Source organism: Helianthus annuus, chromosome 3 (assembly GCF_002127325.2).
Source record: "Helianthus annuus cultivar XRQ/B chromosome 3, HanXRQr2.0-SUNRISE, whole genome shotgun sequence".
Lineage (NCBI taxonomy): Eukaryota > Viridiplantae > Streptophyta > Magnoliopsida > Asterales > Asteraceae > Helianthus > Helianthus annuus.
This window is the reverse complement of record NC_035435.2, coordinates 62,838,714-62,910,802: the sequence shown is the minus strand read 5'-3', so window position 1 is coordinate 62,910,802 and position 72,089 is coordinate 62,838,714. Positions and strand designations below refer to the sequence as shown.

The window sequence follows — 72,089 nt, the reverse complement described above, 5'->3', positions numbered from 1 at the left end:
TAACACGGTGGCTGCAGCTTTCGCAGCTCACCCTGGAGGTAAACTCGTTATCCTAGGATGTTTAGAACCTACCGCCACATCGCCTTTTATCCCTAAATCTATACGCTTCGCTTCTCACGAACAGGTCAGCATGCACCTGCGCAACCACCCGTGTGTACTTTCAAAACGTTCATGGATTGCAAGCCTCTCCCTTTCAATGGCACTGAGGGTGCCATAGGTCTTCTGCACTGGATTGAGAAAGTTGAAGCTGTCTTTGCTGTCTGTGAGTGTCCCCCTGCGAATTGGGTGAAGTTTGCTACTGCTACACTTGAAGGAAACGCACTTTCCTGGTGGAAGGCGCAAATTCAGATGTTTGGATTGGAAACTGCTAATGCTACTGCGTGGGAGGATTTCAAGGACACGATTAAGGAGGAGTACTGTCACCGGGATGACATCCACAAACTTGAGAACGAGTACTATGCGCTTAAGATGGTTGGGTCAGAGATTGAAGCCTACACCAAGCTGTCAAATGACTATGCTGCTCTTTGCCCAAACATGTCTCGACCTATGTATCGAAGAATCGAATTGTACGTCAAGGGTTTGGCTACAGAAATTCGAAGCCATGTAACTTCAGCCAACCTCACTACCATTCAGCCGATCGTTCGACTTGCTCACAAACTCACTGACCAGGCCGTAGAAGAGGGCCGGTTACCCAAAAGGATCAGTGCTACTGTCGGAACTTCTAGTGACAACAAGCGTAAGTGGGAAGGAAATCAGAGCAAGGATGCTAACCCCACTCAGGCCCCAGCACAGCAAAGGAAAACTGAAAACAACAAGGGCACTCAACAACAGGGTGGCTATCGCGGTAACCACCCCAAGTGCAACAAGTGCAATCGACATCACAGTGGGCCTTGTGGGAAAAGTCAGTGTCAGCGATGTAACAAGATGGGGCATGAGGCCAAGGACTGTAGGAGTCCACGTCCCGTGGGGCAGAACCAGCAGCAACAACATCACGGGAACGCCAAGGGTTGTTTCCAGTGCGGAGCTGAGGGGCACTTTAAGAAGAATTGCCCTGAACTGAACCAGAACCGCAACAACAATCAGGGAGCTGGAAACAACGATCAGAACAACAACGCTGGGAATGGTGCTAGAGGAAGGGCTTTTGTGATTGGAGCTGGAGAAGCGAGGAATGACCCCAATGTCGTGGCGGGTAAGTTCCTACTCGATGATCGTTATGTTTCTGTATTATTTGATTCTGGAGCCGATGCTAGTTATATGTCCCTACGTATTAGTAAGAAGCTTAAGCGTCCGCTTTCGTTACTAAGTTCTCGTCATATCGTCGAGTTAGCTAATGGTAGAAACATCGAGGCCTCACATGTTATCAAAGGCTGCAAACTAGAATTGTCTGGTCAGACATTTAGTATCGATCTTTTCCCTGTTACACTTGGAAGCTTCGACGTCGTTATCGGCATGGATTGGTTATCCAAGCATCGCGCTGAGATCCTCTGTCGGGAGAAAGCAGTTCGTATTCCCCGCCGTTCTGGCAAACCCCTCATTGTACAAGGTGGCAAAGGCGGAGAAATCTCCGGCGTTATCTCGTTCTTGAAGGCCCAGAAGTGTTTACGAAAAGGGCACACCGCTATCTTAGCACTTGTCACCAACACGCAGGAAAAGGAAAAGAGGATTGAGGATTTTCCAGTAGTGCGTGACTACCCCGAGGTATTTCCTGAAGAATTACCTGGACTCCCTCCCCACCGTCAGGTCGAATTCCAAATCGAGCTAGCTCCCGGAGCAGCGCCCATAGCTCGTGCACCTTATCGACTAGCCCCCGCAGAATTGAAGGAGCTCTCTACTCAACTACAGGAACTATTGGATAAAGGGTTTATCCGCCCTAGTTCATCACCATGGGGAGCACCGTTACTCTTTGTTAAAAAGAAGGATGGCACGTTCCGAATGTGCATTGACTATCGTGAGCTGAACAAGGTTACCATCAAGAATCGTTACCCTCTCCCGCGAATCGACGACCTATTCGATCAGTTGCAAGGATCGAGCTACTATTCTAAGATTGACCTGCGATCAGGCTATCATCAGCTAAGGGTCCGTAATGAAGACATCTCCAAGACTGCATTCAGAACTCGTTATGGTCACTATGAATTCCTTGTCATGCCCTTTGGAATGACCAACGCGCCCGCGGTATTCATGGATCTCATGAACCGAGTGTGCAAACCTTACCTCGACAAATTCGTGATTGTGTTTATAGACGACATCCTGATCTACTCGAAAAGTCAAGAAGAGCATGAACAGCACCTACGCCTTATCCTCGAACTCCTTCGCAATGAGCAACTGTATGCCAAGTTCTCGAAATGCGACTTCTGGCTTCGAGAAGTCCATTTCCTTGGGCACGTGGTTAACAAGGATGGAATTCACGTCGACCCAGCTAAGATCGACTCAATAAAGAATTGGCCTACTCCTAAGACTCCGACCGAAGTCCGCCAATTCTTGGGACTAGCAGGGTACTATCGAAGATTTATCATGGGATTCTCAAAGATCGCTCAGCCTCTCACGGCTCTTACTCAGAAGGGTATGGTTTATAAATGGGGTGAAGCTCAGGAAACCGCATTTCAGAAACTAAAGGATAACCTCTGTAGTGCTCCTATTCTCTCGTTGCCTGAAGGCACTGATGACTTTGTGGTTTACTGCGATGCATCCATCCATGGGCTCGGTTGTGTGTTGATGCAACGCGACAAAGTTATTGCTTACGCCTCTCGACAACTTAAGACGCACGAAAGGAACTACACTACGCATGACTTGGAACTGGGAGCAGTGATCTTTGCGCTTAAGATATGGAGACATTACCTGTACGGTACCAAGTGCACCATTTACACCGATCACAGGAGTCTCGAGCATATCTTCGAGCAAAAGGAATTAAACATGCGGCAACGTCGATGGGTCGAACTCCTGAATGATTATGAATGTGCCATCAAGTACCATCCGGGCAAGGCCAATGTCGTGGCAGACGCCCTCAGCCGAAAAGACACTACGCCCAAGCGCGTGCGAGCGCTGCAACTTACTATCCAGTCTAACCTCCCCACTCAGATTCGAAATGCTCAGACTGAAGCTCTGAAACCGGAAAACATCAGGGCTGAGTCTCTGCGAGGATCGAGACAACGACTAGAGCAAAAAGAAGACGGTGCTTACTATGTGGCAGGGCGCATTTGGGTCCCACTCTACGGAGATCTGCGCGAGCTTGTGATGGACGAAGCCCATAAGTCCCGTTATTCAGTACATCCTGGTTCGGATAAGATGTACCACGACTTAAGGACCACTTACTGGTGGCCTGGCATGAAAGCCCACATAACAGCATACGTTAGCAAATGCTTGACCTGCGCAAGAGTCAAGACTGAGTATCAGAAACCAGCAGGCCTACTCCAGCAACCAGAAATCCCGAAGTGGAAATGGGAACAAATTTCCATGGATTTTGTTACGGGGCTACCTAGATCCCAACGCGGGAATGACACTATTTGGGTGATAGTAGATCGATTGACTAAGTCTGCACACTTCCTGGCCATTAAGGAAACAGACAAGTTTTCTACTTTGGCAGAAGTCTATTTAAAGGAAGTAGTCTCGAAGCACGGGGTGCCAACTTCTATTATTTCCGACCGAGACGCTCGTTTTACTTCCGAATTGTGGCAAGCTATGCACAAATCCTTTGGCTCACGTTTGGACATGAGCACCGCTTACCACCCACAAGTATGGATGTTTGAACTATGGTAATTTAGGATGCTTGTTATGGTTTGGTGTAGTGTTTATTGATAAAACATGTACATACGAGGCATAGAGCACTAAACATTAGTGCCGCCAAAGCTGGGACAGAAAAACCGAAGCCAGAAACCTGTTTTTCAACTTTGCAGTTTGTCCACACGGGGTCGTGTTCAGCCGACACGCCCCCGTGCCCACGACCCCAGACCTGCTGTTTGTTTAATTCTATAGATTTTTGCCAGACACGGGGTCGTGCCCAGCCGACACGCCCCCGTGTCCACCTTCTGTAAGTTTTCGTTACTGGCACTCTGAACATGGGGTCATGCTCAACGAGCACGGGCCCGTGTCCAGACATCCAGTAACATAAATTTTTGTTTTTAAACACACTTTTACACATTCAATCAACCTAAAAACTTATTTTTGGGACACATTGAGGACAATGTGTAATTTAAGTGTGGGGGGATGCTAAACCTAATAGGATCGATTTCCGACCCAAACGAGTCGATCAGAAGAATTCTTGTCCAAAACAAGAGGCGGAAACTAATGTTTCGGTGCAATCTCAGCTGTATTCACTTTTAACTGTTGTTTTATTGATCAATAACGCGTTTACAATCCTGACAACACTTCGGCAGCACTTCGTGGCAACCGGAATGACTATGACACCACTAACTATCTGATTTCGCTCCAGATAACCTATTTATAGGTGGTCTGATTCCCCTCCAACATGTACAAGCGGAATCACAACCATGAGCGGAATCATGATTTAACGTTTCGGGCGAAATCAGGACTTAACACTTCGGGCGGAATCAGCTTGATATGGGGTTTCGCTCCAAATGACAAGATGTCATTTGGAGCGGAATCACCTTCAAACACATATTCTTGGATTCCGTGCCCTGTTCTAGCCTATTTGATACAAGACTCGATACAAGACGCAGGCGACAGACGGATGCACCAACAAAGTCCCCCTCGGATGTTGACGGAGTCTTCAGTGTCGAGTCTTCAATTGTCAACCTTCAGTCTTTATCACCAACAAACTCCTCTCTCTTGAATGCAGTTTCAGAATCAGCATCGGCTCTAACTGCTTCCTCAACTTTGCCTTCAGACTCCCCCTCTCAATTTGCTGGGATCGTAGTCTGGAAATCGCAAATTCATGATTCATTCCAAGATAGTAACCTGGCTCTTTTCCAGCTCAGGTTATCTGCACAATCTCTACCCAACACATAAGTTTCAAAATGATTAAATCTTTAAAATTTAGAAACTATTTCAGAAAATATTCAAAATGATTTGTTCTTTGAAAACCATTTGTAAACATAACATCTTCATACACTCTCTCCCAAACCTGTTCTTCATGTTTAGCATTTGGAATTTTGAAAATCAGCTTTTCAACACCAGTTGTCGAAAATCTTTTTGAATTTTTCAAAATTTATGCTAAAACACACTAAACTCTTTTTGAATTTTGTAGAAATGAAATATTTACAGACAATATTTTTGTGAGTTCGTGCAAGAGGATCATATCAGTTTTGAGACATATCACTAACACCGTTAAGCTTGATTTCATTTTAGGTTTTAAACAATTCACCTAGATTGTCAGTATGTTTGTCCTCTTCAATTTTCACACAAATTTCAACTGTTTCGAGATACGCTATTAGTGTCTTAATTACTTAAACTTATTCGTGTGTCCCACCACTTGAATATACTCCCGTATCCAGATCCCAATATTCAGTCTTACAAGTGAGTATACCACAGATGATATCTGTAAAGGGGTTAAATTGCGAGGGCCGTGAGAGCTCAGGTTGATACTTCCGTATACGCAGAGAGATGACGGCTTCGACTTTTGGTGTGTCCCCTTTAGAGGATCTTTTCTTCAACAGCAATGATTATCAATTTTATTATTTAATCATTTTTGTTGAGGGCTTTTGCTGTATTTCAAGCAGTTTTGCAGAAAGTATTATATGGGGACTAGGTCAGAATTTCCATTCAGCAGAAGTCCCGGTATAATACCCCAGATATCACTGAGCATAAAGACCTAGTATCTCAGAATAAGGGACCATTCAAACAAGATTTCGGGGGTTACCCATATATCCAAGAAGTTGTTCCCCACGAGATAAGCAAGTTTGAATTTTTAGGTTTATATCTCGTCACAATTTACTAAATGTGTAAAAACCTACTGACACATCCACAGTGAGATTGTTTATTACATTTTGACTTTACATATCTTTAGCATGTTGTGATAGTCCACTGATGCACTATTATTTCCTCTTTTATGCAACAAAAACTCATTTTTCATTTTATCATGTTTTTGGGTTTTTCAGATTTTCTAATGTTTTTTGATTTTCTGAAAATTTCTTACTCCCCCTAAAATTCAAAAACATTTAAAGAAATTGAAAACAAACTGTATAAGAATCATGACAACTGATATGAATTGCCTCAATTCTCCATCCGCTTGGCATAAACAATCAGAACTCCCCCTCACAACAAACTATTTTCCCATTAAGATTTCAAAACACTTAAGTTTATTTTAATCAAAATGGTTTTTCCGGAAAATTAGCTTTGTTGATTTTACCATTAGTAGGTTTGGGGTCATTTCATCACATTATTTACCAATCTTTTGAATAATAGTTAAATCAAGTTCAACTTAATGACCTTGATTAACCACTTGAAGGATCAAGGATTGTACCACTTGTAAAAACAACTTATCAAACATTTTCAACCTTTTACCATCTGATGGTTGAATTCTTAAGGTGCCGATTCCTACTCCACACTTACCAACTTGGGAGTTCCGGCAATTCACACTTCTCAAAACAAATTTTACAAACATTTTCAAGAATAATGCCGATTCATGCTCCACGATTACCAACTTGGGAGCTCCGGCAAGTCAGGTTTCTATTCAACAAAGAATATGTCCACCCAAGCCTGACCAGCCTTGGGTGTAATCTTTTCAGTCTCCTTTGGGGTTGTATCTTTCCTTTTAGCTTGATAAAACTCTTTTACCCCTTTAGCCTTCCCCTGAATCATTTTACTAAAAATGTTTTTCACAGCAGGGTTAAAGGCTTTTTCAATATCCAATTCTTTCTTTTTAGGAAAGAATTGATTTGAAATTTCAACTTTTCCAATTATAGATTTGAAGTTTTTAGCACTCAGTGGTGGAAAATTCACATCATCCACTATGGGAACTTTCTTCTCATCCTTCACAACAACCTGCGGCTTCTCTGTCTTTGTGGAGACAGATTCATCACCAAAACTGTTTCCTGAACCCTTAACAACCCATTTTTGATTTTTCAAATTATCTCTTCTTTTTAACACATTTTTTGAACATTCTCCCTCTTCAAAGGTTGAATTTTCAAAGCCTGTAAAATTTTTGGTTGTAAGTTCAGTTTTCTCAACAATTTTCTCTTTCAGTTTACCAGAGACTTCCTGTTTTGGTTTGAATGTTTTAGGACAGTTTCTAGCAATGTGACCAGCAGATCTGCATTGGAAGCAGGTTCTTGTTTCAATCTTCTTTTGAACAACATTTTCTTCAGCTCTTCTTGCTTCTTGGCAAGGAATTCTTGATTCATCTGCTTCCTGAAAGCTTGTTCTTTCTCAGCCTCTGTCGTTTTTCCTGAAACAAACATTGTTTTTGGTTTATAAACTTTTTCATTTTTATAATTTGTCGTTTGATTAAATCCAAGACCTTTCTTTTTGAAATTACGATTATGGTTTGGTTTCTTTTGGAAACTATAACCACAATTGTAACCCATTTTCTTGTTAATTCTTTGTTGGTCTCTTGAAGTGTATTGTTTAGGTTTTCCAGAAAGATTTAAATCTTTTATTTCAGAAATATTAATTTCTGTAATTTTAAAAACCTTTTAAATCATATCAAATCTAACACTTCTTATTGGAAAAGTGTCATTAGAATATAATTTGTCAGAATCTTTCAAAGTATATGCAACTTTGATCGGTTCGTCATTCAAATTAGATTTTGATAGCAAAAATTTCGTATCATAAACCCGTTTGTCCTTTTTGATTGTTGGCTTTGACGCATCAGACTCAGACTTTGACTCGGGTTTGGACTCCATTTTTGACTCCTCACTGTCATCTTTATCCAACACCTGATCGACCACACTTTTTATCAACTTTGACTCATGATCAGTGTCAGATGATGTATACGTGACATCTATATTTTCTGGCAAGCTATCTGATTGCCCAGATTCCCATTGTAAGTTAATTGCCTTTTTGACTCTTTCTGAATTTGGATTTCGAGGCGAATATCCATTTTCGACCGGGGCGGACATCTATTGTAGACCACACTTGGTTTCTTACCAGAAATTTTTACTTCATCCTCGTCTTTTGTCACGGATGTCTTTTCTTCCGAAGTCTTTACTTTTTCAAAAGTCTTCAAACTCTCCACAATCGGATAAATCCTATCAACAACAAAAGTAGAACATGAGTAACTATCCAATAGATTTTTAACTCTCTCAGTTTCTATTCTTTGTGTTGCCAGCTTCAACTCCAGATCAGCACATTTCTTTGTGTAAAAGTTGACATCATCAAGCTGTCTCATGTAAGCTCCTTTGAGTGTATTCATTGCTACAGCTTGTTCGCAATTTGACTCAGTGTACTTGTTGATCTCTCTGTTCATTGTATCATATGATTCTTTTAATCTGTTAATATTGTGCAACAGTTCATTGTTTTGCTTGATCAACGAATCACAATTCAAACACTTTTCAGAAACTTTGGCTGCTTCAGTATCAACTTTGATTTCAAATTCTGGAACGTCTTTGACTATTCTGTTTGATTGGAAAAACTCATTTCTTTTCTTTCTCTTGGCTTCAGCTTCAGCTTTTAACCTTTCTTCTTCTTCTTCTTCAATTTTTCTCCATTTTTCTTCTTCTGCTTCTCTGACTTTTCTGCATTTTTCTGCCCATTTCAGATCGTAAGCATTAGCAATAAAAGCTTTAACATTTGACGTCTCTTTTGACATCTCTTTGGCCATGAACTCTTGGTCTGGGCAGAAATTGTCCCAACTAAAACCTTCAGCCAACTTTTCATCATCTTGATCTGCCAAACACACTTTGTTGTTTGTTGGAAGATATCTATCCCAGCTGAAACCACCATCCTTGCCCTGATTGACTAGACACGCTCTTTTTGAATCTTCAATCACACTTCTTCCATGTGCAGTTTATGCCTGATGCGGTGCTTGTTGTTGTTGATACGGCTGTGGTGTAACTTGATGATAAATTGCCTTTTTGTGGTAATCATTGTTTCCGAAAGGGTTTTGAGCTCCACTCGCTTCACGATTTGTGCACTCCCTCTTGAAATGTCCCTTTTCCCTGCAACGAAAACAAGTAACTTTAGACTTATCAAAACCTAAAGTTGACACATGAGCCTCGCGAAAATCATCTCTGCCTGTAATTTGTTTGAACTTTTCAGCCCGTCTTAACACACTAGCCATGCACCATTTAATATCCATTAATTCCATCTCCTCGGCATCTATTTGATCGTAATCCTCTTTCATGAGCATTGGATTACCGATCCTCCCTGCAACTAAGCCTCCGTAGGATTCAAGCACGGTTACTAACAAAGACATGTGGCTTTTAGCAACTTCCTCAGTATAATTCTGATCATTTTCCAGCTTTAAGGCAATATTGCATTGAAGAACTTTGCCACTCTTTGTTGTAGTGAACTGAGGATCATATGTAGGAAATGAAGAGAATCCTGTTGTGCTACTTGATCCCTGAGATGGTTTTTCAGAAGAACCGTTTGCATTGTAAGCTGTTTTAACTTTTGGAGAGAGATTTGTCTTTTCACTAACACCACTCTTGAAATACAGACTGATGTCTTGTTCTCTATCGTAGTTCTTCATCCTGGCAATCTTTCGCTGCTCCATCTCTTGAGCTTCCAGATGTTTGATGAACTCTCCCAGTGTTAGCTTTTTATATTCTTTTCTGTTGTTTCTCAGCATCATCAGAAAAGTTCCCCAGATTTCATGTGGTAGCGCATCTGCAAGTTTTTCAATCAATTCATCAGTATCCTTTTTAATACCAAGTTTCGACATATTTCTCACCAAGTTACAATATCTTTCAATAATTTGCTTGGTGTTTTCAGATTTCAAACCCCGAAAAAGATCAAATTCTTTCTTCATGAGTGACATTTTGTTTTTAAGCATATCATCGCTTCCTACAAATTTTGCTTCCAATTCAGTCCAGATCGAATAAGCAGTTCCATCATGTTGAAGTAAGATCAAAATGTCCTCTTTGATTGTTTGCTGAAGCAGACTCACCATCAACTTTTCATCTCTATATTTATTTTTTTCTTCAGCACTCATTTCTCTAATCGTTTGCTGAATACCATTCCTTGTGGGCCTTACATATGGTTCTTCAGTATGTTCCCACGCATCCAAGTGATATGCCTCAACCCAGTTTCCAAAACGTTCAGACCATGCATTGTAATCATCAATATCCATGAGCTTAGGTGGTTTCTGAGATGTCCCGGTTTCATTTTCAAGCAAAGTACTCTGAGTAATGTTCATTGGTCTAGCAAAGGCATTATAAAATTCGTTGTCCATTGTTTAATATTTCAAAGTTCACAAATCCCCAAGTTCAGGCGAAATCAGAATAATGTTTCAGGTGAAATCAGATTTGGAGCGGAATCTCCAAGTTATTGTTCAAGCGAAATCTAACTCTGGAGCGGAATCACCACAAACTGTTTAAGCAAAATCCCATTTCGAGCGGAATTAGATTTTGGAGCGGAAACAGCAATAAACTTTGGAGCGGAATCAATTTTTTGGAGCGGAATCAGTGTTCTGAGCGAAATCAAGTTCTGATTTCGAGCGAAATCACGTATGACGTCACTTATCCGAAATGCATTTCAGGAGAAATCACAAAATTTTCAAATTTTACTTTGATTTTAATTCTGAAAATTATAAGGGTTTATCAAAACATGATCGCGAACAACTTGTGAAAATTTGAGCCGATTTTACCGTAAAAATTTTCGATTTTTAGAAGAAAGTGTAGAAAATCAGAATAAACACAGCTGAAATGGCAAGAACTCCTCCTCTTGAGCTCTGATACCAATTATAGGATCGATTGCCGACCCAAACGAGTCGATCAGAAGAATTCTTGTCCAAAACAAGAGGCGGAAACTAATGGTTCGGTGCAATCTCAGCCGTATTCACTTTTAACTGTTGTTTTATTGATCAATAACGCGTTTACAATCCTGACAACACTTCGGCAGCACTTCGTGGCAACCGGAATGACTATGACACCACTAACTATCTGATTTCGCTCCAGATAACCTATTTATAGGTGGTCTGATCACGCTCCAACATGTACAAGCGGAATCACAACCATGAGCGGAATCATGATTTAACGTTTCGGGCGAAATCAGGACTTAACACTTCGGGCAAAATCAGCTTGATATGGGGTTTCGCTCCAAATGACAAGATGTCATTTGGAGCGGAATCACCTTCAAATACATATTCTTGGATTCCGTGCCCTGTTCTAGCCTATTTGATACAAGACTTGATACAAGACACAGGCGACAGACGGATGCACCAACAAACCTTGAATTTTTGCAAGTCCTAATCACAAGCCTTACACAAAACGCTATTGGAACTGCTAATCACCCCAAATTTTTTCAAAAATTTTCATCTTTTTACTTGTCTTGAGTTAAGTTGGGAATTACAAGTTTTAAAAAGGTTATGTTTTTACAAATTTACAACCGATAGCGTCGTGATAAAAAGAACCAACATAAGAAAATTATGAAACGACATGACAAACCTAGTTAAAATTTTATTATATATACTTGATCACCTAAAAACCCATTCCCACAAAAGTGCGTTTTGAGCCTTTATTGAGCATACAAATACACATCTTTAAACTAAATGCTACCATTATTTTTCCCTTTTTTTACCACCTACCCAAAATCCCCCTAGTTAACCCCTTTGAGCCTAAACCTTTTCATTTCTTAACCCAAAACAAACACCCTTTTTACCCACCAAAAACCTTTTTCATTTTAAATCCTTTATTTAAGTAACAAAGCTCGGTTTTTCTTGTGACTTCCTTATCAATATATATATATATATATATATATATATATATAAAACAAATAAGTTATGAAAAATAAAAAGTCTTACGGTAGGAGTAAGTTCCATCAAAATAAAAAGTTATGAAAAATAAAAAGTCTTACGAAAACCGATGCTTCTTACGCCTTTCGCCCTTTTCTACTAACCACTAACCCAACCACCTACCTTTAACCCAAGCCTAACCCTTCACCCCAAAAGTCCTCTTGATATTTACAAAGGTATATAGTTAAAAAGGAGGAGGATTGATTGCTTGGCAAGCATATGGTAGGAGTAAGTTCCATGCCGCTCTCGAGTGTCTCACAAAAATACATCTTCGGCCGAGTGTTGAGTGATCTCCCGTGAGGTATGTGAACTTGTATATAAATGGAATTTTGAAGAGGCATGTTATGCCCAAATAAGTAATTTATCTTATGTAATGTTTTAAATAAATCATGACGAATAGGATTGTAAATAAAATAAAAATAAAACCTAATAAAAAATTCTTGGAATCCCGACACTCTATGACAAGCCCAAAAACCTTCTCTTCTACCCATTCCATTTGGGATTGAAAAGCCACTTTATAAAGAGTTTTGCTTGAGGACAAGCAAAGATTCAAGTGTGGGGGTATTTGATGTGTGCAAAATGCAACATATAAATTACATCAATTATGGCATAAAACTAACCATTTTTTAGTACTAATGTTGGAAAAAGTGTGCTTTTGTCTTCGTTTTGTATTTTCAGAATTAAATGAGCTCAAATGAACAAAAGAAGCAAAAAGGACAGCTAAATCTAACATAAACACAAGAAAAGGAATAAACGTGGCATGCACGACCCCTCGACAGCATCCTCCCAAACAAGAACAAGAAAACAGAAGGCTGAACACGCCCCGTGTTCAATGAGCACGAGGGCGTGCCCAAGTGTCTGCATAAAAGACAAAGTTGTAGAAGCTTCTATCACCCACCACGGGGTCGTGCCCTGTGGACACGGGGCCGTGGTCAACTCTAAGATTCGCAGAATCTAAGGAAATCTTGATAGTACTGATACGCTTCTGCACACGGGGTCGTGCCCAGCGAACACGGGGGCGTGGTCAACTAATGCAGACAAACTGCATTTAATGAAGAAAGAGAAGAGGGTGGACATGAGGCCGTGCCCAATGGACACGGGTCCGTGTCCGGGCTTCTGTGCAGGCTATAAATAGGGGTGTTTGGCTCACTTGCAAATCATCCCTTGGCAAACCACCTCTCTCACACTTCACCCACACTCCACCACCACCATAACACCATCATCCACCACCATCATCCATCATCCATCATAGAGTGTGTGAGTAGTCTCGGGATCCAAGATTGATCGTAAGAGTTCTTGACAATCAAAGGCCATGTTTGCCTAACTCTCTTACATCACTTGGTGAAGACAAGCATTTAGTGTAATACTTTTTATTTTTAATCTTTTCGCACTTTTTATTTGATTATGTATTAATGACTTTAATAACTAGTTTCTTATGTTGAAGGTGAATCTTCCTTATCTTTTGTCCGTGGTGTCTTGGCATTATTTTACTGTTTATATAAAATAAAAGATTTTCACCATTCATATCTCCACGGTCTATATGGAGATATGTTGCCTACCTGGTCGGGGGTTAAAGAAATGGTTTGGTAAGAGTCTTGCCTTGTTCAGTGTATAGATCATGCAAGGACCTGGGTAAAATTTAGTAGGACCTCCTTCAATACCCAATGGTATTGGATGGCAGGGGTCCAAACTCTTTGATTCCCTCATATGTAAGCTACTATTAAAACTTTAACCCGACTACTTAGGACTGTATCCCTGCTGACTCAGACTACTTAGCCGAGGGTAACGTCACCTTCAAAAGAGGGGCCTACCACATTACGCATTAATAACTTAATTAATTATCTTTCAATAATCCGACCCTTGAGGATTGTATCCTTGCTGACTCAAACTACTGGGTTGAGGGTAACGTCACCTTCAAAAGAGGGGCCTACTACAATAACTAAGATAATCTCTTAAAAAGTGAAAAAGTGCGGAAATAATCAAAAGTTACACTAAAGGCGAGTCGGATCCAAGTGATTCATCTTGTCTATCTGTTTTTATTTTATTTTATTTTATTTTCAGCATTTTAGTTTTTATTTTCTAGTTTAAAATCTTTTTCTTGTTATAAATATATTATTTATATTATGGTTATCAACACTAAAAATAGATTAGCTTCTTCTCCAAGTTTTCTTCTCCTATATATACTTCTCATTGTATCTCTTGTATGACATATCTATCAATGAAATATCTCTTTCTCCCTACATTTCTTTCTCTTATTGTTTGCTATTAGGCTAGTTTCACAACACGTTATCAGCACGAGTTCGCTCGTTGATTTCGTTTTAGAGAAATCGTTTCACTTTCTCTAAGCACAAATAGAAGGGGTACTTGGCGTTCTATTCCATTGACGAAATCATCGCAGATCTTCGACACCCCGGTCATCCCAGATTTCTAACGGAGCAACGTTATCCACCAAAAACAGATTGGTTCATATCATTCAAGGTATTATTCTAATCATTTACTACATGATATGGAATTTGATTTTTATGTGAGTAATTTACAATGGCTAGTTTTCATGTACATTAATTTTGTCAATATGCCCCTCATAAACGATGAGATTTATTTATTTATAATTGAATAAAATAATATTAATTAATAGCAAAATAATCATATAACGTACCGATATATGAAAGTATAATATAATATTTCTTAATTATAAAATAACATAATAAGATAAATTAATAAATAAATATTATCTCATGTTTATAAAACTAATAAATAACTAGTTAGTGCGGATGAAAAATGGTAAGAAAATGACTCAATTTTTTTTTAACAAATAAAAAAAATCAACATGTCTCCATCTCATTATTGTAGCGTAATAATATATTGCCCATATCTTATATTTTTAGATTTTAATGATCTGTTTTATTAGAAAACTCTTATATTTTAGATTTCAATGATATGTTTTATTAGAAAAAAAAATACTTGCTATCTTATTATTTTTGCATGTTTGTAAAACCCCATCAATGGATATTTACTATCTTATTATTTTTTTTTTGGTCTCAAAACTTCACTACGTGCATATACTATATAATATAATATAATAATATATTACTACATAATGTGTTTTATAATTCTTATTGGTATTTATGATTTGTCTTTAAAAGTTTGTTGAGTTATAATTTAAATAATACAAAAAGTTTGCTAGTAGATGATACATGGTATATATGGTTATGATTGGTAAGGATAGGAGTTGGCCAGAAAGTCCAAATTTCCTAAAAAGTGTAAAAAGTCATAAAACACCATAATGTCAACCATAAAACACAACAAAAACCCACAAATAATATGATGAAGATTACTAAAACATCATGTATGTGGGTTTTGTGTTGTGTTTTAGATGTTAAGGCTCTGATTGTGGAATGACAAATATTATTGTGTTTTATGTTGTTTAGCATTGTGTGTTTTATATTCATAGTTCTACGATGGTGTGTTTGAAGTTTTTATGGACTATTAGAGTTTGAATATGGTGTTTTAGTAATATTCATTCTATTATTTGTGAGTTTTAGGTGTGTTTTATGCCTGAAATTATTGTGTTTTATGACTTTTTACACTTTTTAGGAAAAACACACTTTCCGTAGGATCCCCACTCTGATTGGTAATATTATCTTGATTTCAAATATATTTTATGATTTAATTAGTGGATTATATGTTTGAATATTGTGATAACCATTAAAAATAGTTTATCTTATTTATGATCATGTTATCATCAATAGATTTGAATCACGTAGAAATCTCAAATAAAATAATTACAATATAATGGTTGAACTAAAATATTTTCTCCAATTAGTAATATAAGATGGGTTAAGAAGATAAATAAACACAATTTTTCTCGTTATCACAAACTAAAATTGGAATCCTCCTTATGAACACAATTGCTTAGAATTTGGTTGCTATTAGGTATAACTATTAAAATCATATGCTTTTAGCATGTTTTGAATTGTAAATTAATCGTGACATATAATTTACAAAATAAACACAAATTTTGGGTTACTTTGGTTGAACATTTTTATTTCCTTAATTGTAGAATTATGCATCCGGGTGATTCAGTTTAAATGTTTATTCTTATTCAAATTTACAACTAGCTACATAAATTAAATAAGATTGGTTGCCGTTTGAAAATTGGTTCTGCTACTTTATGAAAAAATTGGCTAGCGCATGACAATTAATTTTAATATACTTGTTTTGTTTCTACTTCAATGACATATGCTTCCAATGTGAATAATCAAACCAAACTTACATATTCAAGTTGATATCATCTTTTATTACTAAGTTACTTAAAGTGCATTATTTAAATTGTTTGTTCATGACCCCAATATTATTTTGTAATATGTGTGCACGTTTATTAAATTGTGTAATATGAAAGCACCATGGAGGGGATACCAGTTTATGCTTTAATTAAAGTAATAAGTATTCGTATACAATATGTATCTGTGATTGATTATACTCGGATATGTTGATACATAAATTATATATACGTTTGTTTATAAGTGATGATAAAAAGTCTTATTTCATAAAGTTTTATTATAACCCGTTTTATATGCTGACATGTTATTGTGAAAGTATTGTTTGATTTTACTCCATGTACACCTTGTATCCTATATGTTATAGTTTATTATAAAGATAGTATTTAATAGAAAAATTAAATCAAAGTTGTGGTTTAGTATAAATCTCATGAAAGAGTATAGATATGCTTAGGCATTACACTCGAAGTGTCATACTCATAAATCTTATATGACTCGGCTATCTAATTACTTCTCTATTGGTGTTATGAAAATTGCAAAGAAAAGATTATTACAAGGGAAACTCGGATAAATATTTTCGGTTGTCACACCTCAAATATGCTTTTGAAGTAGCAATATTATTAAAAGGGTATGAAAGGTTTGAAGTGACTTTATATTCGTATGTCTAAGAAAATAAATAATGAAAAGCTATGAAGCTTGTTCTTGTTATTCCATTCCCTAAAGTGAATGATATTATATAACGATCATTGAAAATGTCGTGACCATAAACATAGTTAAGAAATTTTGTAATGATGGTCATGTTAATAATGAAATCGATCATCAGAAGTGCTATGATAACCAAGTTGATATTGAGATTGACCATCAGAATGTTATGATAGCCAAGTAAATAATGAGACCGACTATTAGAATTGTAATAATGGTCATAATGAGATAGACCACTAGAAGTAGCAAATTAAAGGGGTGATTACATGAGAACAAAATGTGTAAAGGATAAAAGTTATATAACATGATAGCTTGCAATGATAATGCGTTGTTCTCTCGCATAATGCAACTAATACACATACGATCGTAAACTAGAAGTTTATGTATCGTGATTATTTACTTAGTTGGCATGTCCGGTTAGACCACACCGAGTCAATGATGATGTGAAACATAATGAGGAGCTAAAAGATTCTTCAAGTTGGTAATTAGCATGTAATGTTTGCTCTCAATGGAAATTTTATATTTTGTCGTACAAAAGAGGGTGTGTATGCCTAAATATTCTGGAAGTGATTAAAGGATACGCATATCCTAACATGATACCATTTAGTGTTTTAAATCGATGCATCGTCTAAATGGTTATCAAATCCACAACCTGAAGTTTGTGTGATTGTGGCTTAGCTAATGTGATAGCAAGCATATTAATCCAGATTAGTATATTTATTTGGTAATAATGAATTTGATTCCCAAGTTATTAACGATCATTGGAATAAGTGTTATTGTTGAGATGATTACTAAACGTCTACTATTGATTACAAAGCCAATGATCATGAGAGGAGCAAAAGTTCATTTAGGTACATGTAATTTTACATATAGTACCACTAATTCACATCAAGCCAATAAGTTATAGTTCTCCCCATACAGTTGGTTTTTGGTCAGGAACCAAAGATGTCTCATCAAAGATTTTGGTTGTGTGACATATATTGAAACTCATCCACCACACCGCACAAAGATGAGACTTCTAAAAAGTTTGAGAATATGTTGGGTATAAATAATCGTCTATTATTGAATACTTAAGGCCATTAGTGAGAAATTTGTTTATGGCTCATTGTTTTTCACTTTAGTGAATGAATGTTCCCAACATTAGGGGAGATAACAAGCAGTTGGAAAGTGAAAAATTATCATGTCATCTTGATCCTTAGACTATAAACGGTGAACCAGAAGTTCAAAGGATAATTCATTTACCAATATTAAAGAACAAATTACCAGACAAGTTCACTGACCTAAATAGAGTGACTAAGTAAGTCACATAATCAACTGCTTATGCTCCAGTTATATTTGTGTCCCAAAAGGACAACAACATAGTTTGTAATAAGTCTATTGCACGCCTAAAGCATGGTAGACTAGTTGATTCCAATAACAAAATTCCTTGAAAATTGGAGCAAATAATTAAGATGGTTAAGTCGAGGTTATAGTAATAAGATCTCCTGAAGAGACAATAGACATGATGGTTCAAGAAGAACCTCAGGTACCTGAAAATAAAGAGATCTCGATAAGTTGTATCATGTCTAAGATATGTATGGAATCGAAATAAAATCGACGTCGTTATACTTTTGTACATAATATAGCGCTTGAAATGATGAAGTGTTGAGGATCAAGATTTAAGATCTGTCTATGAATGAAAACATATAAATGATTGGCCAAATGGAAAGACACAAATAAGGCAGAGTTGAATTCTCTAATAACATGGAAAGTTTATGGACCAACAGTCAATACAATTGAATTTGTAAAATATGTTGGATACAAATGGGTCTTTTATGCGAATCATGTGAAAATTAAACAAAGTGATATAAGGCAAAACTGGTGGCACAAATATTTTCGCAAAGACGTATTCTCCGGTGGTGGATGTATTGGCTTTCCAATATTTAATTAGCCTGGTAATATAAAGAGAGAATTGATATGTGTCTTATGAAAGTTATGTATCACTGGATACTAAAAGTTTACATGAAAGTCCCTCAAGTATTTAATTTATTAAAATCATGAAAAATAAGTTCTCGAGAACGATATGATCATTTTATACAGATTCATATTTGAATACGTTGAATAAAATTGAAACTCCTGATGAATATCCTAAAGCATTTAAGTGCTTATAAGGCTAAGTGGAAACATCTTATGGTTGTAATTCTTGTGCACCAATAAATAGACATAGAATACTTATACTTGGTGATTATGGTATCTCAATGTATAGTGTATAAGCACGGTACAATATGTATTATACAAATGAAGCAAGTGTTCAAGACATCCTTGCATATGATATAGAAATCAATGAGGAGGTTTATGTAACAGAACTCCTAAAGAGGGGGGGTAAGTGCACGGTCCTCCCAACCGCCGGAGTGATCTCACTCCGGGAGCCGCTACCCGACCAAGCTAGCTCCGCGGTGACTTCCCCATGCCGAGTTCTTACCCTGGGCGACATATGTCACTCCCAAGACTCGAACCCGGTACCTCTGAGAAGAGGTGGGTGTCGGTGGCCAACTGGGCTACCCCAGTTGGTTCAGAACTCCTAAAGAGTGTATGCACATACATGGTTTTTCGAAGTGGAAAGAAGTAAGTGATGATTGTAAATGCCTGAAGCATTGAGTTCAAAACCTTATGAATGTATCTTTATAAACTTAAAAAGATAGTATGGATAAAATAGTTGGATTGAGTATTGTACAACTCATGAGATATTCTGATAAAGATCAATATGAGTTTGATAATATCATCCATCTTTATCAAAAGTCCTCTCCTAAAAGTCCACTATAATCGCAGTTTACAGTGATGATGTCTAGGCACCATCGAGAGAAACTGTCGAGCTTTTAGAGGGAGAATTTTTGGGACACATTGTAATTATTGCTCGACCTACAGTTCGAGTATATGTGTAATCAATCAAACTATATCTACTAGAGGTTGACGCATTTTAGCATGGACAAACCTTATCCTTTAACTATGTTAAAGGTTGTTTAATTACTTGATATATAAAATGGCTGTTATAGCTTCATATGAAAGAATTGAAATTTTTGGTCTAGAGGTATCATCTTTAAGTGCAATTGTGCATTAGTATTTCTTGCTATCTATTCATGATTTTATATATCTTTATTAAATTTATCGATTTGATATAACATGTGTTAACAACGAAATATTGAAATGGGAAAACATCTATTTCAATACATCTAAGGTATGTAAGATATGAATTTATATTTTACTAACCTATGAAAACAAGTTTGGTTAGTTTTGTAAATGCAGGGAATGTAAAAAATCACGGTTGTTGTAACAATCCCGAACCGACACACTCATAATTTTTCCGACGCCCTAATATATTTTAAATTATCTCAATATGTCTTTAAATACACCCCGTATGTGAAAACCGAGCACGAAATACAATATAATATTAAAAAAATAACTTAAAAACAAGTTTAATTAAGTTGAGGCGGGCCGCGTAGAACCCACCTCAACACTCACGTGGGCAGTATGAAGGTCAAGACCTGATTTCGTTGATTTCTTTAGTTTAGGCGGGCCGCGTAAGCTTAAGCTTACCCTTACGCGGGCCGCGTGAGATCAAAATGGTGGCAAAGCCCGGTGCGGCCACGTGGCCCAACACCCGGCAGACCTAAGTAATGACCCAACTAAGCTACGCGTTGACCGAGGTTTGACGCGGGCCGCGTAAGCCTGAGCTTACCTTTACGCGGGCTACGTGAAAGTCGAATTCAGCAACTATAAATAGAATGCATCGGATCTTCAGTCTGCTCATTCATTTTCTTTTCCTCAATCTCAACTTCTGAATAGTGGGCATTATACACGAGTCTAATATACCCCCTAAATAGCGAGGTTCTGCTACGATGTAAGTATCATAACCCCTGGAGACGTATTAGATACTCTGCCCGATTGATCTAGGGTTCCGTAACGGCTGTCGTGGTTCTGCCCGATGTAGTCGTTGGAATGCCATCTCGGGGAGGGTATTACTAATGTTAAAATGGGTTATTATACTAACAAACGTGCATTTGTGTAGTTTTTAGATTATTCCCAGGAAATCCTTACAGAAAACCCTAAGACAGCAATGTGAGTAATCCTCTTTTTGTTAAATGTTTTTACAAAACCTCACTTAATTAAATATATACTAAACAGTTATTGAGTATTTGTAAGAATACAATTATAGTGGGTATGTTGGAGTTTTGTATACAAAATTTGTTACTGGCGTGGTAACATTCCACAAGTTGAGTATGACAGTACCACTGATGTTAATTGTTATATCTTGGAAACAAATGTAATTGCGGATGCGCCCTCAATACTGTAAAATGATTGGTATTTCAACTTGATTAAACTGGGATTCACTCACCAGTATTTCCCACTGACAAAATGTTTTTAAAACGCGTTTCAAGTAACAAAATGTGAAAGCCAAATAGAAACCAGTTGGACTGCACTGAAGGCTTGGAAAAGTGGCAATAAAGTTACCTAAAAGAAATAGATGTTTTTCTTAAATAAAATAGGGTGTATCCCTATGAAATTGTGTGTACTGAAATCTTGGGTTTTACCCACGTGTTTAATATTATAAAATGTGGTGGCTTACTCTGATAAAATGTTTCCTAACTACGGTCCTGATGAAAATTTCCGCTGCCAAATTAGACAATGATGTGATACCACCGAAACTGGCTCGTGGCCGCCCGTTCCCGGGGATTAGGGATCGGGGGTTGCGACAGAAGGTGGTATCAGAGCTATGCCACTGATTCAGCCACAGAAGTGTTCTGCTGACATCAAAATTCAAAGTGTTAGGAAATAAATAACAGAAATACATGTATAATTGTATTTTCTTATTATATGTTATCTGACTATTTGTTAGTTTACAGTATGAGCGACCAAGGACTATCTGACGCGTATCGTCAATTGTCTGGTTCGCCTAGCAGCGAAGGTGCCTCTTCTCATCCTGCCCTCTCTGGGTACTCTGCTGATACAGAAGAAGGAATATTCGTATTTATGGCTCAATCTGAAGAGCCATTTCCTCAGAAAAAAGAGGGGATGGTTCAGCAGGGGAGCACACGAGCGTAGAAAGCGTATGAAAAAGTTACAAGACCAGAGAGCACTAGCCGCAGCTAAACGAGAAACCGATGCATATGCCCAGGATATGCTTAATAGGGGTATAGCCAATATCCATATTTTAGCAACCACTGCAGCTGACCCGAACCTGGAGCAAATGCTAGCACCCCAACCACAACCACAAATTCCTGATCTACCCATGGAAATAGAAAACCTTGGAAATCAAGTAGAAATGCATGACTTCAACCCGGAGGAGATACCTAGGGTACCTGCACCAAATCCCCTAGACCCAAATTACGACCCATGGTGGGATGACGTTAGGGACTATGTGCAACGCTACCCGATACACGAATATGTGCCAATGCCCAACCTAGGAGCCTATCCAGGGTTAGATACTCTAGATCCCTATTTTAATAACGATGCATACATTAGGGAGATTTTAGAAAAAATCCTTACCCATACTAGGCCCCTATACCTCCATATCAGGAACCCGTACCTCAGATTCCAAACCCAGTCCTAGAACCTGCACCCTAAATGAGTGCAGAAAACATACAAGAACTTAGGACTTTCGGTGAGGAAATTTTAGAAAGCAGTGAGAGAATGCGACAGGTAGGAGAGCGTCTCGTATGGGAATACGATGAACGCAATATGGATTTTTGGATGAATCCATATCCATAAATGTGATGGTGGGAACGGTAAAACTAATAATAATAATATAGTAATATATGTGTGTATGTGTTTAGAAAAAACTACGGATGCCTATTACTAGTAGTGTAGTTTTAAATTTCAGTCGGTATTGTAATTTTTATTTCAGTACTGGTGTGTAATAGACGCATAGTATATGAATAGAGTAAAAGTCGCAATGCTCGACGCTTTTGACCAAAAGTGTGTGACATGTGATTAGCTATATTCAAATATTATTGGTGATACTAATATTTGGTAAATGTTTAAAATTCAGATGGACAACGAAGTGAATCAGGAAAACCAGAATGATAATATTCAGAACGATAACCACTCGAATAACGATTATCTGAATAATGAGAATCCGAACAACAATAACAATGGAAACCAAGTGAATAATAGTGCCCTTCAACATATAGTGGCACAAGGAATCATAGATGCAATGCCATTTATTATCCAAAATGTTAAGGAAGCCGAAAATAAAAGCAAGCATAACAGTAAGCGACCAACTAAACCGGAACACAACTTGAACAATGGACCCGTACTTCAGGTGCCCATTCCTAAAAGAAGAAGAACCATGCCATATGGTTGTTCTTACAAAGAATTCTGGTCCTGCAAACCAATAGAATTCTCGGGAAATGAAGGACCCATTGCAGCTCTACGTTGGATAGAGAAGACTGAGGCTGTTTTGAAAATAAGCAAGTGTGCTGAAGAAGATAAGATAATGTTTGCTTCTAATCTATTTAAGAATTCAGCCCTAGAATGGTGGAACACTATCCTCCAGTCAAGGGGAAGTGATAGGGTTTATAACATGGAGTGAGAGGAGTTCAAAAATATGGTAGAATGGAAATTATGCCCTCCCAATGAAAAGGAACAGATAGCGAATAAGTTCCTAAATCTTAGAATGACCGGGGTAGACAGTAAGGGGTACACTACTACATTCTTTAAATATGCTAGAATAGTGCCAACCCTTGCATCACCTGAACCGGTATTAATCTCCCGTTACATCTGGGGATTAATTGGAGAGATTAGACAAGTAGTCAAGGCAGCTAGACCCCAAACCATAGAAGAAGCTGTAGAACTAGCTAATACCTTGACTGATGAACTAGTACGTACTAGAGAAGAAGACCAGAGGAGAAACCTAACCCAAAGGCTTACTCAAGAATTCCGTTTTGGGAATTCCAATCGTAGGAATGTAGGTTCTACCTCTGCACCATATTGCAAAACCTGCAGAAAGAAGCATTCAGGAAAATGCTCCATTCACTGCAATTTCTGCAAGGCCCCAGGACACAAGGAAGAAGATTGCAAGAAGAAATCCAGTAATGGAATGTGTTTCAATTGCGGAGAAAAAGGTCAAATCAGGCAGAATTGTCCGAAATTGACTCCAGCTGCAAACAGCAAGAATCCTAAAAATGCTAGAGCATTTGTCTTAACTGTAGATGAAGCCAAGATGATCTCGGATGTCATAGCTGGTACGTTTTTAGTTAATGGTATTTTTGCTAAAGTATTATTTGACTCTGGTGCAAACCAAAGTTTTATAAATACTTCGTTTTGCAAACTTCTAAATCAATCATTAACTAAACTACCACAAGAGTGTCTAGTAGAGACCGCAAATGGAGAAACCGTTAGGATTTCTGAATTCTTGCAGGGAGCAAGAATAGAAATTTTTAATCAAAAGTTTATTGCAAACCTTTACCCAATGAATCTGGCAGGATTTGATGTTGTGTTAGGAGTGGATTGGTTAATAGCCAATAAAGCCAGTATTTTGTGTGATCAAAAGTCAATCCAAGTAAATTCACCAAGGGGTGAAAAGATCACAATTAAAGGAGATAAACCATCTAGATCCACAAAATTCATCTCTGTGATGAAAACTGCAAGTTATATAAGAAAAGGATCTATAGTGTATTTGATTTCTATAATCGCTAACACTAAAGAAAAAGAATTAAAAGACATTCTAGTAGTGTCCCAGTTTTCAGATGTCTTTCTAGAAGAATTGCCAGGATTACCTCCAGACAGAGAAGTGGAATTCAGAATCCATCTGTTACCTGGAACAGCACCGATTGCCAAAGCACCTTACCGTTTGGCACCAGCCGAAATGCAGGAACTGAAGAAACAATTGGACGAATTATTGGAGAAAGGATTTATACAGCCAAGCTCCTCGCCATGGGGAGCACCGATTTTGTTTGTCAAAAAGAAAGACGGATCAATGCGTATGTGCATTGATTACCGTGAATTGAATAAGGTCACGATTAAGAACCGGTACCCATTACCAAGAATCGATGATCTATTCGCTCAACTGCAAGGAGCTCGATTTTTCTCTAAGATCGATTTAAGATCAGGATATCATCAATTAAAGGTACATGAAGAGGATATTCCTAAGACCGCATTCAGAACAAGGTATGGCCATTATGAATTTACTGTCATGCCATTTGGTTTAACCAATGCCCCAGCCACATTTATGGACATGATGAACCGAATATGTAAGCCATATTTGGATAAATTCATAATTTTCTTTATAGATGATATTCTAATTTACTCTAAGAGTAAAGAGGATCATGCAAAGCATTTGCACTTACTTTTAAGTTTATTAAGAAAGGAAAAGCTTTACGCTAAGTTTTCCAAATGTGAGTTTTGGTTAGAGCAGGTACAATTTCTTGGACACTTAGTTGATCATGAAGGAATTCATGTAGATCCGACAAAGATCGAGGCAATTACCAAATAGAAAACCCCTGAGTCGCCAACCGAGGTTAGAAGTTTCTTAGGATTGGCCGGTTATTATAGAAGGTTTATTCAAGATTTTTCTAGAATAGCCATTCCCTTAACTAAGTTAACCTGAAAATCCATTAAGTTTGAATGGGGATCAAAACAAGAGGAAGCCTTTAGAATCCTTAAGCAAAGATTGACCCATGCACCCATACTAGCATTACCAGAAGGAACTGAAGACTTTGTAGTCTATTGTGACGCTTCTAAGTTAGGTTATGGATGTATATTGATGCAACATCAAAAGGTTATAGCTTACGCCTCTAGACAGCTTAAGAATCACGAAGAGAATTATTCAACCCATGATCTAGAACTAGGAGCTATAATTTTTGCCCTTAAGATTTGGAGACATTACCTTTATGGTAGTAAGTTTACCATATTTACTGATCATAAAAGTTTAAGGTATGTTTTCGGGCAAAAGGAGCTGAACATGAGACAAAGACGCTGGATGGAAATGCTTAGTGATTACGATTGTGATATTCAATATCATGAAGGAAAGGCAAATGTAGTGGCAGATGCTTTAAGTCGAAAGTATCACGAAAAGCCAAAAAGGGTACGTTCTCTTAAGTTAAATCTACAAGTAGATCTAAATGATCAAATAAGAAAAGCACAAGAATCAGTAATCAAGGATGATGCTGAAAAATTGAAAGGTATGATTAAGGAATTAGAACAAGGAACAGATGGAATTTGGAGATCCCATGAAAAGAGAGTGTGGATACCTAAATTAGGAAACCTACGTCACCGTATATTAGAAGAAGCTCATAAGTCTAAATATACGATACATCCAGGAAGTGATAAGATGTATCAGGATTTAAGGAAAAATTTCTGGGGGATAGGAATGAAGAAAGATATAGCAGCTTATGTTTCTAAATGTTTAACTTGTTCTCAAGTCAAAGCTGAACACCAGAAACCCTCAGGTTTGTTACAACAGTTAGAAATGTCAGTTTGGAAATGGGAATTGATAACAATGGATTTTGTTACCAGGTTACCCAAAACAAGAAAAGGTAATGATACAATCTGGGTGATTGTAGATAGGCTAACTAAGTCAGCTCATTTCTTACCAATGAAGGAAACTTTTAGTGTGGAACAATTAGCCAAATTGTATGTAAATGAAATTGTTTCATTACATGGAATACCTTTATCAATTGTTTCTGATAGGGATAACCGTTTACCTCTCATTTTTGGGCAAGTTTCTAAAAAGCATTGGGAACCAAGCTAAATCTAAGCACAGCTTATCATCCTCAAACGGACGGACAAAGCGAAAGGACAATTCAGACAATGGAAGACATGCTTAGAGCTTGTGTAATTGATTTCGGAGGTAATTGGGACGATCACTTACCTTTAATAGAATTTTCTTATAATAACAGTTATCACACAAGTATCAATGCTGCACCATTCGAAGCACTTTATGGACGAAAGTGCAGAACCCCAGTCTGTTGGGCAGAAATTGGGGAAAAGCAACTATCTGGACCTGAGATAGTGCAAGAAACAACCGACAAGATCATTCAAGTCAAGGAACGACTGAAAGCGGCACGTGATCGACAGAAGAGCTACGCTGATAACAGACGTAAGCCATTAGAATTCCAGGTAGGTGATAAGGTATTGTTAAAAGTCTCTCCTTGGAAAGGAGTGGTAAGATTCATCAAACGATTGAAGCTAAGTCCCAGGTATGTTGGACCTTTTAAGATTATTAAAAGAAAAGGACCTGTAGCCTACCAACTACAGTTGCCAGAGGAAATGGCAGGAATACATGACATATTTCATATATCTAATCTTAAAAAGTGCTTAGCTGATGAATCACTTGTAGTACCTCTTAAGGATATAGAGGTAAATGAACAACTTAAGTTTGTAGAGAGGCCTCTACAAATTGAAGATAGGAAAATTAAGAATCTCAAGCATAAGAGATTAGTTCTGGTCAAAGTGAAGTGGGACTCCAAAAGAGGACCTGAATACACATGGGAGCTTGAATCTGAAATGCAAAAGAAATATCCGCACTTGTTCTAGTAGATCTCGAGGATGAGCTCTAAAACAAGGATGTAACAATCCCGAACCGACACCCTCATAATTTTTCCGACACCCTAATATATTTTAGATTATCTCAATATGTCTTTAAATACACCTCGTATGTGAAAACCGAGCCCGAAATACAATATAATATTAAAAAAATAACTTAAAAACAAGTTTAATTAAGTTGAGGCGGGCCGCGTAGAACCCACCTCAACACTCACGCGGGTAGTATGAAGGTCAAGACCTGATTTCGTTGATTTCTTTAGTTTAGGCGGGCCGCGTAAGCTTAAGCTTACCCTTACGCGGGCCGCGTGAGATCAATGGTGGCAAAGCCCGGTGCGGCCACGTGGCCCAACACCCGGCAGACCTATGTGATGACCCAGCTAAGCCACGCGTTGATCGAGGTTTGACGCGGGCTGCGTAAGCCTGAGCTTACCTTTACGCGGGCCGCGTGAAAGTCGAATTCAGCAACTATAAATAGAATGCATCGGATCTTCAGTCTGCTCGTTCATTTTCTTTTCCTCAATCTCAACTTCTGAATAGTGGGCATTATACCCGAGTCTAATATACCCCCTAAATAGCGAGGTTCTGCTACGATGTAAGTATCATAACCCCTGGAGACGTATTAGACACTCTGCCCGATTGATCTAGGGTTCCGTAACGGCTGTCGTGGTTATGCCCGACGTAGTCGTTGGAATGCCGTCTCGGGGAGGGTATTACTAATGTTAAAATGGGTTATTATACTAACAAACGTTCATTTGTGTAATTTTTAGATTATTCCCAGGAAATCCTTACTGAAAACCCTAAGACAACAATGTGAGTAATCCTCTTTTTGTTAAATGTTTTTACAAAACCTCACTTAATTAAATATATACTAATCAGTTATTGAGTATCTGTAAGAATACAATTATAGTGGGTATGTTGGGGTTTTGTATACAAAATTTGTTACTGGCGTGGTAACATTCCACAAGTTGAGTATGACAGTACCACTGATGTTTAATTGTTATATCTTGGAAACAAATGTAATTGCGGATGCGCCCTCAATACTATAAAATGATTGGTATTTCAACTTGATTAAACTGGGATTCACTCACCAGTATTTCCCACTGACAAAATGTTTTTAAAACGCGTTTCAGGTAACAAAATGTGAAAGCCAAATAGAAGCCAGCTGGACAGCACTAAAGGCTTGGAAAAGTAGCAATAAAGTTACCTAAAAGAAATAGATGTTTTTCTTAAATAAAATAGGGTGTATCTGTGACAACTCGAGTGTTTGACTTTCACTTTCGCATTTATTGCGCGTTGACTTTGACTTTGACTGTTTAGTTGTTGGATTGTGGACTTGAATTATACGAGTTGTGTGTTAATAGTATATATTGTCGTTTTGCCTATATGTTACTATTTGTGGTGATAGAAAATAATATTAGAATTGTTATTATTATAATATTAACTTTAACCTAGCCCTCGAAGGATGACATGTAGTTCGAAGGATTCGAAGGACCACGAAGGATAACCTTCGACCCCGAAACATATCCTTCGAGCACGAAACATATCCTTCGATATGTTTCGGCCCAGTCCTTCCAATGGGCTTGGCCCATTTCTGTAATACGTATAAGTACGTATCAACATGTACCGGCTGTCATTTTCTATCATATTCCCAACCCTAGAGCTCTCCAAACTGTGACGGCAAGCTAGTAACCACAGGAGACCCTTGCGACCAAACCCTCATTTCGGTTAGTAAAATCTATTTGATTCGATCGTTCGTTTGTGCGTATGTGTTCACGTGTAGTGTGTTCTTGATTGTTGATGTAACCTGAACTGATACATGCCTGAATATTATGATTTTGAATACGATGGAATATCGATATAGATTTCACATAGGGTTTGATGATGTGTTAATGTGCGTTAACCGGTTTCGTGATACGTTTAAACTAGGTTCATGCTAGACAATGATTTCTGGATGATTGCGTTATGATTAGATGTGCTAAATGATTCTGATGATTTGGTAATGATGATGATGACGGCTGTATAGATGATTAGGGTTGCTGTTCCTGTGAAAACGTAACTGATTGTGAAAACGTAACTGTTGATTGATCGAAAGATACTGTTTGTCGAAACATAGGTAGTGTCGAAAGATGCTTGTAGTCGAAACATAGCATTGACCGAAGGATAGATATGACCGAAACATAATTAAGTTGACCGAAAGATACCTTAGGTCGAAAGATGACTGATGGTACGAAACATACCAACTAGTCCGAAAGATAACTGTGAAAACTTGTAAGTGTCGAAAGATCACTGATGTGTCGAAAGTTAGCAGTGGATCGAAGGATAGTAGCAATTATAAACATCCTTCGAAGGATGGAATGTATACATGAACTATTTGACATGCCATGCTTGATGATGAATGTTTACATTTGTAATTGTGTGCACTAGCTGATGAGTAACTAGGAAATGGTACGTGTGCGCCGACGTACAAACTGACTGTTACGTGAACATTGTATTGCATGCGAATCATTGCGAACATGAACTGATTTGTTATACGTGCATACACTAGGACGTGATTAATTACTTGTGAGTGCATAACCTAGCATACCGAGCAAACCAAGGTGAGTTCACACTCCTACTAAGGCATGGGATTCCCGGGTTGTGGGAATGGGTTAAAGGTTGTTATTGAAAGGAACGTACATATGCTTTACTAGACTGTCACCTATCATGTCCTCGGATGTCAGGACGGTTACGTAGGTTGGGATAACACCTACGGGTTCACATGCCATTCTATCCTCGGTTACGAAGGATACGCACGTAAAACCTACGTGTACGCATTACTTATTTCTATCCTCAGGTTACGAAGGATACGTGCGTAAAACCTACGCACACTTTATACACACTTCTGTTCTCGGACGAAGAACAGGGATAATAATACGAACAGTCTAGTGGTCACTTAACATGGGAAGCCCCCACCAGCACAACTTACTATCGGCCCTGTAGAGCCACCTGTTATTTACTGTTACACATTTACTTACTGTGAACTCGCTCAACTAGTTTGTTGACCATACTGTTACATGCCTTGCAGATCGTTAGGTACTTGGAGCTTGCACTGGAGAAGCGGGTCGTTGTGGACAAGGATTCGTGGTTTCTATGCTGAACTATTATAACATTTGAACTATTTACTATTGTTGGATTATTACTATGCTTCCGCTACACTTTAAAACAATAACATGTTTTGAACACCTTTGGTATTGAACGGATGGTTTTCTTTTATCTTACTTAATACTATATGCATGTTCAATATGATTGGTGGCTTGATCCTGGTCAGTCACGCTCCCAAGCGGTGATACTCCGCAGGTGGATTTTGGGGGTGTGACAGATTGGTATCAGAGCCATTGGTTATAGAGAACTTGGTTTTAATATGGGAAAACGTTTTTATTAAAACCAGACTATAACCAGAACAGTGCTCTCAACGATCCACAACGACGCTTCGCTCCACGTGCAAGACTCAACTCCCTAGGTAATAAGGTTTATGTTTATTGCCTACATGCTAGAATTTGCATAGAACTTTGCTCGTAGTATGCTTACATTACCTTGCTCACAACTTGTTATTGCTTGAGAATACTTATGTGCTTACACTCTTCTGTCATCGCACTATTCGCGAACCTTTCTCACTTATGTTGCCTTTGATGTGAAGATCAATGGCCGCACGAATTACCATGACTCAAGCCCAGCTAGAGGCTCTCGTTGCTGCGGCAGTTGCAGCCGCCCAAGCAGGTAGTACACCCTGCAATATAGACACTAGGATCTTTAGATCCTACATTAATTCTTGTACTTAACTTTGCCCTGTTCGTACACAATAGGTCAACCCGCTCAGCAACAACCTGGGTGCACATTCAAGAATTTTATGGACTGTCGTCCTAGCTCGTTCAGTGGCACGGAGGGGGCAGTTGGACTCCTCCACTGGTTTGAAAAGCTCGAGTCGGTTTTCGAAATGTGTGAATGCCCTGAGGCTCGCAGGGTGAAGTTCGCCACTGGCACACTTGAAGGGATTGCGCTCACTTGGTGGAACGCACAAGTGCAGATCTTAGGGTTGGCAGCTGCTAACGCCACACCCTGGAATGAATTCAAAGAACTGATCAAGAGGGAATACTGCACTAGAGAAGACATTCACAAGTTGGAGGACGAGTTGTATAACTTGAAAATGGTTGGTTCGGAAATCGAAGCTTACACCAAAAGATCGAATGAGTTGGCTGTGTTATGTCCAACTATGGTGGACCCTCCATACAAGCGAATTGAGTTGTATCTCAAGGGGCTCGCGTCAGAGATTCAGAGCCACGTTACCTCGGCTAACCTCAACAACATCCAGGAAATCCAGCGTCTCGCTCATCGCATCACAGATCAGGCAGTAGACCAGGGCAAACTGCCAAAGCGTATCAGTGCTACCGCTACTGCTACTACTACACTTGCTACTCCCAGCGAAAGTAAGAGAAAATGGGAGGGGGATTCTAGCAAGGGATCAGCATCGGTACAGTCACAGTCTCAGCAGCGAAAGACGGATAGTTACCAAAGTCCCAGTCAGCACTCATCGAGCAGCCACAGACAGGGAGGGTATCGAGGAAACCTTCCAAAGTGTAACAACTGCAACAGGCATCACAGCGGCCAGTGCAATAAGGGCCGTTGTCAAAGGTGTTTAAAGATGGGTCACGAGGCCAAAGATTGTAGAAGCGCTCGCCCTGCAAATCAGAATCAGCAGCCTCAGCAACCAGCTCCACAGAATCAGCAGAATCAGCAACAGGGCAACAGGGGGTGTTATAAGTGTGGGGCTGAAGGTCACTTCAAACGCGATTGCCCACAGTTGAACCAGAACCGCAACAACAACCATCAGGGCAACGGGAACCATAACAACAATAATGGGGGCAACAACAACAACAACAACGGCAATGAAGCTCGTGGTCGAGCATTTGTGTTGGGTCGAGGAGATGCAGTGAATGATCCCAATGTGGTTATGGGTAAGTTTCTTCTCGACGATATTTATGTTACTGTCTTATTTGATTCGGGTGCTGATACAAGTTATATGTCACTGAAAATGGGTAAATTATTAAAACGTACACCAACACCCCTAGACACCAAACACGTCGTAGAACTAGCCAATGGTAAAAGTGTAGAAGCCACACAGGTAGTCAAGGGTTGTAGCATTGTTCTAGCGGGTCAGACTTTCACGATTGATCTTATACCCATAGTCTTGGGTAGCTTCGACGTCGTCATCGGCATGGATTGGTTATCTCAACATCACGCAGAGATCTTATGCAAGGAAAAAGTTATTCGTATTCCTCGCTCCAGTCAAGAACCTCTCGAAGTTCAGGGCGACAAGAGTGGTGCTGTGGTTGGCATCATCTCTTACTTGAAGGCGCAGAAATGTTTACGAAAGGGGGCATACTGCCATTCTGGCTCTCGTTACTGATGCATCAGCAAAGGAAAAGAAGCTGGAGGATATCCCAGTTGTACGTGACTTCCCTCAGGTGTTTCCTGAAGATTTACCAGGCTTACCGCCTCATCGTCAAGTCGAGTTTCAGATCGAATTGGCACCTGGAGCAGCGCCAATAGCCCGCGCACCATATCGTTTAGCTCCAACCGAACTGGAAGAACTGTCGAAGCAGCTGCAAGAGCTCTTGGAAAAGGGCTTTATTCGTCCAAGCTCTTCGCCTTGGGGAGCTCCAGTGTTATTTGTGAAGAAGAAAGACGGTACGTTCAGGATGTGCATCGACTACCGTGAACTCAACAAGGTGACGGTGAAGAACCGTTATCCTCTTCCACGCATAGATGACTTATTCGACCAGTTGCAAGGGTCGTGTTACTATTCCAAGATCGATTTAAGGTCAGGGTATCATCAACTGAGAGTCCGGGATGAGGACGTCTCCAAAACTGCTTTCAGAACTCGTTATGGTCACTACGAGTTTCTGGTCATGCCATTCGGGCTTACAAACGCACCTGCAGTCTTCATGGATCTTATGAACAGGGTGTGCAAACCGTATCTCGACAAGTTCGTCATCGTTTTCATCGACGACATTTTGATTTACTCCAAGAGTCAGGAGGAGCACGAGCAGCACTTACGCGTTATCTTGGAACTTCTTCGAAACGAGCAACTGTACGCAAAGTTTTCAAAATGCGACTTCTGGCTTCGTGAAGTCCACTTCTTAGGCCATGTGGTAAACAAGGATGGGATTCATGTCGATCCATCCAAGGTTGATTCGATCAGAAACTGGCCAGCACCGCGTACACCGACAGAAATACGCCAATTCTTGGGTTTGGCGGGTTACTACAGGCGATTTATTAAAGACTTCTCAAAGATCGCGCAACCACTCACTATGCTTACACAGAAAGGTGTCGTTTACAGATGGGGTAATGCACAGGAGACCGCTTTTCAGTACTTAAAGGATAGGCTTTGCAGCGCACCTATTCTTTCATTGCCAGAGGGCACAGATGACTTCGTGGTTTATTGTGACGCATCGATACAGGGGCTTGGTTGTGTATTGATGCAGCGGGATAAGGTTATTGCTTACGCCTCTCGGCAACTCAAGGTTCATGAACGGAACTACACGACGCACGATTTAGAGCTGGGAGCTGTTGTTTTCGCGCTTAAGATATGGCGACACTACCTGTACGGTACCAAGTGCACGATTTACACCGATCACAGGAGTCTCGAGCATATTCTTAAGCAAAAGGATTTGAATATGCGTCAACGAAGATGGGTTGAACTTCTGAACGACTACGAATGCGCCATCAAGTATCATCCAGGCAAGGCCAATGTTGTGGCTGATGCCCTCAGTCGGAAAGACTCTCTACCTAAGCGCGTGCGAGCGCTACAGCTTACCATTCAGTCCAGTCTTCCTGCACAGATACGAGCAGCTCAGATAGAAGCACTAAAACCCGAAAACGTCAAGGCTGAAGCCTTGCGCGGTACAAGGCAACAAATGGAACAAAAGGAAGACGGCGCCTACTATGTAACGGGGCGTATTTGGGTCCCACTGTATGGCGGTTTACGCGAACTTGTGATGGATGAAGCGCACAAGTCTCGCTACTCGGTACATCCAGGGTCGGATAAGATGTACCACGATATCAGAACAACTTATTGGTGGCCAAACATGAAAGCTCTTATCGCAACTTACGTCGGCAAGTGTTTAACTTGTGCAAGGGTTAAAATCGAGTACCAGAAACCATCAGGCCTACTTCAGCAACCAGAAATACCACAATGGAAATGGGAGCAAATTTCCATGGATTTTGTTACTGGCCTACCTAGATCCCAGCGTGGGAATGACACTATCTGGGTGGTCGTTGATCGACTCACAAAGTCTGCTCACTTCTTGGCTATCAAAGAAAAGGATAAGTTTTCTACCCTAGCAGACATCTACATGAAAGAAGTTGTTTCGAGGCACGGAGTGCCCACCTCTATTATTTCGGATCGCGATGCACGATTCACGTCAGAGCTTTGGCAAGCGATGCACAAATCTTTCGGCTCACGATTAGACATGAGCACAGCATATCATCCTCAGACAGATGGGCAGTCTGAGCGAACTATTCAAACTCTAGAAGACATGCTTCGAGCGTGTGTTATCGATTTCGGCAACGGCTGGGAAAAGCACCTCCCTTTGGTGGAGTTCTCATACAATAATAGCTACCATACCAGCATTCAAGCCGCTCCATTCGAGGCATTGTACGGACGTAAATGCCGGTCACCTCTCTGTTGGGCAGAGGTGGGGGATAGTCAGATTACGGGTCCAGATATTGTTGTGGACGCCACAGAAAAGATAGCACAGATACGACAACGCATGGCGGCAGCGCGCGACCGTCAGAAAGCCTACGCGGACAAGCGTAGAAAGCCATTGGAATTTGAGGTCGGGGACCGGGTTTTATTAAAAGTTTCACCCTGGAAGGGTGTGGTTCGTTTTGGTAAAAGAGGCAAACTGAATCCGCGGTACGTCGGACCATTCGAAATCTTAGAAAAGATTGGCAAGGTAGCCTACAGATTAAACCTACCTCCTGAACTCGGTGCAGTTCACAATGTATTTCACGTGTCAAATCTGAAGAAGTGCCTGTCAGATGAGACCCTTATAGTTCCTTTTAAGGAACTCACTATCGACGAGCGGTTGCAGTTCGTCGAGGAACCAGTTGAAATCACGGACCGGGATGTTAAGGTCCTCAAACACAAGAGAATCCCTCTTGTTCGAGTTCGTTGGAACTCCCAGCGTGGCCCGGAGTATACATGGGAACGCGAAGACCAGATGAAAGAAAAGTACCCCCAGCTATTCGGAACCAATGTATCCACTTCTGAGACAGAAGCTACTACTACTGAATTTCGGGACGAAATTCCAAATCAACGGGGGGATGATGTGACACCCCAGGAAAACCAGTGAACGATACCTAGCTTCCTCAGTAAGTGCGTACCAAATTTCGGGACGAAATTTCTTTTAAGTTGGGGATAATGTGACAACTCGAGTGTTTGACTTTCACTTTCGCATTTATTGCGCGTTGACTTTGACTTTGACTGTTTAGTTGTTGGATTGTGGACTTGAATTATACGAGTTGTGTGTTAATAGTATATATTGTCGTTTTGCCTATATGTTACTATTTGTGGTGATAGAAAATAATATTAGAATTGTTATTATTATAATATTAACTTTAACCTAGCCCTCGAAGGATGACATGTAGTTCGAAGGATTCGAAGGACCACGAAGGATAACCTTCGACCCCGAAACATATCCTTCGAGCACGAAACATATCCTTCGATATGTTTCGGCCCAGTCCTTCCAATGGGCTTGGCCCATTTCTGTAATACGTATAAGTACGTATCAACATGTACCGGCTGTCATTTTCTATCATATTCCCAACCCTAGAGCTCTCCAAACTGTGACGGCAAGCTAGTAACCACAGGAGACCCTTGCGACCAAACCCTCATTTCGGTTAGTAAAATCTATTTGATTCGATCGTTCGTTTATGCGTATGTGTTCACGTGTAGTGTGTTCTTGATTGTTGATGTAACCTGAACTGATACATGCCTGAATATTATGATTTTGAATACGATGGAATATCGATATAGATTTCACATAGGGTTTGATGATGTGTTAATGTGCGTTAACCGGTTTCGTGATACGTTTAAACTAGGTTCATGCTAGACAATGATTTCTGGATGATTGCGTTATGATTAGATGTGCTAAATGATTCTGATGATTTGGTAATGATGATGATGACGGCTGTATAGATGATTAGGGTTGCTGTTCCTGTGAAAACGTAACTGATTGTGAAAACGTAACTGTTGATTGATCGAAAGATACTGTTTGTCGAAACATAGGTAGTGTCGAAAGATGCTTGTAGTCGAAACATAGCATTGACCGAAGGATAGATATGACCGAAACATAATTAAGTTGACCGAAAGATACCTTAGGTCGAAAGATGACTGATGGTACGAAACATACCAACTAGTCCGAAAGATAACTGTGAAAACTTGTAAGTGTCGAAAGATCACTGATGTGTCGAAAGTTAGCAGTGGATCGAAGGATAGTAGCAATTATAAACATCCTTCGAAGGATGGAATGTATACATGAACTATTTGACATGCCATGCTTGATGATGAATGTTTACATTTGTAATTGTGTGCACTAGCTGATGAGTAACTAGGAAATGGTACGTGTGCGCCGACGTACAAACTGACTGTTACGTGAACATTGTATTGCATGCGAATCATTGCGAACATGAACTGATTTGTTATACGTGCATACACTAGGACGTGATTAATTACTTGTGAGTGCATAACCTAGCATACCGAGCAAACCAAGGTGAGTTCACACTCCTACTAAGGCATGGGATTCCCGGGTTGTGGGAATGGGTTAAAGGTTGTTATTGAAAGGAACGTACATATGCTTTACTAGACTGTCACCTATCATGTCCTCGGATGTCAGGACGGTTACGTAGGTTGGGATAACACCTACGGGTTCACATGCCATTCTATCCTCGGTTACGAAGGATACGCACGTAAAACCTACGTGTACGCATTACTTATTTCTATCCTCAGGTTACGAAGGATACGTGCGTAAAACCTACGCACACTTTATACACACTTCTGTTCTCGGACGAAGAACAGGGATAATAATACGAACAGTCTAGTGGTCACTTAACATGGGAAGCCCCCACCAGCACAACTTACTATCGGCCCTGTAGAGCCACCTGTTATTTACTGTTACACATTTACTTACTGTGAACTCGCTCAACTAGTTTGTTGACCATACTGTTACATGCCTTGCAGATCGTTAGGTACTTGGAGCTTGCACTGGAGAAGCGGGTCGTTGTGGACAAGGATTCGTGGTTTCTATGCTGAACTATTATAACATTTGAACTATTTACTATTGTTGGATTATTACTATGCTTCCGCTACACTTTAAAACAATAACATGTTTTGAACACCTTTGGTATTGAACGGATGGTTTTCTTTTATCTTACTTAATACTATATGCATGTTCAATATGATTGGTGGCTTGATCCTGGTCAGTCACGCTCCCAAGCGGTGATACTCCGCAGGTGGATTTTGGGGGTGTGACAGTATCCCTATGAAATTGTGTGTACTGAAAACTTGGGTTTTACCCATGTGTTTAATATTATAAAATGTGGTGGTTTACTCTGATAAAATATTTCCTAACTACGGTCCTGATGAAAATTTCCGCTGCCAAATTAGACAATAATGTGATAACACCGAAACTGGCTCGCGGCCGCCCGTTCCCGGGGATTAGGGATCGGGGGTTGCGACAGTTGTGGATCTTATGATATTTATTTAAAAGAAGAGGCACTAGAAGGCTCATATGAAGATATACAACATTGCGAACATAAAGAATTGCACATTAAGGGATCAAGCGGCAAATCATTGACTACTAAAACTTTGAGCAACTTTCAAGAAAAATGGGCACTAGTCACTTGAAGAATACATGTTCAAATGAGGGGGAGTATTATACAAGTTGCACTCTTTTTTCCTTCACTAAGTTTTATCCCATTGGATTTTCTTAGTAAGGTTTTTAATGAGGCAACGTACATGATCCAGAAGTATTAGGGGGAGACGATACGCGCTGCACTCTTTTTCCTTTAGCTAAGGTTTTGTTCCACTGGGTTTTCCTGGCAAGGTTTTTAACGAGACAGCATCTCCAAGCGTATCAAGTTGATAACCAAGGGGGAGTACTATAAATATATTATTTATATTATGGTTATCAACACTAAAAATAGATTAGCTTATTCTCCAAGTTTTCTTCTCCTATATATAGTTCTCATTGTATCTCTTGTATGATATATCTATCAATGAAATATCTCTTTCTCCCTACATCTATTTCTCTTATTGTTTGCTGTTAGGCTAGTTTCACAACATTTCTAAATTTTTGATTTGATTAGACGTTGAGGATAAACCGGTATGAAAGCTCTTGTGTCCTTGGACGACCTCGGTATCTTACCAACACTATACTACGCTCATGATGGGTGCACTTGCCCATATGTGTGTTTGGTGTTAGTAAATATCGTGTTTTATAAATTTAAAACTTGACTAAAGTGGTTAAACATGGTTAGAAATATATATAAAAATATAGTACACCACACACGCATCAATTATGTTTTTTATTAAAATGTGTTATACATGGCTTTTTAAAACCATTCGTGTTTGCACACGGATTTTACTAGTAGTGGTTAAAAAAAAGATTATATTAGGTTTGGATTAATTATTTTTCTTGTTAAAAGATTAAAGTAACATTTTAAATTTGTGCCAAGAGATTCAACTTACCCACAGAAAACCCTAGCCGGCGTTTACTACCTAGTCCTTTCTTTCCCAACCAACAGCCACATACATAGTTGGACATGACGGAGTTTCAGCTCTTAATCGCCTCCGATGAGACGCCGCCGTTGTCCCTGCTTGCGGTGGCAAGAGTTGCCGCTGTTTCCCTCACCGTCCACCCCACTCTCACGGCCCCCTCGCCGCCGGTCCTTGTTCTAACCAACGGGTATTACAAATTTCTTTTCTTTTCTTTTACTGTATCCATTGGACATACGATTTAGTTTTTAATTTGTTTCTTACCCAGTTAAATCTATCAATCAGCTTAGTTGGTTTCTTGTTTAGTTCAAATTGACAAATTCCGAACCATTTTAAAACAACATACGCTAGATGTGCATTGTTTAAATGTTTGTTCATTTATATGTGAATGTAAAATTAAAGTTTGATTCATGTCATGGTTTCTTTAATTGTTTTAGTTTATTTGATTAGGGACCAGGATTAACAAAAATTTACTAGTTTATGATTGAATTTGAATGTTTTCTCGGTACTTTTGTTGATTATATGAAATTTAGTTTGGTTATCTTTTTTAATATGACCCGATCATATCCGACTTGAAGCAGACCGAAAAAAGTTATTATATAACGATCAGCATACCACCCTAAAAAAATTCCGCCCCCATGAAAATATTTTCTGGGTCCGCCGTTGAATATATTCTTCGTTCTTTATGTTTTGCATAAATAAAAAAAATCAGTCTTCCAGTTAATAAGTAAGATTTCATTGCCCTTTTAACAGCAGAAGTAAATAATCTGCAAAATAGACTCATTTAAAAGCTTTATGGATTTTTATAGGACGAAGTTACGTGGAGTCAATGTACTTCTTCGATATCTTGGTCGTACAGCAACAACTATTCCCAGCTTCTACCAGCGAGACGGCTTGGAAACCGCACAGGTGCATCTTGTTTATTTTTCAGTTTTATGTACAACGTTGACTTTTCTTATTTTGATGGACTTGTGCTTTTGTTTCAAAGAATTTTAATCTTTTATTGTTTATTCGTGTAGATTGATGAGTGGCTCGAGTATGCGCCTATCTTTTCTATTGGTTCTGAATATGAGGGAGCATGCAAGTACGTTGACAGCTATTTGCTGCATCACACTTTTTTGGTTGGTCAAAGTTTATCAGTTGCAGATATTGTTGTCTGGTCATATCTTGCAGGTAAATGTTATTAGTTGTCGCCTGTTTCATTTGTTTTCTCCATAGTTGCTAAAGCCATCGCCTCTTGCGCCTAGGCCCAATTTCCTAGCAAGGCGAGGCAATTGCCCCTTAAGTCAAGCAATTGCGCTTTACCTCTCCAAGCGATGGTTCATGCGCAGGTTCTGGCAAGATTCCTAGATTCTTGAGAGTTTTCGGCCAATTTCTCTAAATTCTTGCAAGATTCTAGCTAGATTTCTACTTTTATCTAATGAAACTACTTTCTACACTAATAAACTAGCATTTTATAACTTTTGGTACTAAATAGACGATATTAAATGTTATATAATAAGCTTTATTTATTTGAAGAATAGTATAATTTTCTATTGTATATAAATATTTTAAGTTCTTTTGTTGTACGCTTTTTTTTTTCTCGGGCCCGCGCTTTTTTTGGGCATTGCGCCTAGGCCCCAGGCAAGGCCTATGCGCCTTGAGTGTGCTCAACGCCTTTAATAACCATGGTTTTCTCTCATTTTGACATGCTAGATATAAAATATAACACTGTTCGATCTTTTCATTAGCAAGCATCATAGTTGTTAATGGCGAATAGTGACAAATAACAATAAGGTACCTATATGCTACATAGCGATAAATAGCGGGCGTTATTTTATAAATAGCGATACACTAGAAAAAAAATTGTATGTACATATCAAAATACCCTGGTATATATGCTATTTTACATGTATATATAACAAAAACCTAAAATCCAGTTCTTTTATTGTTATATTTAATTGCTGTTTATATTAAAAAAATAAATACAAACAATAAGGTGTCGCTATTCTTGCTATCCATCACTACAACCCTAATAGCGACACTATACCTATACGCTACATAGCGCGCTATGGCGATCGCTACGATCGCTATTGACAACTATGGCAAGCATAGTTGTCATAGCGAATAGCGGACAACAGCGACAGGCTAAGTAGCACTGGAACGGGTACAGGATCAGGGTATGGGGACGATACGGGAATGAGGAACGGCAAAACTCAAAATTCCAAGATATGGGTACGACAATAAAAGATATAAAAAAATAAAAATACATTAAACAAATTCCAAAAATACTACATCTTCCAAAGGTAATTAATTATCAATAATCAAATCATTTTCAAATTCCGGTTCATCTAGTGAGAGATCGGCAATCGATAGAGAATTAGAGATGATGAGACTTGAGAGTTTAGAGATTAGAGAAGCCGAATATGATAGGTCTATTTATCTAATGGCCGGTTGTGGAATTTGAAAGGGTAAAAACCCTAAAAATAAATGGAAACGGGCTGTATACTTCTACGTCCCCGACATTGGAAACGTTTAGGAAACGTCCCCGACGAGTACCCATGGTGTTTCCGTCCCCGACAAGTACCCGAGACGGATACGGTCACATAAATGGAGTCCCCGTGCTACATAGGCGACATGCTACCTATACCCTACATAGCGACAACAATGAAATAGCGGGTGCTATTTTATGTTTAGCGATACACTAGAAGAAAATTTAGAATTTTTTTATATGTATATTTTATCAAAATACGCTGCGTTATATGTATATTTAGAAAAAATAAATCTCGCTATCTTATAGATATATTTTATCGCTATATATCAAAACAAAAAAACTATGCTATCTATGGAGGCGCCCAAATCAGAATGCGACCTAGTGCCGCATCACCACGCCAAACGCTATTAACAACAGTGTTAGCAAGTGGGTCAAAATTGCTACCCTTAGTCAGTTGTTTTGTCTTTTCGTTTAGTACTTTAAATGCTAAAATCTTTATTATCACTAGGGGCTGGTAAGAGATGGGAAAGCCTAATGAAGTCGAAGAAGTACCAAAATCTAGCGAGGTGGTACAGTATGATTTCTACCGAGCATGCTGCCGTCTTGGATCAACTAACAGCAACGTATACTAAGAAAAAGGACTCAGCGCCCGTGAAAACAAAAGAAACCGTACAAGGTCCGAGTTCTAACAAACAGGTTGTTTCGAGCCGACCTGAAGTCGATCTACCCGATGCAGAAATGGGAAAGGTGTGTTTGCGGTTCGCACCCGAACCGAGTGGTTATTTGCACATTGGGCATTCTAAGGCTGCTTTGATGAATCAGTATTTTGCTCAACGGTATAATGGGAAAGTAATCGTGCGATTTGATGATACGAATCCTGCTAAGGAGAGCAATGAGTTTGTGGATAATCTGTTGGTAGATATTAAAACCTTGGGTATTAATTACGAGAAAGTTACGTATACTTCTGATTACTTCCCACAACTCATGGAAATGGCGGAAAAGTTGATTAAAGAAGGAAAAGCGTATATCGACGACACCCCACGTGAGCAAATGCAGAAAGAACGAATGGACGGTATAGATTCAAAGTGTCGAAACAAGAGTGTTGATGAAAACATGAAGTTATGGAAAGAGATGATTTCTGGATCTGAAAGGGGATTACAGTGCTGTTTGAGAGGGAAGTTGGACATGCAAGATCCAAATAAGTCACTTAGGGATCCTGTTTACTACCGTTGCAACCCAATGCCACATCACAGAATCGGGTCCAAGTACAAAATTTATCCAACATATGATTTTGCATGCCCGTTTGTTGATTCTATTGAAGGTATTACACATGCCCTTCGATCTAGTGAATATCATGATAGAAACGCTCAGTATTATCGGATTCAGGAGGATATGGGGCTCAGGAAGGTTCATATATATGAATTTAGTCGGTTAAATATGGTTTATACGCTTCTTAGCAAGCGTAAGCTTCTATGGTTTGTTCAAAATGGAAAAGTTGATGGATGGGATGATGCTCGTTTTCCAACTGTTCAAGGAATCGTGCGCAGAGGTTTACAAATTGAGGCATTGATACAGTTCATACTTGAACAAGTAAGTTTTATAAAACATCATCACTATATTTTTATTTTTATTTTTATTTTTGGTTGTTGGACCTTACGTTTGTTTTCATTTTATTTTATAGGGGGCATCGAAGAATCTGAATCTTATGGAATGGGATAAGCTCTGGAACATCAATAAGAAAATAATCGATCCAGTTTGTCCCAGGCATACTGCAATCCTTGAAGAAGGCCGTGTGTTGTTGACTTTGACTAACGGGCCCGAGACACCATTTGTACGCGTGGTACCAAAGCATAAGAAATATGAGGGGGCTGGTGAGAAGGCTACCACTTTTACAAAGAAGATATGGCTGGAGCACGCTGATGCTACGGCCATATCTGTGGGTGAGGAAATTACGTTAATGGATTGGGGAAACGCAATCGTTAAAGAAATTAACAAGGGCCCGGATGGAATTGTGACAGAGTTAGTTGGGGTTTTGCATCTGGAAGGATCGGTTAAGACCACAAAACTTAAACTTACTTGGTTACCTGAGATTGATGAACTTGTTCCAACAACTCTTGTTGAGTTTGGCTACCTGATCACCAAGAAGAAGGTATATTTAATTTGAAAGTCAACCTCTTGGCTATTTTGTTGAAAGATTTGAGTTTAATGATAAGCTGAGTTGGAATTTATGATTTGTTTGTTGATGATACAGCTGGAGGAAGACGAGGATTTTGTTGATGTGCTGAACCCGAGTACTAAGAAAGAGATTGCAGCATTGGGAGATGCAAATATGCGAAACTTGAAGCGTGGAGACATATTGCAGCTGGAGAGGAAAGGCTACTTCAGATGTGATGTTCCTTTCATTAGACCTGGAAAGCCTATTGTGCTCTATTCTATTCCAGATGGCAGGCAAGTTACAAAGGGGTAGACTGACAGACCACCACCCGGTTTAATTTAATTTTAATCTACTGCTATTTCCAAGTTTTTTTTTGTGCGATTTGGGACGTTGTTATACATCATCTATTGGTGACTTGTATTTGTAAAGATTTTGGAACTAATATGAAGTGTTGTTGCTTGCTTTGCTTGCTTGCAACTGATGCGGTTTCATGTTTATAAACTAAACTAGTAAAACGGTTCATGCATATAATAAACTTTAAAGCAAAATGTGAAATGATATGAACCAAATGAATCATTTTATCGTATTGTGTTTTAAGTTATGTATCTCAAGTTAAAAAATGGGTGAAGCAACCATGATAAATTCAACCTTTTAAAAATACTGCTGTACATAAATAATTGATAGGAACTTTATCTTTACAAACTATTGGTTATATAATTTAGAGTTAATTGCCAAAATCACCCCTGAGGTTTGGGCACATTTGCCATTTTCGTCCAAAATGACACTTTTGTACCAAATTGCCCCTAAGGTTTGAAACTTTTTGCCATTTTCATCCAAACCACTTAGTTTATTTTTTCTGTTAAGTTGAGGATATTTGGATGAAACTGTTAAATATAAAACCATAGGGACGATTTTGACAATTTACTCAAACCCTTTTTAATTTCTTTTATTTAATTATTTTTGTTACATATATAATAAAAGAGAATATACATGGAGTTTTTAGAAAAAAAAAATTAATAGTTTTGTCACATAATTTTTATAAATTTTTATCCAAATCATTAACTCAGTTTATTTTTTCCAGATAAGTTGAAAGATGTTTTAAATTTTATAAATTAAGACAGAAATTAATTTACGTCTTCTTTATATAAATCAGTTTTATAAAGAGAAAACGTCATTGGTGTGCAACACATAACAATCGATTACAACTTTTAGTATTTATCAGTTGTACAGATAAAAAAAAATTGTAAAACGTTACATATTTTTTAAATATGTTGAGCACCTAGGAAATATGTAGGTAGAAATAGAATATTTATTTAAGTAAGATTATGAGGGTAACTAATTAATACTTATTCTGAATGACTTGAGTAAAGAAACTTTTGGTTCATAGCATTATAATTACAATTTGGTAGGTAATTTTAAGGTTTGGTAACGATACGTTGTTTGATAGGGGGGCACAGGCTTCTGTTTTTCCTTGGGAGCGAATTTAAAAGAGTAGAAGATGAATTACAAACTTGGTACATATGATAAAAAATTTTTATTGAACCTTTTTCAATATGGTCACCAACATTTTAGTTTTATAAAATTTAGAGGTTTAAGTAGATTTATTTTTATAAAACTGATCTATATAAAAAAATTAGAAAATTAATTTCTGTTTTAGTTTATAAACATCCTTCGCCTTAATAGAAAAATTAACTTAGTTAGTGGTTGGATGAAAATTTATAAAAAAATATGTGACAAAGCTATTTTTTTTTCATATAAAACTTGCATGTATATTCTTTTTTATTATATATGTAACAAAATTAATTAAATAAAAAAAAATTAAAAGAGTTTGAGTAAATTGCCAAAATCGTCCCTGTGGTTTTATATTTGCCAGTTCATCCAAATATCCTAAACTTAACAGAAAAAATAAACTAAGTTAGTGGTTTGGATGAAAATGGCAAAAAGTTACAAACCTTGGGGGCAATTTGGTACAAAAGTGTCATTTTGGACGAAAATGGCAAATGTGCCAAAACCTCAGGGACGATTTTGACAATTAACTCTATATAAATGTTTAACAATTTTGGATAAGATTTGGTTATCTAATTTAATTAGATTAGAAACGGATACCGATTACAGAAAATAAAATATTTGATTGTATTTATTTGAATTAGGGCGTACAAGCATTAAAAAAAACAAAATGAAAAGCAAGGGGTTATCACAACAATATAACTTTATACGATTATGCATAATGGACATTATAGGGACGTAAAGCGGCTTGATAATGCCCCTAACGCCTCCCATTTGGGCATTATAGGGGCATGAAGAGGAAGAAACATTTCTAGTATAATGTCAAATGAGGAGAAAGAAAAGGAAAATAATGATTAAAAGGTCATTAAGAGGAATGAATTATTACACATTTTTGAAAGGCATTATAATGCCGATGTGGCAGAAAATACCCATTGGAGGATGTTAAAGCAACAAGAGTATGGCAGAGGGAAGGTACAGGATCAACTCTAAAAGGTAGCTTCTTAGTCAGAATCTGCAATAAAAGAACACTGTTAGTCTTAATGCGAGAGGTAGCATCCCGCATGAGAATCAGTGGGATGATCTTAAGAGTCTAAGCGAAATGAAAGGATAAGAGTTTTAGAGTGAGAATGAAAGAGATGGACTTACTTTGGGCTGAACAAGACTCTCCTTTTATACGTTGATTGCTCTGCCCAAGGGAGCCTTGTGCCAGCTGGTACCTTCTAGTCTTGGTAAGCTTATCTTCCCTTGACATTGCTTGCAGGGTTAGTGATGTGCGTTAGGTGTAATATATTTTTAATGTATATTTTAAGCCCTTTTACACTTTTTAGCCAAGTTTTAAATTTATAAAACACAATATTTACTAACACTAAACACACATATGAGCAAGTGCACCCATCGTGAGTGTAGTATAATCTTGGTAAGATACCGAGGTCGTCCAAGGACACAAGAGCTTTTAATACCGGTTTATCCTCAACGTCTAATCAAATAAAAAAAGTTAGAAAAAATGTTTTTAAACTAGAGAAATAAAACTAACTAAAATGCTGAAAAATAAAATAAAAATAAAAACAGATAGACAAGATGAATCACTTGGATCCGACTCGCCTTTAGTGTAACCTTTGATTATTTCCGCACTTTTGCACTTTTTAAGAGATTATCTTAGTTATTATAGTAAGCCCCTCTTTTGAAGGTGACGTTACCCTCAACCCAGTAGTTTGAGTCAGCAATGATACAATCCTAAAGGGTCGGATTATTGAAAGATAATTAATTAAGTTATTAATGCATAATGTGGTAGGCCCCTCTTTTGAAGGTGACGTTACCCTCAGCTAAGTAGTCTGAGTCAGCAGGGATACAGTCCTAAGTAGCCGGGTTAAAGTTTTAATAGTAGTTTATATATGAGGGTATCAAAGAGTTTGGACCCCCGCCATCCAATACCATTGGGTATTGAAGGAGGTCCTACTAAATTTGACCCAGGTCATTTGCAGGATCTATACACTGAACAATGGCAAGACTCTTACCAAACCATTCCCTTAACCCCCAACCAGGTAGCCAACATATCTCCATATAGACCGTGGAGATATGAATGGTGAAAATCTTTTATTTTATATAGACAGTAAAATATTGCCAAGACACCACAGACAAATGATAAGGAAGAATCACCTTCAACATATAAAACTAGTTATTAAAGTCATTAATACATAACCAAATAAAAAGTGCGAAAAGATTAAAAATAAAAAGTATTACACTAAATGCTTGTCTTCACCAAGTGACGTAAGAGACTTAGGCAAACATGGCCTTTGATTGTCAAGAACTCTTACAATCAATCTTGGATCCCGAGACTGTCACACCCACAAAATCCACACGCGGAGTATCACCGCTTGCAGGCATGACATGACCAGGATCAAGCCACCAATCATATTGAACATATCGTGTAAATAAATGTAGTTTATAAAATCCAACACAATACAATTGGTGTCCAAACATAACATAGTTTAAGTTGTAAGCGGAAGCATAATGTTTAAAACCATAACATAGTTTAAGCGTTTCAAATGTTTAGCATGGCACACAGCTGTTCATGTCCCACAGCGACTCTTCTCCACTCCGATGCAAGCTCCATAGATACCTATTTACCTGCAAGGCATGTAACAACTAGTCAACAACAAAGTTGAGCGAGTTCACAGTTGATTGTTCAGTTAATGAGTTCGTTGCAGAAATTGTAAGTTCGTTTCATAACCATGCGTTACCCAGTATCCTTGTTTCCCAAACCTTTACAATAATAAGTGGGGGCTTCCCATGTTGTATGTTACTAGACTAGTTGTATCTATAGGTGTCCTTCCCAATCTGAGGACAGTGGTAAGTATGAGTTTACGTAGGTTTTACGTAAGTGCCCTTCCCTATCCGAGGACAGTAGTACGTAGCAAGTACGTAGGTTTTAGCGCTGGTGTCCTTCCCAACCGAGGACAATAGTACGCAGGTTTTACGTAGGTTCTAACACATGTGTCCTTCCCAAACCGAGGACAATGGTACGTAGGTTTTATGTAGGTTTTCGCACTGGCGTCCGTCCCAATCCGAGGACGGTGGTAAGTAGTCTAGTAGTGATGAAAGTACGGGTAGTCATTCAATCCATTCCCAACCCACCGGGAATCCCATGCCTTGGAAAGGGTGTGAACTCACCTTGGTTTGCTCGGCAGATGCACGAAAAGGTTACTTGAGCTATATGTGGTCAACCACGTCCGATTAGAAGGTGGAACAAGGATGATTTGAACAAGAAAGCTTCAAGAGATGGGGGTGTGTTGCCGTCAGCTTCGAGAGAGGGAAAGAGAGCGAGTAGGGTTTTGTGTGTTTTCTTATTTTGCAACCAATGAGAAACAAAAATCCCTAAGGTATGTGTATGCGTATGAAGGAGTGGGCCGAACCCAAACTTGGGCTGCCCATTGGTTTCGGATGCAAAAGTGTGGCCCGAATGGGCTTGTGCGATCGGGTTGTTGTTGTGCGATCGGTTCGTTTACATTCGTTACAAATTATCACACAATCATAACAATATAACATTCAATTAATCATCCAAGTTCATAAATCACATAAGGTCCACATACATTACATTAAACACAAGGATGGGTTCCGAAATACGAGTTGTCACATTATCCCCAAGTTGAAAGAAATTTCGTCCCGAAATTTAGCACGTACCCACTGAGGAAGCTAGTTAAGTTGCATGGTTTCCTGGTTTTCCTGGGGTGTCACATCCTTCCCCCATTGGTTTGGAATTTCATCCCGAAATTCCGCAGTAGCTTCGGCCTCAGCAGTGGTTGTACTGTTCACGAACAGTTGGGGATACTTTTGTTTCATTTGGTCTTCGCGTTCCCAGGTGAACTCTGGGCCACGACGGGAGTTCCAACGAACTCGAACGAGAGGTATTCTGGTGCGTTTGAGAATCTTAACATCTCGGTCAGTAATCTCTACTGGTTCCTCGACGAATCGCAGCTGATCGTCGATAGTGAGCTCCTTCAAAGGAACTATGAGGGTCTCATCTGACAGACACTTCTTCAGATTCGACACGTGGAAAACGTTGTGAACTCCACTGAGTTCTGCTGGTAGGTTCAGTTTGTAGGCCACTTTGCCTATTTTCTCTATGATTTCGAAAGGTCCAACGTATCGTGGGTTAAGTTTGCCTCGTTTGCCAAAACGAACCACACCTTTCCAAGGTGAGACTTTAAGTAGCACCCAGTCCCCAACCTGGAACTCGAGGGGTTTCCTGCGTTTATCCGCGTAGCTTTTCTGACGGTCATGAGCTGCCGCCATTCGTTGTCGTATCTGAGCAATCCTTTCCGTTGTGTCTACCACAAGTTCTGGGCCAGTGATCTGGCTATCGCCAACCTCTGCCTAACAAAGAGGTGATTGGCATTTACGCCCGTACAATGCCTCAAACAGAGCGGCCTGGCTGCTGGTGTGGTAGTTGTTATTATACGAAAATTCCACTAATGACAGATGCTTTTCCCAGCCGTTGCCAAAATCAATCACACATGCCCTAAGCATGTCTTCAAGGGTTTGGATGGTGCGTTCAGACTGCCCATCTGTCTGTGGATGATAAGTTGTGCTCATATCTAGACGTGAGCCAAAGGACTTGTGCATTGCTTACCACAGTTCAGAAGTAAAACGTGCATCACGATCTGATATAATAGAGGTTGGCACTCCGTGCCTCGATACTACTTCCTTTAAGTACACGTCTGCTAAAGTAGAGAACTTATCCGTTTCCTTGATAGCCAAAAAGTGTGCATACTTTGTGAGTCGATCCACGATCACCCAAATAGTATCATTCCCACGTTGAGATCTAGGCAGACCAGTAACAAAATCCATGGAAATTTCCTCCCATTTCCATTGTGGTATCTTTGGTTGCTGGAGTAGGCCCGATGGTTTCTGGTATTCGGTCTTGACTCTCGCACAAGTCAAACATTTGCTGACGTAAGTTGCTATGTGAGCTTTCATGCTAGGCCACCGATACGTAGTTCTGAGATCGTGGTACCTTTTATCCGAGCCAGGATGTACCGAGTAGCGAGACTTGTGTGCTTCATCCATTACAAGTTCTCGTAAACCGCCATAGAGTGGGACCCAGATGCGTCCTGTTACGTAATAGGCGCCGTCTTCCTTTTGTTCCAACCGTTGCCTTGAGCCGCGTAAGGCTTCAGCCCTGACGTTTTCTGGTTTCAATGCTTCTACCTGAGCATCTCGTATCTATGCAGGAAGACTAGATTGAATAGTGAGTTGCAACGCTGGTACACGCCTAGGTGTAGTATCCTTTCGACTGAGGGCGTCGGCCACAACATTGGCCTTGCCTGGGTGGTACTTGATTGCACATTCGTAATCATTCAATAGCTCGACCCATCGACGTTGTCGCATGTTCAACTCCTTTTGCTTGAAGATATGCTCGAGACCCCTGTGATCGGTGTAAATGGTGCATCTGGTACCGTACAGGTAATGTCTCCATATCTTAGGAGCAAAAACCACTGCTCCCAGTTCCAAGTCATGCGTAGTGTAGTTATTTTCGTGAACTTTAAGTTGACGTGACGCATAAGCAATGACCTTGTCACGTTGCATCAACACACATCCAAGACCCTGAATGGATGCGTCGCAATAAACCACAAAATCGTCTGTGCCTTCTGGCAATGAGAGAATAGGTGCACTACAAAGTCTTTCCATTAAGTGCTGAAACGCAGATTCCTGTGCATCGCCCCAACAATAGGTGACGCCCTTCTGAGTTAGCGACGTGAGGGGTTGCGCAATCATGGAGAAATCCTTAATAAACCTTCTGTAGTAGCCTGCCAAGCCCAAGAATTGGCGGATTTCTGTTGGTGTATGCAGTGCAGGCCAGTTCTTGATCGAGTCGACTTTTGATGGATCAACGTGAATCCCATCCTTGTTCACCACGTGGCCTAGAAAGTGGACTTCACGAAGCCAGAAGTCGCATTTCGAGAACTTTGCATACAGCTGTTCTGCATGGAGGAGTTCCAAAATAAGTCATAGATGCTGCTCGTGTTCCTCCTGACTCTTAGAATAGATCAGGATGTCGTCGATGAAAACTATAACTAACTTATCTAGATAAGGTTTGCACACTCTGTTCATAAGGTCCATGAAGACTGCAGGCGCGTTTGTTAACCCAAATGGCATGACCAGAAACTCGTAGTGGCCGTAGCGAGTTCTGAATGCAGTTTTGGAGATGTCCTCGTCCCGGAATCTCAGTTGATGGTAGCCTGACCTCAGGTCAATCTTTGAATAGAAACTCGACACTTGCAACTGGTCGAATAAGTCGTCAATGCGTGGAAGAGGATAGCGATTCTTCAGGTCACCTTGTTTAGTTTGCGGTAGTCTATGCACATACAGAAGGTACCGTCTTTCTTCTTCACAAACAACACTGGAGCTCCCCAAGGCGAAGAGCTAGGAAGTATGAAACCCTTATCCAAGAGTTCTTGTAGTTGTGTAGATAGTTCTTACAATTCTGATGGGGCTAAGCGATACGGTGCACGAGCTATTGGTGCTGCTCCAGGGGCTAGCTCGATTTGGAATTCGACCTGGCGATGAGGCGGTAGCCCAGGTAAATCTTCAGGAAACACTTGAGGAAAGTCGCGTACTACTGGAATATCCTCTAATCTCTTCTATTTCGTTGATGCGTCTGTAACAAGTGCTAAAATAGCTGTGTGGCCCTTTCGCAAACACTTCTGGGCCTTAAGAAAAGAGATGATGCCACCACAGCACCACTCTTGTCGCCTTGAATTTCGAGAGGTTCTTTACCAGAACGGGGAATACGAACGATTTTCTCTTTGCATAAAATCTCTGCTTGCTGTTGGGACAACCAATCCATCCCAATGACGATGTCGAAACTACCCAGAACTATAGGAATGAGATCGATAGAGAAGGTCTGACCAGCTAAGATGAGATTACAACCCTGAACTATGTGTGTGGCCTCTAGACTTTTACTGTTTGCTAATTCTACGACATGTTTGGTGTTCAAAAGTGTTGGTGTGCGCTTGAGCATTTGACAAACTTTTAGAGACACATAACTGGTATCGGCACCCGAATCAAATAAAACAGTAACATAATAGTCGTCGAGAAGGAACTTACCCATCACTACGTTAGGATCATTCCTTGCTTCACCCTAACCCAGCACGAACACTCGACCCCTAGCACTGTTGTCATTGTTGTTTCCCCCATTGTTGTTCCCGTTTCCTTGGTTGTGGTTCTAATTCTGATTCTGATTCTGATTTAACTGTGGATAGTGTCTCTTGAAGTGACCTTCAACGCCACAATGAAAGCATCCCTTGTTTCCCTGTTGCTGTTGCTGATTCTGGGTGCTTGCTGTTGCTGCTGACGATTCTGATTTGCAGGTCGCGAGCTCCTGCAATCCTTGGCTTCATGACCCACCTTGAGACACCTCTGACAACGACCCTTGTTGCACTGACCACTGTGGTGTCTATTGCATCTATTGCACTTTGGGTGATTTCCTCGATATCCACCCTGCCCTTGGCTACCAGAAGATTGCTGACCAGGACTCTGGTAGTCATCGATCCTTCTTTGCTGTGCCTGGGACTGAACTGTAGTCGAACCCTTGCTGGAGGTTCCATCCCATTTTCGCTTGTTGTCACTGGGAGTAGCAGAAGTAGTAGTAGTGGTAGTAGCACCGATTCGTTTAGGAAACTTGTTCTGTTCCACTGCCTGGTCTGTGAGACGATGAGCAAGACGAGTAACATCCTGGATGGTAGCAAGATTAGCAGAGGTCACATGACTTTGAATCTCTGGTACTAAGCCTTTGAGGTACAGCTCGATACGCTTGATGGGAGGATCCACCATAGTTGGACACAAGATGGCCAGCTCGTTTGACCTTTTCATATACGCCTCTATCTCTGACCCTGTCATCTTCAGGTTAAAGAACTCCACTTCCAACTTGTGGATGTCATCACAAGTGCAGTATTCCCGCTTGATCAGTTCCTTGAAGTCGTTCCATGGGGTGGCATTAGCAGCCGCCAACCCCAGCATCTGGACTTGCGCATTCCACCAAGTCAGCGCAATGCCTTCGAGAGTACCAGTGGCATACTTCACCCTACGAGCCTTAGGGCATTCACACATCTCGAAGACCGATTCGAGCTTCTTGAACCAGTGGAGGAGTCCAACGGCCCCTTCAGTGCCACTGAAAGTACTAGGACGACAGTCCATAAAAGTCTTGAATGTGCATATAGGTGGCTGAGTGTTCTGACCTCCTGCTTGTGCGGCTGCAAGTGCCGCAACAACTTGTTGGTTAATCAGAGCCATCAACTGGGCTTGAGTCATGTTCACACGTCCACTCATGATCTTCATACCAAAGGAAACATGAGTGAGAGAGGTTCGCGAAAGTGCGATGACAGAAGGGAGTAAGCACACATGTGTTTTCAAACAATAGTTGTTACGTTTATCTAAGCATACTATGAGCAACGTACTATGTAACTAGCAAGTAGGCAATATAAACATAAAGCATATCACCTAGAATGTTGAGCCTTGCCCGTGGAGCAAAGCGTCGTTGTGGATCGTTGAGCACTGTACAGGTTATAGTCTGGTTTTATCAAAAGCTTTTCCCTTTTTAAAAACCGAGTTCACTATAACCAATGGCTCTGATACCAATCTGTCACACCCCCAAAATCCACACGCGGAGTATCACCGCTTGGAAGCGTGACATGACCAGGATCAAGCCACCAATCATATTGAACATAGCGTGTAAATATATAAAATCCAACACAATACAATTGGTGTCCAAACATAACATAGTTTAAGTTGTAAGCGGAAGCATAATGTTTAAAACCATAACATAGTTTAAGCGTTTCAAATGTTTAGCATGGCACAGAGCTGTCCATGTCCCATAACGACTCTTCTCCACTCCGATGCAAGCTCCATAGATACCTATCGACCTGCAAGGCATGTAACAACTAGTCAACAACAAAGTTGAGCGAGTTCACAGTTGATTGTTTAGTTAATGAGTTCGTTGCAGAAACTGTAAGTTCGTTTCATAACCATGCGTTACCCAGTATCCTTGTTTCCCAAACCTTTACAATAATAGGTGGGGGCTTCCCATGTTGTATGTTACTAGACTAGTTGTATCTATAGGTGTCCTTCCCAATCTGAGGAGAGTGGTAAGTATGAGTTTACGTAGGTTTTACGTAAGTGCCCCTCCCTATCCGAGGACAGTAGTCTGTCACACCCCCAAAATCCACACGCGGAGTATCACCGCTTGGAAGTGTGACATGACCAGGATCAAGCCACCAATCATATTGAACATAGCGTGTAAATATATAAAATCCAACACAATACAATTGGTGTCCAAACATAACATAGTTTAAGTTGTAAGCGGAAGCATAATGTTTAAAACCATAACATAGTTTAAGCGTTTCAAATGTTTAGCATGGCACAGAGCTGTCCATGTCCCACAACGACTCTTCTCCACTCCGATGCAAGCTCCATAGATACCTATCGACCTGCAAGGCATGTAACAACTAGTCAACAACAAAGTTGAGCGAGTTCACAGTTGATTGTTCAGTTAATGAGTTCGTTGCAGAAATTGTAAGTTCGTTTCATAACCATGCGTTACCCAGTATCCTTGTTTCCCAAACCTTTACAATAATAGGTGGGGGCTTCCCATGTTGTATGTTACTAGACTAGTTGTATCTATAGGTGTCCTTCCCAATCTGAGGAGAGTGGTAAGTATGAGTTTACGTAGGTTTTACGTAAGTGCCCCTCCCTATCCGAGGACAGTAGTACGTAGCAAGTACGTAGGTTTTAGCGCTGGTGTCCTTCCCAACCGAGGACAATAGTACATAGGTTTTACATAGGTTCTAACACAGGTGTCCTTCCCAAACCGAGGACAATGGTACGTAGGTTTTACGTAGGTTTTCGCACTGGCGTCCTTCCCAATCCGAGGACGGTGGTAAGTAGTCTAGTAGTGATGAAAGTACAGGTAGTCATTCAATCCATTCCCAACCCACCAGGAATCCCAGGCCTTGGAAAGGGTGTGAACTCACCTTGGTTTGCTCGGCAGATGCACGAAAAGGTTACTTGAGCTATATGTGGTCAACCACGTCCGATTAGAAGGTGGAACAAGGATGATTCGAACAAGAAAGCTTCAAGAGATGGGGGTGTGTTGCCGTCGGCTTCGAGAGAGGGAAAGAGAGCGAGTAGGGTTTTGTGTGTTTTCTTATTTTGCAACCAATGAGAAACAAAACTCCCTAAGGTATGTGTATGCGTATGAAGGAGTGGGCCGAACCCAAACTTGGGCTGCCCATTGGTTTCGGATGCAAAAGTGTGGCCCGAATGGGCTTGTGCGATCGGGTTGTTGTTGTGCGATCAGTTCGTTTACATTCGTTACACATTATCACACAATCATAACAATATAACATTCAATTAATCATCCAAGTTCATACAATCACATAAGGTCCACATACGTTACATTAAACACAAGGATGGGTTCCGAAATACGAGTTGTCACAGAGACGACTCACACACTCTATGATGGACAATGGATGATGGTGGTGGATGATGGTGTTGTGATGGTGGTGGGTGGTGGGTGAAGTGTGAGAGAGGTGGTGTGCCAAGGGATGGTTTGCAAATGAGCCAAGCACCCCTATTTATAGCCTGAACAGTAGCTCGGGCACGACCCCGTGCCCATACTCCTTCTCTTTCTTCATTAATTGTAGTTTTTCTGCATTAGTTGACCACGCCCCCATGTCCGCTGAGCACGACCCCGTGTGCAGAAGCATATCTGTACTATCAAGATTTCCTCAGATTCTGCGAATCTTAGAGTTGACCACGGCCCCGTGTCCAGTGGGTACGCCCCCGTGGTGGGTGATAAAAGCTTCTACAACTTTGTCTTTTCTGCTGACACTTGGGCACGCCCCCGTGCTCACTTAGCACGGGGCGTGTTCAGCCTTCTGTTCTCTTGTTTTGCTTGGGAAGATGCTACCGGGGGGTCGGGCATGCCACGTTTGTTCCTTTTCTTGTATTTATGTTAGATTTAGCTGCCTTTTTGCTTCTTTTGTTCATTTGAGCTCATTTAATCCTGAAAATACAAAAGGAAGACAAAAACACACTTTTTCCAACATTAGTACTAAAAGGGTTAGTTTTATGCCACAATTGATGTAATTTATATGTTGCATTTTGTGCACATCAAATACCCCCACACTTAAATCTTTGATTGTCCTCAAGCAAAACTCTTTATAATGTGGCTTTACACTCCCAAATGGAATGGGTAGAAGAGAAGGTTTTTTGGGCTTGTCATAGAGTGTCGGGATTTCCAAGATTCTTTATTAAGTTTTATTTTTATTTATTTACAATCCTATTCGTCATGATTTATTAAAAACATTACATAAGATAAATTACTTATTAGGGCATAACATGCCTTTTTAAAATTCCATTTATATACAAGTTCACATACCTCACGGGGGATCACTCAACACTCGGCAGAAGATGTATTTTAGTGAATCACTCGAGAGCGGCATGGAACTTACTCCTACCATAAGCTTGCCAAGCAATCAATCTTCCTCCTTTTTAACTATATACCTTTGTAAATATCAAGAGGACTTTTGGGGTGAAGGGTTAGACTTGGGTTAAAGGTAGGTGGTTAGGTTAGTGGTTAGTAGAAAAAGGGCGAAAGGTGTAAAAAACGTCGGTTTTCGTAAAACTCTTTATTTTTCATATCTTTTTATTTTGATGAAGCATTTCTTTCAAACAAAGTTCTTTTTGATAAACATGTTTGTTTATTTCTTTTGGCTTCATCATTGTCATCATTTTTTTAATGAAGTCATAAGAAAAACCGAGCTTTGTTACTAAAATAAAGGGTTTAAAATAAAAAAGGGTTTGGTGGGTAAAAGGGTGTTTGTTTTGGGTTAAGAAATGAAAAGGTTTAGGCTCAAAGGGGTTAACTAGGGGGATTTTGGGTAGGTGGTAAAAAAAAAAGAAAAATAATGGTGTAGAAATAGAAAGGGTTAGTCCTAATGCCTCCATCATTTACTTACTCGGGTTTAAGTTGGTAAGGACCGGGAATGTATCGTCGTGGCAAGTTCTAGAGTTGTAAGAACCAAGCGGCTATTCACACAAGAAACGAAAAATGAGCATTTAGTTTAAAGATATATATTTTATATGCTCAATAAAGGCTCAAAACTCACTTTTGTGGGAATGGGTTTTTATGTGATCAAGTATATATAATCAAATTTTAACTAGATTTGTCATGCTGTTTCATAATTTTCTTATGTTGGTTCTTTTTATCACGACGCTATCGGTTGTAAATTTGTAAAAACATAACCTTTTTAAAACTTGTAATTCCCAACTTAACTCAAGACAAGTAAAAAAAATGAAAATTTTTGAAAAAATTTGGGGTGATTAGTGGTTCCAATAGAGTTTTGTGTAAGGCTTGTGATTAGAATTTGCAAGATTCAAGGTTTTAGCATCCCCCCACACTTAAATTACACATTGTCCTCAATGTGTCCCAAAAATAAGTTTTTAGGTTGACTGAATGTGTAAAAAGGTGTGAAAAGCAAAAATTTATGTTACTGGGCGTCTGGACACGGCCTCGTGGTGTCCGGGCACGGCCCCGTGTTCAGATCGCCAGTAACGAAAATTGAGAAAAAGAAACAGAAGCTTGGGCACGGGGGCGTGTTCAGTGAGCACGCCCCGTGTCCAGTTACCTGAACTGGGCATTTCTTGCAGACTGTGCAGCACGGGGCCGTGTTGGGCGGGCACGACTCGTGCTGAACTTGCTGTAACGAAGAAAAATTTTCTGGACGTCTTGTTTCTCTGCATGGGGTGCTGGTTCAAGTTTCCCTTGTTATCCTTCACCATCTTGAGTGTGTTTTAACCATTACATCATCATCCAAACACCAATTTAATTAAAACCATCATTCATTAAATCATAGAGAGAATTACATAATAATCCTAGAAAATTAAAAACCAAGTAGAAAAATAAAAGTTAAAAGTCCTAAACTAGATAGGTCAAGTGATACCTAAAATCATCCTAAGGAGCTCTACTTTTACATTAAGAACCAAAATTCCGGAAATAGTTTTCCGGTATCTAAAGCCTTGTAGAACTCCGAGCCGATGGGTGTCCCCTAGATGTTGTTAAAGCCATTCTTCTATCTCTCTCGGGAGGAAGAAGGCGGCTTCATTTTCCTCAACATCTTGTGGAGGGGGAGTGACACCAACCGGAACCCCTTGTAGTATGTCTCGAGGGGGTTCCGAGTGTATGGCATACCATTCGGCTGGTATGATGACTTCGGGTACCACATTCCATGCCCTTCGGGTGATGATTGGTAGCAAAGGAGGAGAGGCGAGAATGTTCAACCTTTGGTGCAAAAGGTTGACCTCTCGAAGACATCCCTCTAGTCCCACCGTCAAATGATTAATACGGTCGACCAATGCTTCTTCCACCCCCGTCATTTCATCAATGGCTTCTATTAAGGCGTAAACGTAGTTCACAAGAGAATCTTCAACCGTTGATGACCTCCTCCCTTTTCGGTTGTTCCTGGAGTGCGATGAAGACGTTCCGCTTATTCTGCTTGCCATTCTGAGAAAACAGACCGAAAAGAGTTCAGTTTTTATGGAACAGTACCTCGGACACGGCCCCGTGCCCGTTGAGCACGACCCCGTGTTCAGATGTCTGCAGATTTTTGGAACAAGGAATCTTGGAGTTTTAAATTATTTTTAAACTTTTTAAAGCATTTTTGAGCAGAAATAACTTAAAACAATGTTGCAAAACTTATTTTTAACAAGATTCCTTGAGTAAAAACCCATCAAACATCACCTTAAAGCTTGGAACCATGGTGATTTCAAGCTATAATGGAGGTATTGAGTGAAAAATTGAAGGAGAAGGTAATGAACGAAAATGGAAAAGACAAGATGGTTGTTGAGAACCTTCCTTAGAATATACCTAGGATGGTATGAGTGAAGATCCCATCAAATCTTTGTCTTTGGAGTGGTCAAAATGAGCAGGAATCTTGCTGCATTCATAGAAAACGACAGCACGCTGCACATGGCCCCGTGTCGGCTGGACACGGCCCCGTGTGCAGACAGGATCCTGACACATTTTGTCCGTATTCTGACAAAAAGTCAGAAAGAAATCTTTTGGTGGACACGGGGCGTGTTGACCTGGGCACGGCCCCGTGTCTAGAGGCTGTTTATGAAGTTTGTCTATTTTTAAGGAACTTATCTGAATCGGGCGGTTCCTTACTGGATGGAACAACCCCAAAGTGCCTAAGATACCTTAATTGTTCTAGGCTAAGATGAGAACGCAAGAGGTTGTCGGTGAGGGTGATTCCTATGCTAAATGTAGGTGGACAAGTCCAACCCTTTCCTGGGCTCTCGTTAAAGAAGGTGTACGCCAAATCGCTCAGGTCTATGTATGCACCGAACGAAGTCGATGGAGAGTCCTTCACGGCACAATCGACACAGGGACGACTATCGCTCAAGTCCTTGCTAGAGTTGGAGGTAATATCGGGAACAACGGAGTTGTTTTTATTCGAATGCGATCCCAACAATTCTTCTTGGGTATCGTCTTGAGATGAATTAATAAAATCCATCCTAAGTTCTTTTAACCTATTAAAAATTAGATCTTGTAACTGAAATAGTTCATCAAGAAGCATTTCTCCTAGAAGGTCCGGTTGAGAGCATTCGAGGGAGAGATAGGGATTATTTTTACTTTCGCCCCTCTTAAGGCTACAGGAAAACAATGGGTCTATATAATGGGGCTTATAATTTAGAAAATAACATTCTAATTCTTTATGATGGCCACCACATATTTGACACCATGTACCATAAGAGTGCCGAAAGTAAAAAATATCAGTATCACTCATGTTTGTGTCAGAAATTACCAACCGTCGGGATCTTACGATTCTGTTTTCAGTAACTGAAACTTGGGCACGGGGCGTGTTGAGTGGGCACGGCCCTGTGTTCAGCTTACTGTCTGACTTGAAACAGGATTGCCAGTTCCAAAGATTGGGCATGAAGCGTGTTCAGCGGGCACGGCCCGTGCTGAGTTCTGTAGAAGCTGAAAAATTAAGAAAATCCTAAAAAAAACAGAAAAATTAGAAAAAACGATTAGGCCGTTGATTCCTAAATTTCTTAAAATCCTCGTGTCCCCGGCAACGGCGCCAAAAACTTGATGTGCGTTAGGTGTAATATATTTTTAATGTATATTTTAAGCCCTTTTACACTTTTTAGCCAAGTTTTAAATTTATAAAACACGATATTTACTAACACTAAACACACATATGGGCAAGTGCACCAATCGTGAGCGTAGTATAGTGTTGGTAAGATATCGAGGTCGTACAAGGACACAAGAGCTTTTAATACCGGTTTATCCTCAACGTCTAATCAAATAAAAAAAAGTTAGAAAAAAATGTTTTTAAACTAGAGAAATAAAACTAACTAAAATGCTAAAAAATAAAATAAAAATAAAAACAGATAGACAAGATGAATCACTTTGATCCGACTCGCCTTTAGTGTAACCTTTGATTATTTCCGCACTTTTTCACTTTTTAAGAGAATATCTTAGTTATTGTAGTAGGCCCCTCTTTTGAAGGTGACGTTACCCTCAACCCAGTAGTTTGAGTCAGCAAGGATACAATCCTAAAGGGTTGGATTATTGAAAGATAATTAATTAAGTTATTAATGCATAATGTGGTAGGCCCCTCTTTTGAAGGTGACATTACCCTCGGCTAAGTAGTCTGAGTCAGCATGGATACAGTCCTAGGTAGCCGGGTTAAAGTTTTAATAGTAGTTTATATATGAGGGGATCAAAGAGTTTGGACCCCCGCCATCCAATACCATTGGGTATTGAAGGAGGTCCTACTAAATTTGACCCTGGTCATTTGCAGGATCTATACACTGAACAATGACAAGACTCTTACCAAACCATTCCCTTAACCCCCGACCAAGTAGCCAACATATCTCCATATAGACCATGGAGATATGAATGGTGAAAATCTTTTATTTTATATAGACAGTAAAATAATGCCAAGACACCACGGACAAATGATAAGGAAGAATCACCTTCAACATATAAAACTAGTTATTAAAGTCATTAATACATAACCAAATAAAAAGTGCGAAAAGATTAAAAATAAAAAGTATTACACTAAATGCTTGTCTTCACCAAGTGATGTAAGAGACTTAGGCAAACATGGCCTTTGATTGTCAAGAACTCTTACAATCAATCTTGGATCCGGAGACGACTCACACACTCTATGATGGACAATGGATGATGGTGGTGGATGATGGTGTTGTGATGGTGGTGGGTGGTGGGTGAAGTGTGAGAGAGGAGGTGTGCCAAGGGATGGTTTTCAAATGAGCCAAGCACCCCTATTTATAGCCTGAACAGCAGCTCGGGCACGGCCCCGTGTCCATTGGGCACGGCCTCGTGCCCATCCTCCTTCTCTTTCTTCATTAATTGCAGTTTGTTTGCATTAGTTGACCACGCCCCCGTGCCCGCTGAGCACGACCCCGTGTGCAGAAGCGTATCTGTACTATCAAGATTTCCTCAGATTCTGCGAATCTTAGAGTTGACCACGGCCTCGTGTCCAGTGGGCACGCCCCCGTGGTGGGTGATAGAAGCTTCTACAACTTTGTCTTTTCTGCTGACACTTGGGCACGCCCCCGTGCTCACTGAGCACTGGGCGTGTTCAGCCTTCTGTTCTCTTGTTTTGCTTGGGAAGATGCTGCCGGGGGGTCAGGCATGCCACGTTTGTTCCTTTTCTTGTATTTATGTTAGATTTAGCTGCCTTTTTGCTTCTTTTGTTCATTTGAGCTCATTTAATCCTGAAAATACAAAAGGAAGACAAAAACACACTTTTTCCAACATTAGTGCTAAAAAGGGTTAGTTTTACGCCACAATTGATGTAATTTACATGTTGCATTTTGTGCACATCAGTTAGCCTTGCCTCTGAAGTTAAGATTCAGGTCTGTGTGTCTCGATGACACCTTGATGTGCTTTAGGGAGAAGTCTAATCAGTTTGACTTGCTAAGTTTAAGTTCCAAGGTTGTATAGTAACTTTAGCTCCCTATCACCAGCCGTTGGTGTATCAGCTTCTCGTCGGGAGCCTCCATCTTCCGATTTCCAGCTTCTTACTTTCAGTTTATGTTTAGCATTCTTTATTGTTTTCTTGCGATTGTTGTTAACCTTGGTTTTGCTGACTGGGAACTCCGAGTACCCATGTCATCAGCCCCCTAGTCATGAGTATCGATGTTGTAAATATCGGTGCTTATGACTCTAAGTCTAAGGGTTTATTGTCTTCTAACCTTGTTTTTTTCTCAAAAGTCTTTAGCTGCCTTGCTTATGCTTCTTTGTTGTGTTCGATATTTTGCAAGTCTTTTCTGAAAAAAGAATTAGAGTTTCAAACTATCGAACAAGGGAACTAGAAGCATGAAGCTTTTATTTCTGGGACCATGGGCTTCTCGTCGGAAGGTACTGGTCCACCCTAGGCCTTTTATTTTATGTTTTTTCTATTTCATCATGTGCTCTTTTCCACTTAAGGCCCACTTGGCCACTTGCGTGCACGGGCGGCCCAAAAGTGATTAATGGGACAGTGTTGCAGGGGAGCTCTGAATTACCCTAGCCTGCCAACTGTTTGGCAGTTACATCCCTGCCCTCCACCTGTCCGCTGTGTTTGGGATTTGAATTTTGAATCTTATAACTTCCGTTCGTTTCCTCTATCTCTTCTACTTCACTTTTCTTTTCTTTCTTCAATTCTCCCTTTGATTCGACGGTTATTCCGGTGAGATTTTCCGGTGATTCTTCTTTATAAACTTGGTAAGTTGCCTTCTTCTTTCTTTACTTTGCGAGTAGGGTCTATTAAAAATGACATGCTCGTTCAGTTTTCAAAACTCACTGAATCGGAGATTGATAAGTTCTGTTTGGATCATGGCATCGATCCTTCCCTTGAAACTCAAGTTCCAGGGGACATGATTGCTAATCAACGTCCGAAGGGGTTTTTAGTATTCTATACCCGTATTCTTGATCAACCAAATTTGCGGTACCATTTTACAAACTTTTTTCTTGAAGTGTTGAAATATTACCGTCTTTCTTTGGGTCAATTAGCCCCTATTGGTGTTGCACGCATAATGCATTTTGAGATTCTTTGCCGTGCACTGAGTTATGAACCCTCTTTGTTGATGTTTCATCATTTTTTCCGTCTTGCATGGAATGAGGATTGGTACACCATTGAGAAAACTCAGTGTGAGACTCCCCTTCTTTCTACCACTGCCAGTCATACATATGCTTGGAAAAATCAGTTCTTTTTCATTTCTGATCGGTTATTTCCTTTTACCATAGTTCCTCGTAAATTTTCTGAGGGTTTGAATGAAAAGGAGCCGGAAGTCCATGAACTTGAACAGGGGTTGCTCCTCAGGCTTCGTTCTTATCGTGCAAAGTTAAGGGCTTATCCGGAGGAGCTTCTTGTGGTTTTGGGTATTAGTCAAGATTGGGTTGATTCTGATTTTGAACCAGTCTTTTGTGTTGATCGGAAGGGTATGTATTTTTGTGTTTATCGTGTCCTTATGTATTTGCTCAAGTTTTCATTGTTGTTGCATTTGTTTGTTTTGCAGAGATGAGTGCTTTAGATTACATTCTTTTGGGTGATCCGTCTGGTGTGGAGATTGAGCAAAGAGAGATTCCTAAGGGTGGTCCCTCCATAGTTTGGCGTACCGAGCATGTTAGAAATGCTGGGGATTTGGAGAGTGTTCTCTTACAGCCTATTATGGATGGCTCCTCTGCTAAGAAGCTACCTGCCCCGGTTCGAAGGTCCATCAATACATGATCAAAAGAGCTTAAACGAATAAAAGGAACAAATTAACAGCAGAAAGCAACACAAATATGAAGAAGAAGGATTGACATGACCTGTCGAACCCCCATCCAGATCCAAAACAACAAAATAACAAAGACAGAAGCTTAGGCACGGGGTCGTGCCCACCAGGCATGGGGTCGTGACTAGTCAAGATTCCCTGCAGAAAAAGACAACAACAAAAGACAAACCAACACGGCGCCGTGCCAACTCAACATGCCCAGTCAAGATTCCCTTGAGGCAGATAGCATCAAATCAGGTAAGTAAGAACGACTTGAACCCCTTATAAATAAACTACTATTAAAACTTTATCCGGTCTTGTGGGACTGTATCCCTGCTGACTAAGACCAATATGACCGAGGGTAACGTCGCCTTCATAAGAGGGCCTACCACTTTTTACATTAATAACTTATTTAATTATCTTTCAATAATCCGGCCTTGCGGGATTGTATCCCTGCTGACTCAGACCAATATGGCCGAGGGTAACGTCGCCTTCACAAGAGGGGCCTACCACTATAACTAAGATAATATCTTAAAAAGCCTAAAGTGCGGAAATCATCAAAGGATACTTAAAAGAGGACTTGGAACCAAGTGATTTCTTCTTGTCTATTTGTTTTCCTTTAATTTACATTTTTATTTCTAGTTTATCTTTCAAAACTTTTATGGAAATTTGGTTAGATTAGACGTTAACGATAAACCGGTATTAAAAGCTCTTGTGTCCTTGGACGACCTCGGTATCTTACCATCACTATACTACGTCTACGGTGGGTGCACTTGCCCTAACGTGTGTAGAGTGATTGTATCGTGTTCTATAAATTTTAAAGCTTGTTCTACGAGTAAAAAATGCTTAAAATATATCTAAAATTTACACGCACACCCCACGAATGTCAGCTATATTTAGTGCCTGTTCCCCAAAGGAGGTCCTTTAGCCTGTTCTTGGTTGCTTTAGGGAGGTGGTTGTTGATTTTTATCTTCTGCTCTGGGTAGGAGTCATTAATGCTTATTTCTTTAATCGGGTTTTCTCTTGCCTTACTGTTATCCCCTTCTTCTGTTTCCATGGATGTAACCAAGAGGGCTTCTTGCATTGGTACTAATAAGACAATACCCTTTATCCGTTGGAAACTTCATCATTCCGTGTGTTGGGGACATTACTGTGACAACCCTCATGATTACATGTATCCGTACAATTAATTAATATTAAATTGTGCTTAATGACTGTGCTGAATTACTTAACTGCATTCTGATTACTGCGTCATACTTACATGTGCTTTTTAACATACTAGTCTTGTGCACAAAAATTGACTAAATGGTCCTGAATGCTTTCCTAAGTGATGGGAATTAAAAGTGTTACAAATAGTTACATAAAAGACACTATACGGAATAACTTAGCACTTTAACGAAACGGTATCTAACCGAACAACCGGACATTACCCGGAACACCGAAATTTTGTCAGAAACATTGTTTTATTATTTCTTGACTAGTTATGGTCCCCGAATACCCCAACACATTGTATAATGCACCATACACATAATACACTAGATTTTTACACTTAACTTCCAACTCTTTACCAACTTACCATCAAAAATTTACAAATACCCCCCCCATGCCCATTTACGGTCACCATAGACCCACCCCCATATCTCACAAGATTTCCTTTATATTTTATTTGATATCTTGTTTGATTGAGTAGCCATGATATTGTGTAAGAGATTATAAGTATGGTGACTTAGATACTAGATCATTTCATATCTCATATCATATCTTCACAAGATTCACACCCCACCCACTAGATTTTATTTCTTATTTAAATAGATATTGCTTGATTTGGTAGATATGATCTTGTAAGAGAAATCTCTACAAGTATGGTGCCAAAGATTACACAAGATCATACTTCTCACTTCAACACTCAAACTCACCCCACTCCCTCAACATCTCTCTCTCACCACCACCACCTTGTCACCACCATCATTCCATTTTTAACCTTAATACAAGTACTAGAAGGTGTTACATGGGGCTTGGAGTTTGAAGAACTTGAAGAACCTTCATCTTTAGCTTTCATTCACCATCTTCTTCATCATTTTCTCTAGTGATCTTCCCTAGCCTTTGAGCTAGTTGTAAGCTTCTTGTTACTAGCTTTTATTTCTTATTTTGTTAGTTAAAAAGATATATATTGTTATGTAACTTAAGAACACTAAAAGAAAATGAACAAGAATCATAAACATAAAGATACATAAAGATGAAATATGATGAAATGTTGTTAGTATGATGTTGTTGTGAATATGTGGTTGATTCTTGGTAATGTGATGTTAATCACTATATTGAACTTGTTAAAGGATGATTAGAAACATGATTTAACAAGATTAGGAGATGATTATGTGTTTACATAAAATAATCATCTTCTAATAAAAATATGAACTTGAGAAATAAAGGTGATTTCTTGAAATATAGTAAAACAAAATGAGTTGGTGATCATGTAGATCCGAGATTTACAAAAGATTTTCTAAACAAACCAACTTCAAGAGTCGATTTTAAAAGATCATGACTCTTACTTGCACTTACACCATTTTTGTAAATAAAATAAGTGTAAGGACACTTTATTTACAAGAAGAGTTCAAAAGAATAATTTTTGTAAATTTTGTTTACAAGTTGTAAACACCAAACCTTTGCAAGAATGAGATTTTTAAAAGAAGTAAACACACTTTGGAGGGTAACTAAACCCACTAAACACTTTACCAAGTTACTACACGCTTTTGTGAAATATCAAGTTCATGAGTATTAGATAAAGCATATAGTTTTTGCTCTTGGTGTTGTAAAGTGTTTGTTGATGGTTATTGTGATTATTTTAAAAAGAAAACGATATGCTAATAGCATGGACACCTCCATTTACAAAGGAAACTATGGCGAAATTTTCTAAAAATTCCAACACATAGAAAATATTTTCTAACAAAGTGTTATAAGTGTATTTTTAAATATGATCTTCCGCAAAAGTCAGGGTGTGACATTAGAACTGTGTGGTACGTGATAGAAGTAATGAGTAGATAAACCGTACGTAGGATACGTGTTATGCATGCACGAGAAACTGATTGTTATCTGTACCTTATTAGGACGTGCTTGATCGCTGATTATTAGAGTAACTAATCTAACCGAGCAAACCAAGGTGAGTTCACACTCTTTCTAAGGCATGGGATTCCCGGTGGTTGGGAATGGGTTAAAGAACTAAAACGGAACCTGCATATCCTCCTTGGGTAGGATATGTACCGCCATCCTCCATGGGTAGGATGCCAATATTAATCCTGCGTATCCTCCTTGGGTAGAATACGTACGTTCGTCCTCCTTGGGTAGGACAACAACCTTAAACTACTAGCCAAAACTCTATCACCTAAGTCCCTCATTTTTGTATCGACTTAATCGCCGAGGCCGATGGCAAGAGGGTCATTAGTTAATGGCGCTATTAGGTTTGACAAACCTCACACCGTGTCGGTCGGACGGGCGTGTACTAATGGATCATGGCAAACAGTCAATGATGATAGACAATGACTTAGGGCACAACTTACTTTCGTCAGTAGTCGATATGGTAAAGGTCTAGTGGTTCACATGGGGAAGCCCCCACTGGTTATGGTTCGGGAAAGAAGGAATTGGTTAATCATATTTTCAACTATGGGGTAACCCCCACGGCAAGTAAGCCAGCTAAAGACAAACCATGTTTCGAAAACAACTTAAAACAAACACCCAACTATGAACTCGCTCAACTTTGTGTTGACTCCTTGTTACATGCCTTGCAGGTCGTTAGGTGCTTATGGAGCTTGCACAGGGAGGAGTGGTCGTTGTGGGACATGGACTGTCGAGTCCCATGTTAAACATTTAAACTTATGAACTTATTACTTACGTCTGGGTTTACATTTTATGCTTCCGCTGTTAACTTAAAGTTGGTTATTTTCTTTTGGACACCAATTATATTGTGGTTGGTTTTATTTACTTAATTACGATGTTCAATATGATTGGTGGCTTGATCCTGGTCATGTCACGCCTCCATGCGGTGATACTCCGCTTGTGGGTTTTGGGGGTGTGACAGATTGGTATCAGAGCCATTGGTTATAGTGAACTTGGTTTTAAAAAGGGAAAAGCTTTTTGACAAAACCAGACTATAACCTGTACAGTGATCAACAATCCACAACGACGCTTCACTCCACGTGCAAGACTCGACGCAATAGGTGGTATGATTTATGTTTATATTGTCTGTTTGATAGTTCACATAGTGCATTAGTTAACGTGATAACTGCTATTTGAACCATGTGTGCTTACTCTCTTCTGTCATCCCACGCTTACGCACTTTCGCGACACTTTTCTCACTTACGTTGCTTCGTTGTGAAGATCATGAGTGGACGTTTGAACTTGACTCAAGCCCAGCTGACGGCTCTAATCAACGAACGAGTGGCTGAGGCACTCACAGCTGTCCCTGCAGGAGGTATAACCTGCCATATCAACCCATCTTAGGACATTTAGATCCTACCCTCGCGAACCAACTCTTGTGCTTAACCTTGTCTTTTATTCTCGCGCCAGAAGTCAACATGCTCCGCCTCCCGTATGTACGTTCAAAACATTCATGGACTGCCGACCTAGTACTTTCAGCGGCACAGAAGGAGCTGTAGGCCTTCTTCACTGGTTCGAGAAGATTGAGTCTGTTTTTGAGATGTGTGAATGTCCTGAAGATCGTAGGGTGAAATTTGCTACTGGAACACTCGAAGGTGCCGCGTTAACCTGGTGGAAAGCACAGGTCCAACTGCTAGGGCTGGCGGTTGCTAATACTACCCCATGGAACGACTTCAAAGAATTGATCAAAGAAGAGTACTGTAGTCGTGACGACATCCACAAGCTAGAGGTGGAATTTTTTAATTTGAAGATGACGGGGTCTGAAATCGAGGCATACACAAAGAGATCGAACGAATTAGCTATCTTGTGTCCTACTATGGTGGATCCTCCTATCAAGCATATCGAGCTGTACCTTAAGGGTTTAGTGCCAGAAATTCAGAGCCACGTGACCTCAGCTAATCTTGGCACCATTCAGCAAATCATCTGGTTGGCTCATCATCTCACTGATCAGGCAGTGGAGCAGAACAAGCTGCCCAAGCGTATTAGCGCTACTACTACTTCTGATGCTCCCAGTGATAACAAGCGCAAGTGGGATGGAAATTCGGGCAAGGGTTCTACTTCAGTTCAGTCTCAGTCCCAGCAACGAAAGACAGATGAGTACAGGAGCCCCAGTCAGCAGTCTTCTGGGAATCAAGGTCAGGGTGGATACAGGGGAAATCACCCTAAGTGCAAACGATGTAATTTGCACCATAGCGGGCCATGCAACAAGGGTCGTTGTCAGAGATGTAACAAGCTGGGTCATGAAGCCAAGGATTGCAGGAGCTCACGCCCTGCGAATCAGAATCGTCAATAGCAGCCACAAGCTCCACAGAATCAGCAGCAGCAACAGTAGGGTAACAGGGGATGCTATCAGTGTGTTGCTGAAGGTCACTTCAAGAGAAACTGCCTCCAGTTGAACCAGAAACAGAACAACAACAATAATCAGGGGAACGGGAACAATAACGGGGGTAACAATGATGGCAATGGTGCCAGGGGACGTGTTTTCGTGCTGGGTCAGGGTGACGCGAGGAACGATCCCAACGTTGTGATGGGTAAGTTTCTTCTGGATGACTTCTTTGTTACTGTTTTATTTGATTAGGGTGCCGATACCAGTTATGTGTCCTTAAAAGTTACCCAAATGCTTAAGCGCACTCCAACACTTTTGACCATCAAACACACGATAGAGCTAGCAAATGGTAAACGTTTAGAGGCCACCCACATAGTTAAGGGTTGTAATCTTGTTCTTGCTGATCAGACCTTTTCTATCGACCTTATTCCTATCGTTCTGGGTAGTTTCGACGTCGTTATTGGGATGGATTGGTTATCTCATCAGCAAGCGAAAATTCTTTGCAACGAGAAGATTGTCCGCATCCCTCGTGCTGGTGAAGAACCCCTCATGATTCGTGGCGACAAGAGTGGTGCTGTTGTGGGCATCATCTCTTTCCTTAAGGCCCAGAAGTGGTTGCGAAAGGGCCAAACTGCTATTCTAGCCCTCGTTTCTGATACATCCTCGAAGGAAAAGAAGATAGAAGACATTCCTATTGTGCACGACTTTCCTGAGGAATTACCTGGTCTTCCGCCTCATCGACAAGTCGAGTTTTAAATCAAGCTAGCTCCTGGAGCAGCACCAATAGCTCTGCACCTTACCGTCTAGCTCCATCAGAACTTGAAGAATTGTCCTCGCAACTATAAGAGCTCTTGGACAAGGGTTTTATTCACCCTAGCTCTTCGCCTTGGGGAGCTCCAGTGTTATTTGTGAAGAAGAAAGACGGTACCTTCAGAATGTGTATTAACTACCGCGAACTCAACAAGGTGACCGTGAAGAATCGTTACCCTCTTCCACGCATTGATGACTTATTCGACCAGTTGCAAGGGTCGAGTTTCTATTCCAAGATTGACCTGAGGTCAGGTTACCATCAACTGAGAGTCTGAGACGAGGATATCTCTAAAACAACATTCAGGACTCGTTATGGGCATTACGAGTTTCTGGTTATGCCTTTCGGATTGACGAATGCACCTGCGGTCTTCATGGTCTCATGAACCGAGTGTGCAAACCTTACCTGGATAAGTTTGTCATAGTTTTCATCGAGGATATCCTAATCTATTAGAAGAGTCAGGAAGAACACGAGCAACACCTGAGGCTTATTTTGGAACTTCTTCGAACAGAGCAGTTGTATGCCAAATTTTCGAAATGTGACTTCTGGCTTCGCAAAGTCCACTTTCTAGGCCACATGGTAAATAAGGATGGGATTCATGTGGATCCATCCAAGGTTGACTCAATCAAGAACTGGTCTGCACCCCGTACACCAACAGAAATCCGCCAATTCTTGGGTTTGGCGGGCTACTACAGAAGGTTTATCAAGGATTTCTCAAAGATTGCGCAACCTCTCACTTCACTGACTCAGAAGGGTGTCACCTATCGTTCGGGTGATATACAGGAGTCCGCATTTAAGCACTTAAAAGATAGACTTTGTAGCGCGCCTATCCTCTCATTGCCTGAAGGCACAGATGACTTTGTGGTTTATTGCGACGCTTCCATCCAAGGACTTGGTTGCGTGTTGATGCAACGTGACAAGGTCATTGCCTACGCATCGCGCCAACTTAAAGTTCACGAAAGGAACTACACTACGCACGACTTGGAATTGGGAGCAGTTGTTTTCGCACTTAAGATATGGAGACATTACCTGTACGGTACCAAGTGCACCATTTACACCGATCACAGGAGTCTCGAGCATATCTTCAAGCAAAAGGAGTTAAACATGCAACAACGTCGATGGGTCGAGCTCTTGAATGATTACGAATGTGCGATCAAGTACCATCCGAGCAAAGCCAATGTTGTGGTCGACGCCCTTAGTCGAAAGGATACTACACCTAAGCGTGTACGTGCGTTACAGCTTACCATTCACTCTAGCCTTCCCGCTCAAATTCGTGATGCTCAGGTCGAAGCGTTGAAAGCAGAGAACATCAGGGCTGAGTCCTTACGAGGATCGAGGAAGCGGTTAGAACAAAAGGAAGACGGCGCCTACTATGTAACAGGGCGCATTTGGGTCGCACTTTACGGAAAGTTACGCAAGCTTGTGATGGATGAAGCGCACAAGTCTCGTTACTCAGTACATCCTGGTTCGGATAAGATGTACCACGACTTAAAGACTACATACTGGTGGCCTAGCATGAAAGCCAACATAGCAACCTATGTTAGTAAATGCTTGACTTGTGCTAGGGTCAAGGTCGAATATCAGAAACCATTAGGCCTACTCCAACAACCAGAGATCCCGACATGGAAATGGGAGCAAATTTCCATGGATTTCGTTACCGGCCTGCCTAGATCTCAACGC

General features: G+C 40.0%; 1 protein-coding gene across 1 annotated transcript; it reads left to right on the top strand.

Moving 5' to 3' along the window:
* The first annotated feature begins 39,114 nt into the window (after positions 1-39,114).
* LOC110929310 (glutamate--tRNA ligase, cytoplasmic) lies at positions 39,115-44,285 on the top strand. Its single transcript, XM_022172448.2, has 6 exons — positions 39,115-39,350; positions 39,970-40,069; positions 40,180-40,333; positions 42,142-43,223; positions 43,315-43,782; positions 43,885-44,285. Exons 1-6 carry the CDS (start codon positions 39,208-39,210, stop codon positions 44,098-44,100), a joined length of 2,163 nt encoding a protein of 720 aa, XP_022028140.1. The 5' UTR covers positions 39,115-39,207; the 3' UTR covers positions 44,101-44,285.
* Positions 44,286-72,089: the final 27,804 nt, after the last annotated feature.

Excerpts from the sequence above, each read along its gene's own strand:
- LOC110929310 (XM_022172448.2), top strand. The coding sequence starts at position 39,208 with ATGACGGAGTTTCAGCTCTTAATCGCCTCCGATGAGACGCCGCCGTTG. Across the intron at positions 43,224-43,314 it reads TACAGTTCATACTTGAACAA|GGGGCATCGAAGAATCTGAA; the intron begins GTAAGTTTTATA and ends TTTATTTTATAG. Across the intron at positions 43,783-43,884 it reads ACCTGATCACCAAGAAGAAG|CTGGAGGAAGACGAGGATTT; the intron begins GTATATTTAATT and ends TTGATGATACAG.